Below are 72,089 nucleotides of genomic sequence, written 5' to 3' on the forward strand. Positions count from 1 at the left end.
ATATACTAAAGCCGTTAGAAAACTAAAATTCACAGAATTCAGTGAATGGGAATTTTACCCAGAGAAAAAGAATGCCCCAAATAGATCGACGTTTGGAATGGCATGACTTAAAGAAATAGAGGTAGGGCATAAGAAAATTAGCCATTGGAGGGGCTAGCTAATATAGGGATTATTTAGACCGAGCAAATCACTATAATCTAGAAATCACCAAGCCTCGTGCACCAATAGGGAAATAAAATGTTATTTCCTTTGTGTCTATGGATGTGCTTACTGTTTTCTAAATTCAAGAACAGTTCGGGTAAGGAAAAGAACATGATTAGATAATCCACAGAAAAAGAAATTCAAATAACCTACAAGCTTTGAGAAACATGTTCAGCTGTGGAATCGCCGTTGATAAGGATTGGTTTCTAAAAGTAGCATGTAAGGCAAAAATCAAGTACACTATTATCACTTACTCTTGGGAAGACCATAGATCACCCATAAAATGCAAGACATGATTTAAAATATATGATTTGGCACACATACTTCTTTATATCCCTTAGGCAGCCCTAAGATTTGATGAACTCAGAAACACTGTGTGCTTGTGATTACAGTTTATTGCGGTAAAGTCAACAAAGGAAATGTGTGTGTAAGGTGAAGTTTGGGAATAAACAAACATGAGTCTCCAGGTGACCTCTTCCAGTGGAGATGCACATTGTTGTTGGTTGCCATCCAGTCTTCTCTAACTCGTGTATAATAGAACAAAGCATTGCCTGTCCTGTGCCATCTTTATGATCAGTGGTATGTTCAAGGCCATTGTTCTGACTATTGTGTCCGTCTATCTCATTAAGGGCTTCCCTCATTTTATCTGCCCCTCTGCTTTATCACACATGGTGTTCTTTTCTTCCCAGTAACAATGTGTGACAACATGTGTAAAATATTTCCAACTGTGGAAGTTCACTAGACCTTGATGTCTTGGGTTTTTTCCAGGGGTCAATTATGTAGCCGTGAACCACCTGCAGGACTGACCTTCTCTACTTAATCTCTAGCTCCTCCCCAGAGGTCATGGTACATTCATATGATAGAATACTAAACAACCATTAAGAATCCCTGGTGATAAAAGGGTCAAGTGCTCAACTGCTAACCATAAAGTTCAGCAGTTCAAACCCACCAGTGGCTCTGCGGGAGAAAAGTCCTGGGAACCTACTGTGAAGATCAGAACCTCGGAGACCTTATTCCGTTCTAGTCTGCCCTACAGGGTTGCTGACTCACAGTCAACTCAATGGCATACAACAAAGGCACACGTGTGGCATTTAAAGCCATTTATTGTTTAAGTGAGAAAAACTCATTTATACACAATATGGGAAGATATATAACAGCATGTGAATCGTGATTATCTTTGGTAAAAGAATGTGATTGGTTTTCATTGTAAATTGTTAGAATTTTCTGTATGCTCCATAGTTTCTATCAGCAACATGTGTTACATAGAGAATTGAGGAGAAGAAAACGAGATGATAAACAAATGTAAGACCCTGGAAAATATATTAGCCATTTAAAGGTGTTTACAAAGTTTAAAAAGCTATGCAGCGTGAGCACTAATGCTTCTAAAGGTACCCGTGGCATAACTTGTGGTTTACATGAATCATCTAGGTGAATACATGAGCTCTCCCCTGGGAATGTGAGTGGGACTAGTACAAAAATGGCTGCACAAGCATGTGCTTACTCTGTAGAACAAAACTTGATTCTACCCATGGTCAAAGGCATGGAAAGGGATGTTCATGTTGCCGTGCCTCTTTCATCAAATGAAGCTTACTTACCAGCTGGGAGCTGAAAACGCCAAGAATGCCTGATTTGTTCCCACACTAGTGTTTGCTGGTAGAGATAATAAAGCTACGATGGGTCTGCATACCCACCCCATCCCACACCACAGGATGGCCAAGTTGGGCTTTAAGTGAATGTGTGATCTGAAAATCAATGGCAAGACCCCGAAGGAAGCTTTGCGGCAGATGACTGCCTGACCTTTCTCTGGGGACGGTGTGTTGTCAACACTTCACCCTCACATTACTCACAGGTGACAGCAGCTGCGGCAGCATTTTGTCATCCTTGGTTTGCTTTCAACTCCCCTGAGAATCCTGTGGAACACACCTCCCATTTACACCAACGCTTCCCTCTCAAAGGGTCCCGCGGGGCTTCATTAATTTCTCAAGCTAAACCCAGAGGTCACTGGTGCTACTGATGGGCAGAGCACTACCTGATAGCTTAGGGAAACCCCGCATAGCCATTTGAATCAAAACCAGAAAAGGGTTCCCCCTATAGGGAGGCCCAGGGAAACTGCGTGTGACTAGCTAACCTGGAATTTAGTCAAACATTTGCACCCTGACCAAAAAACTGCCTTTGAGGTGAGGTCCTCACCCTGGGAACCAAAAAACAAAACACCACTTGATTAGGGAGACACTTATGAACAGCATGTAAATCAAATGGCACTCTTTGGCTGAGACAAGAAAAATTCTATATAAATAGAAAGATAGATAGATACATACATACAAATCTAGACTAGTAATGCATCAGCGTTTCCTTGTATAATGTATCCAAAACTCCAAAGGAATTCATTTTCTTCTGATATAAATGCAGCTGGATATTAGCAAGACAGAACTACAGGAGGAACCTAAGGTCAAATGCATCAAGCAGGGAAAACACAAAGCAATTAATGTGAGAGAGAAAAAGAGCAGAGTGCCTCTAAAAGAAGCGGAAATAGAGTATTAGCATCCTTTTGATGATCATAGACCAAGCCCGTTTCAGCAGGAAAAGATTTCATTAACCAAATGGCCTGGAAGCTCTCAGCAGAGATACACTGGAGAGATCATGTTTCCGGGGCACAGAAGGAAAAAAAGTTAATTTTTAAATGAGAATCAAAAGAGCTTTTTTTTTAACAGTTTTATTGGCACTTACTCCACATAGCATACAATTCAATCCTTCAATCATTACCCCAATCAATTTTAGAACATTTTCTTTTTTCAGAAGAACTTTCAAAAACAACATTTTCTTATGATCCACCTAAAAATCAGTAAGGAAAAGAAAAAGTCAACGGAATCGGACTATGAACAAGTGCATTAACAGTTAAGTCTCACACACACACTCACAAAGAAATCACTAGTATCAATACTCAACTTTACTTATAATTAGTCAAATAAAATTTAAACGAAATGGTGGTAGCTTTTGTTTGACAGCAGACTGGTAGAGATTCATTCTGTGCTAGCAAAGCAGAGTGAGAACAATGAGAAAGACAATTGAGCAGAGTGATATTCCTTGCTATCCCCTTGTGAATATTAAGGAAACTTCCTTGTTTTATTAAATTAACTTTGCGTTTTTAGAAGTTTCAATATACATCTTCATTTGGTTTCATTTTTTAAAAACTTGAAACAGCTTGGGGGAGTTATAACTCAGAATCAGGACCACCTTGCAAGTAACAGGAGACTCAGGAGTCTGCCAGTCCAGATAGCTTCCAACCAAGACAGCTCTCAGGTCCTTGTTGACCACAGCTGCCAGTGATCCCTTTCCACCGGCCTGCTCTCACTGGGCCCACTTGACCTACTAGCATTGCATTCTGCCGTTTCGTGACTATGCCTTCTTCTTAATTTTAACATTCCACTGTGAATGGTGTGAAGACGTACATTCACACAATTCATGCATATGTTGTTCCGTCTTGTCGATTGCAGTCCCCATAGTGCGACATCAGTTATCCCTGGTCCTTCTGGTAATTCCTGTTTCCATTCCTCCTTGCTTCCTAGCCCTTCTGGACTGTGCCCTTGGGTAATGCTGCTCTTTCATCTCATTCTCAAACGGTTGCCTATTTTAAGGGATGTACCACCATAGTGTGATTGCTCCCCTTCTAGACCTGTCTTTTGTTAGGTTGAAAATTGAGTCATGAGGATGAATCCATCTCCAGACCCAGCACTGGCTAAGGACCAGGGGTTCCACCAGCAACTATCTGACAAGAAAGTGTGGTCTTTTTTTAGTAATTAAACTCGCTTTTATAATTCAACAAAGATTTATTACGTATCTTACATGCAGCAGGCTCTCTATCAGTTTCAGGAACACAAAACCTAGTAAGACATGGGCCTACTTTAAGGAACTCACAATCTAATACATAATTTTGTTGGGAGTGCTAATTAGTACTTTTTTACAGCGTGATATAACAATTTTATGTTCATATCCTTTTTTAAATGTTCCTATCCTATCAACAAATTCCATTTCTCAACATGCAGATAAAAGTTGGACATTGAATAAAGAAACACCAGAGAATAATTGATGTGTTTTCATTGTGGTACTGGAGAAGAATATTGAAAGTACCATGGACTGCTAAAAGAACAAACAGATCTGTCTTGGAAGAAGTACGGCCAGAGCGTTCCTTAGAGGTAAGCATGGTGAGACTTTGTCTTACATAATTGGGACATGTTGTCAGGAAAGACCAGTCCCTGGAGAAGGACATCCTTTCTTGGTAAAGTGGAGGGGAGAGAAAGAGGAAGGCCCTCAATGAGATGGATTGACCCAACAACGAGCTGACGCATAAGGCGATTGTGAGAAAGGTACAGGACCAGGCAGTGTTGCAGTCTGCTGTGCACCGGGTCTCGATGAGTTAGAACTAACTCGGTGGCCCCTAACAACATCAGCTTAGCAACATGTCTATTTCTCGTCATTTCTCTCACAAGCATGTACAATTGGTGTCCAGTATTGGTAACTCCTGGGAGGTTTTGGAGGCGCACATGATGAAATTGCTGGCACTTGTGGGATTAGCTCTATTTGCTGTCACTCGAGCAGAGGAAGAGCCAGAGTTTGGGCCTCCATATCACTGCTGAATAGATATGAAGAGGTGAGACCTCATCTTACAGTAGTACAACATTTCTCATGCTGGAACAAGTTCTGGTTTGGATGCAGATATCTGATTATTTCCTCCCCCACCCAGAAGACCTTGGTGTTGTCTCTGGAATGCTCAATGTTTTGCCTTGTTAGCAACATCACCTACACCTTGATCCTGAGCTCTCTCAAAGCTGGTTGCTTCAACTTCACCTCAGCAACCTGGCCCAGGAGGATGGGCCCGTTGTGATTGGCTTTACCAGTGCACCCAGACAGGTGCATCATCTTCAGGGGAAACCTGGCCCTTTTCTAATCAGTGTAGTTCTCCATGTTAATAAACCCCCATGATTGTCCTGTGTCCTTTGACAAAAACCTATCAAGTTAAGCCCTTTAGAATGCCCCCAGTCTCCATAACCCTCTGAAAAGACCTCTCTACCTTGAATTGAACTGGCCCAGAGGATCCCCTCAGAACACAAGGTTTGTACTGGACTTTTTTTTAATGTTTTGATATCTGATTGAAAATTTTTAACAGTTTATATTAACATATAACTCACATATCACACAATTCAATTGTTTAAACGTATTTAAAAGGGTTGTACAATCATCACCACAATCTAAATTCTAGACCATTTCTTCACTCTTGTACTCAATATTACAGGTCCCTAACCTCTCCTGCCATAACCAAAAAAAATTATTAACTCAGTTACTGTCGCTACATATTTACTTATCCCAGGTTTCATATAAAGAAAAACATACCCCAAACTCAACAATTATAACAAAATTTTAAAAGTGGGTAATAATAAAAACGACAACAAATTTCAAATGAATCAAAGGGTCAAATTTTAATCTAACTGCATCTGTATTCATTCATTTTCCAATGCACTCTGTCTGATAGCAAGGCTAGCCACTCCAAACCACCTCATTCACATTGATATAGTTATGTGTTTCGGATCTTTTGATACCTGATCCTGTCAACGCCTCATGATCACACCAGCTTGTGTGCTTCTTCCATGTGGGCTTATTTGCTTCCCTGCTATTTGGCTGCTTGCTGCTTGTTTAACTTCAAGCCTTGAAAACTCCAGATGCTATATCTTTTGATAGCTGGGCACCATCCACTCTCTTAACCACATTTGCTTTTGCACCCATTTTGTCTTCAGCGATCATGTTGGGAAGGTAAGTATCAAAGAGTGCCAGGTTATTAGAACAAAATGTTCTGTGTTAAGGGAGGCCTTGAGTAGAGGTCCAAAGTCCATCTGCTATCTTAATACATAACATATAAATAGATGTACCTTAGTCTGTAGCCCTTTCATTATAAATTAATGTATTTCCTACATATATGTATATCTATACCTCTACCTTTATATAGCTTTCCCTCCTATTTCTTTCCTCTATTTCCTTTCACCTTCATCCTATCCCACGATCATGCTCACCCTCCATTCGGCTCTCAGTAATTCCTCTGAGATACACTGCACTTGATTAAACCCCACCAGGCATTATATGCCCTCCTCACCATCAATTTTGGATCTCTTGTTCTGCCTTTATCTCTGAGTTTGTTGGCTCCCCACTCCTCCTGCCTATCCCCTCCTCTCCCATGCCCCCCCAACCTCTGAGCTGCTCGTCCAGTTGTTTTCTCCTTGGGATTGTCATCCTGCCTATTTTATATAGAAAGACATAGGGCGAAAGACAAGCCTGTAACTCTTTATTGGAGTAGATAGCCCAGTCTGGAGAGGCTGGTGGTTTCAAACTGCTGACCCTAGTGACTGCAGCCCAACGTATAAGCACTATGCCAGCAGAGCTCTTATCATTTTATTAGTAGAGAATTATTGATCCTACCATTTTTCAGTAACTGTAAGGCTATAAAGCCTCTTATTATTATTAATGTTTGCTTTTAATTTCTTTATCAGAGAAAAAGGAGAATATTTACAGACCCTTCTTCAATGGAAATAGGTGCTAAAATATACCTTTATGCGACTTAAACTGTGAACATTCATTTGTCTAGAATTAGTTGGCTACTGATGTCTATGCACCCTGAATTATGCTTCTGTTTCCAGCCAAAGCATCTGCTGAGCCCTAACCTTCAAAAAATAAAAAGAAAACCTAAGACTCACACGCTGCAGTTCCCCTCAATTACAAATTTGCTGTGTGAGTTGAGACACATCCTTAACCACCTTGAGACCTCCAGTTTTTCATTCATACAACGGCAAAGATCTTACTCAATGATTAGAGTTGTAAAGTTAGGTGATTATGTAGGAAATCAAGAAACAAAGTAAAATAAATAAATAAAATAATAAAGATTTAAGAAAAAATTTAAAAGAAACAAAGTAAAACACTATTCCCAGAAAATTCCATATATGACAGGGCAGAGTGTATTTCATAACCATAGAGTCTGTAATGAAAATGAAAAATATACCCATTGTTTCCGTTTGCTTGGTTTTTTAAGGGAAGGGGAAATGCATGTGGATGAAGCCCCTGGGGAACCTCCCCCCCCCCCCCAGCCATGGGCCAGGGTCATGACTAATCCTGCTCTCATGCACAAGGCACAGCAACGTGGATGCTGCAGACGCAGTTAGGGGGACATTTAGCACCCTAGTGTTTGCTCTCCCTTATGAGTCATGTAAATTTGTTCTAGTTTTTAATATTTTCTGCTTTCTTTTCAATTGAGGCTTTTATTTGTTTTACTTTGTTATTGTTCTTTGGTTTTTAAAAATGTTTTCCTGTATATGAAATCCAAGATAGGTTAATCTATAGAAACAGTCACTGGATTAATAATGGTTTCTTGAGGGTATAGCAAGGGAGTCTGGAAGGAAATGGAGAGCTAAAAACAATGAGTAGAAGAATTATGAAAATGTTCTAGAACTGATTATAGTGATAATTGTTCAACTCTTCTTGATGTGATTGCACTATTGAATTGTATGATCTATGAGCTATATGCCAATAAAACTGTGTGTGTGTGTATATATATATATCCAGTATTCATATTTGTGAAGACAGCCAATAGACATTTGGATAACCAGAGAGTGAGACAGCTACGGGGAAAGTGTTATAAGCACAACAAACTTCTTTTCTAAAGAAATGCTTGAGCCTTCTAAACAGAAAGATCCACTCAATTCTTCTAACATTTCTCCTAGTTTTAAAGACGTATAGTTTTTCAGACAGTAGAAAAAGTGGCATCCCTTGCTGCCCCCTTGTGAATTTTAGTGAAACTGTTACAGTTTGAATTTGGTTTGGGCTCTCGGTTTATTGATTTTGGATTAGTAGTTCATTTTACATTCAACACAGATTTACTGAGCACCGCTTTTGTTTCAGGTACTCTGCTGCTAGTGGTAATACAGAAATAAATGGGACACGATGCCCACTTTTAAGGAACTTACAGTCTAGTAAAGAATATCAATGGCTAAGCCTGTATGATACAATGCGATAGAGACCATTCTCAGATTTACCGGATCACCTAAATAAGTCCTTTTGTTTTGGGGGGAGGTGGGGTGATGGTGGGGCCTCCAGGAAGTCTCCCCAAGGAGATGAAAGGGAAATGGGCTGTAGCTGAAAGGTAATTAGATTGTCAAATTGGCAAGACTTGCTCAGAAATGTGGTGATAAGGATCGAGGAAACAGCATCCAGAATAACATCTCAGAGTGTGCCCATGTGCTACGCTATATGCAAGTTTCTGAAAATGAAACTTTACATTGGGTACTCTTTTAAGTTCTCTCAGAAAAATCTTTATGGCTTGTGTCCTACCCCTGCCTGAGCACTGCGAGTCCTGGGAGCCTGTGATGCAACAGTTAGGTGCTCAGCAGCCTGAGCCATCAGCCCCTCCACGGGTCAGTAGGAGTCAGCATCACCATGAGGACACACAACGACCTAAGCTGTGCTTCATATTTCATTCATTCTGCCTCTAATCGTGGCAATTTCTATTGAGTGCTTTGAAGGATTTATTTAGGCCTTTATGTTTGATAATTGCAGACAAAGGCCAGGCAATATCTAAGCCCTAATAATACAGACATGAGTGACAAGAAAACCTTTTTTAATAGTAAACAAAATATAAACAATATCCAGAAATATATTTTTAAGCATTTTAATTTCTCATTACTATATCCCTAAGGCCTCTCTCCAGGCCTAGAATATGTTTGCTTGGCTGAATTGATATGTTTGAATGGATGACTAAGGAATGAACGAATGGTTTTGAAATACCCCATGAAGAAAGGGTACTATTTGGATCATTAGAAAGTATACAGAACAAAATTTGAGACAGGGAAGTTACATATAAGCAAGAACATTTTATCACAGAAAACATGCTACCTATCAAAGAAAGCTAAAATATTATAAGCTAAAATATAAGCTAAAAATACTATAAGCTAAAATACTTTATCAAAGAAAGCATGTTCATTAGTGTTGACTCATTTCAAAGGCTACCTGAGGGCACAAGTACTCAAGTATAGACAGAATATGCCTTGCCTGTCTTGTGTGAGCCTCAAGATATTCCTTCATGGTCTGAAATATAAAGAGACTGAAGAATTTCCTTCCAGAATAGAGAGTGGGCAAAGGCTTACTACAACAACAAAAACCACCGCCATCGAATCTATTCCAAGTCATAGTGACTGCTCTGGAGGAGAGAGAAGAATTGCCCCATTAGGCTTCAAAGGCGATGCTCTTCAGGGAAGTAGACGGCCACCTCTTTCTCCCTGAGCAGCTGGCCTTTTGGTTAGCGGAGGGCTTACTCAGTACACCACCAGGGTTAGGCTCCAGAAAGCCTCCCAATGCTGTCGCTTGTGTCTTAGTTATCTAGTGCTGCTACAACAGAAACGCCGTGAGTAGATGGCTTTAACCAGCAGGAACTTAATCTCTCAACATTTAGGAGGCTAGACATCTGCGTTCCAGGCCCCATGTCCAGAGGAAAGCTTTCTGTAGGCTCTGAGAGAGGTCTTTGTCATAGCCCAGCCAAGGTGACACATATTTTGAGGGCACACAATTCATTTCATGATTATTTCCTCCCAAAATGCTGGTCTGTGATACCCACAACTTCAACCACATCTCTTCAGGATCTAAATATACATCTTGTTCAATAAAAATAATTAGCAGAAAAGAGAACATTCAAGAGGTGCAATTACCTAAATGTCCTATCATTAACCATCTGAATGACTAAATCCTCTACATTGATTGTTTCAGTGGATGATAATTAAAGCCAAATAACCTCTAAGCTCATTTGATTTTCTACAGTGACAAAACCAAACCTTTAGGCATTATATTGCAAGGCCCTGATTTGAGCTGGGCAAAGCAAAACAAAGTGCAACGAGACTGAGGGGAATGGGGAAGATGCTGGTGCACACTGAAGCAGCAAAAGAAGGTAATCAATCAATCTAACAAATGCAATTCAGAAACCAGTTAAAGGGAGAGCCCTGCAGCACTGCTCCCTGCTCAGGAAACACTTACTCCAGGTAGTGTAATGTCCACACAAATCATGTCAATGATTGCTTCTCACTATTCCCTACTACCAACTGACATGAGGCTTGATCCTTCCCCTCATTGTTGCATTCAAGGCTTTAGGCATTTTAACATGATCCCCTCCTGGTGATTCTTATATAGACAAAAGACTCTATAAGAATCATCGGGGGGGGGCGTGGGGGGAGATTTTAAAAAAAGAAAGAAAAAATCATCCAGAGACTCCCTCAGCACAAGAACACTTTGTTCTAATAATCCGGCACTCTGAGATGCTCACCTTCTTGACAAGATCACTGAAGACAAAGTGGGTGCATAAGCAAATGTGATGAAGAAAGCTGATGGTGCCTGGCTATCAAAAGATATAGTGTCTGGGTCTTAAAGGCTTGAAGATAAACAAGTGGCCATCTAGCTCAGAAGCAACAAATCCCACATGGAAGAAGCACACCAGCCTGTGCAATCGCGAGATGTTGAAGGGACCAGGTATCAAGCATCAAAGAACAAAAAATCATATCATTGTAAATTTGGGGGAGTGTAGAGTGGAGATTCAAAGCCCATCAATAGGCAACTGGACACCCCCTTACAGAAGGGTTGTGGGGAGAAGATGAGCCAGTCAGGGTACAGGGTAGCAATGATAAAACATACAACTTTCCTCTAGTTCTTAAATGCTTCCTCCCTCCCGTTATCATGATCCCAATTCTACCTTACAAATCCGGCTAGACCAGAGCATGTACATGGGTACAGATAAGAACTGGAAACACAGGACAGATAAACTCCTTGAGACCAATATTGAGAGTAGCCATACCAGGAGGGGAAGGGGAAGGTGGGGGGGAGAAAAGGGAAACCGATCACAATGACCTACCTATAACCCCCTCCCAGGGGGGGATGGACAACAGAGAAGGGGATAAAGGGAAACATTGGACAGTGCAAGACATGAAAAAATAATTTTAAATTATCAAGGGTTCATGAGGGAGGGAGGAAAGGAAGGAGGGAGGGGAGGGAAGGGAATGAGGAGTTGATACCAAGGGCTCAAGCAGAAAGAAAATGCTTTGAAAATGATGATAGCATAAGAACAAAAAATCCTATCATTGTGAATGAGGGGGAATTCGGAGTGGAAACCCAAAGCCCATCTGTAGTCAACTGGACATCCCCTGACGGAATGGTCTTGGGGAGAAGACAAGCCAATCAGGATGCAGTATCGCAACGATGAAACATACAACTTTCTTCTAGTTCCTCTAGTTCATGATCCAAATTCTACCTTACAAATCTGGCTGGACTGGATGATGTACACTGAAACAGATAAGAACTGGAGACACAGAGAATCCAGGGTGGATGATCCTTTCAGGACCAGTGGTGAGAGTGTCAATACCAGGAGGGTGGAGGGAGGGTGGGGTGGAATCGATTGCAAGGATCTATATATAACCTCCTCCCTGGGGACAGACAACAGAAAAGTGGGTAAAGGGAGATGTCGGACAGTGTAAGATATGACAAAATAATAATTTATAAATTATCAAGGGTTCATGAGGGAGTGGGGAGTGGAGAGGGAGGGTGAAAACTGAGGAGCTGATGCTAGGGGCTTAAGTGGAGAGCAAATGTTTTGAGAATGATAAGGGCAATGAATGTACAAATGTACTTGACACAACGAATGTATGTATGGATTGTGATGAGTTGTACAAGCCCCCAATAAAATGATTTAAAAGAAAGGGAAAAAAAGAATCATCAGGGAGGACCCTGTTAAAATGTAGATTCTGATTCCATAGATCTGGGGTGGAAGGACAAATTCTCAGCAGGTGGTTGAAACAATAAATCGCTTTGATATAGTACCTTATCTTTTGATCCTTTTAAGTTTGTTCTAATTTTTAATATTTTCTGCTTTCTTTTCATTTGAGGTTTTTATGTCTTGTGTTAACCTTCTTTTTTCTTTTTCTTTTTCTTTATTTATTTATTTATTTTTGTTTATTTACATTTTATTAGGGGCTCATACGACTCTTATCACAATCCATACATAAACATATACATACATCAATTGTATAAAGCACATCCGTACATGCTTTGCCCTAATCATTTTCTTTCTTTTTTTTTTTAATCTTTTTATTGGGGCCATAAGGCTCTTATCACAATCTGTACATACATCACATGAGCAAAGCACCCTTATACATTCGTTGCACTCGTCACTCTCATAATTCACCTTCCACTTGGGTTCCTGGAATCAGCTTGTTTTCCCTTTTTTTTCCCCCCATCCCCCTCCCTCCCCGATCCCACCCCTGGTCCCTTGATAGTTTATAAATAATTATTATATCTTATCTTACACTCCCCGGCGTCTCCCCTCACCCACCTCCCCCTTGACAATCTCCCAGAGAGGAGGTTACACATAGATCTCCGAGATCGGTTCTCCCTTTCTACATGCTCTTCCCTCCTGGTGTCGCCACTCCCACCGCTGGTGTTGAAGGGTTCGTCTGTCCTAGATTCCCTGTGCCTCCAGATCCCCACTGCACCGCTGTACATCCTCTGGTACAACCAGGTCCGCAAGGCAAGGTAGGATTGGGGTCATGATGGTTGGGAGGGGAGGAAGCGTTCAGGAACTAGAGGAAGGTTTTGAGTTTCATTGTTACACTGAACCCTGTGTGGCCCATCTCCTCCTCACTACCCCTCTGGAAGGGGTGTTCAGCTCTCTACAGGTGGGCATTGGGTCCCCATCATGCACTCCCCCTCATTCACGGTGATGTGATTCTCACCACCACCCCATCTTTGATGTTGGAGACCTGGTCTCCTCTGTCCTTCATGGTCACCTATGTTGGTGTGCTGCTTCCGTGTGGGCTCGGTTGCTTCTGGGCTAGATGGCCGCTTGTTTGCTTTCAAGCCTTTAAGTCCCCAGACGCTATATCTCTCAGTAGCCGGGCACCATCAGCCTTCTTCACCACACTTGCTTATGCACACTTTCGTCTTCAGCCATTATGTGAGGAAGGTGATCACACAATGATTGTTTTTGTTCCTTTGTATCTGCTACATGGTCCATTCAACACCTTGTGTTCGCTTAGGCCGTGTGCTTCTTCTCTGTGGGCTTTGTTGCTTCTGAGCTAGATGGCCGCTTATTTGCCTTCAAGCCTTTAAGACCCCAGACGCTATATCATTTTTTGATAGCCGGGCACCATCAGCTTTCTTCACCACATTTGCTTACACACACGGCTGTCTTCAGTGATCATGTCGGGAAAATGGGTATCCTGCAATGGCTGTTTAGCAGGGCGAGGTGCTATTGTATTGGGGGATTATGCATGAGGAGGCCCAATGTCCATCTGCTACCCTACTACTGAACCTATAAATATATGCATATAAATCTATTGCCCCCATAAACATAAATATATTTACATATGTACATGTCTGTATTTAGGGTTTTCTGTATGCACTTTGCCTCCTACTCCTTTCCTCTATTTCCTTTCGCTTTCCTCCCAACCCATTACCATGTTTGGCCTTCATTCTGGATTCAGTAGTTCCTCTCAGTTACCTTGCTCTTGGTCACTCCCTTCCAGTCCTCCCCTCCCCACCCTCCTCTGGTTTAGAACCATTCGCTGTTCCCTTGTTCCTGTGTTGGGCGACACCTCCTCCTTGTGTTAACCTTCTTAGTGTGGTTTGTTTTTTAATGCTTTTCTGTATAGGAAATCCAGGATAGATAAATCTATAGAGATAATAATTAATAGATTAATGGTTCTTTGGGGTAAAGCAGGCGAGGCTGGGGAAAATGGGGAGCTAATAATGAATGCAAGAATGAAGAAAATGTTTAAGACTGATTATGGTGATGATTGTACAATTCTTGATGTGATAGAACTGTTGAATTGTATGCTGTGGGAACTGTACATCAATAAGAATATTAAGTGTTTTCAGTTTAGACATATGATTGAGGAAGTTGTGTTCCTTTTTAGATTGAAGGTAAGAATTTTGCAAACATTCCATTCCAGCTCCCAAAATGATCAGTGATGGGCTAATATTAGATGACTTAACTCAACCACGGGGGTGCGTTCAGTTCCAGGACTGAAAGGTAGTAAAAACGCTGGTCTTAGTTGGTCCACCAGGTTCCCTCTGACCGGTGAGTCTGCTATTTTCTGATTCTTAGTTTTCTGCCACAATTTTCTCCCATTCTATTCAAGACCTCCCAAAGTGATCCCTTTTGTAGCAGTTAGAAGTGGTAGCTAGGTACCATCTAGTTCTGGCCTCAAGCCGTGAAGGCTGACTTTTGGGTGGTCCGTTAGTCTGTTGAACTAATTGTCTCCATGATTTTCTGCACTCTTCTTTCTCTAGGTGGGGAAAGATCAATAGTTTCACCTTACATGGCTTCATACAAACTTTTAAGGCTCCAGTCCCTCCTCACCAAAGGAGGGTCTACAGCATTGTCCTTCTGAAATATGTTATGATCTTGGTGTCTGTCCCTGAGTCCATGGCCCTGAGCCCCCAGGCCCAGTGACTCAATTCCTTAAGATATTTGGTTACGTTTAAGAAGTTTTCATAACGTTGCGAAGGGGGTGACATTTTGAATAAATTAAAGCAGGGACGCTCATGCTCATCTAGGTGCTGTCAGTGGTTAGTGCAGCCACAGTAGGTTCACTAAAATATTTGCTGAACTGAGTTCAATACAAAATCATGTAAATTAAAATCGGACCTAACAATATTGATGTGCAAAGCAGGCACATATACCGGTAAATCTTTCCAAAGCACCGTATTTGTTAATACTTAAAACGGCAGGCAGGGAGACAACAAATTGTTACTCAGTGGTGCATGTGAATCCCATAATCTAAGCTTTGACTCTGCAGGACTAGCACTCCTAACAGAAGTCAGAGACTGCCCAAAAGTGTGGGGGGTAGGAGAGCACTTCCTGTAACCAATGAGAGAAGCAACGTTTATGAAGCACTTCTATTCTAGGCATCTTTCCAAGCACTGCAGTGGTAATAGGGAGTCCTTTGGCGTCAGCTAAAAATATAAGGAGCCTCTTTCCTAGGGAACTACAAATGACTCTCAAATCCTCTATTTTCCTAGAATTTGTATTAAGAACCCTACATCTCCAAATATTTGGAGAGTTCCAAATAATAGATGGCACAGTGCCAATTCTCTCCTCTATTAGTCTTAAATCTGTGTTTTTCATTACTGTAAATCTTTGATTGTGTGATTTTTTCTCTCTCTGACATCCATGTATTGCCTGGCAGCATTCCCCATCTCCTCATCCCACTAGATGTGTGTCCACAGCACTATTTGCATTTATCTTTCAGGAAACTAACAAGGTTTTTCCGGGCTTGTCACGATCCCAGTCTCTTCAGCAAAAGTCAATTAGGGGGGGAAAAAAGCACAACTACATTTGAATAAATAGCAGATGGCTTAAAGAGCTAAATGGAAAAAAAGTTAAAATTTCAAATGATTGGAGGAAAATTGAGGAGACTATGATAACTGGAAGCAAACAAAATTAAAATCACAACCATAAGGAAAAATGAATCCAACTACATGAAAATGTAAAGCTTCTATATGAAAAATGATACCATAAAGAGGGTTAAGAAAAGCTGTAGACTAGAGCTAATATTTAGGAGTGTCAATCAGCACAATCATTTTCAAGACAATTTGTCTAAATCTCATAAATTTGGAGATACACATAGTCTATAACCCAATAATTCTACTATCTGAGGGGCTTCAAAAAGTTCGTGGAAAATTCCATTATATTTCTCATTCTGCTTTTCCAGAATTTTTGAATCCCTTTGTGTGATGTATGTGTGCCTGCAGCAATAATTATCACATGTTGATGTGCTTCCAAAGCATTGGAAAGCTTGTTAAAACCAGTTTGTTGGGCCCCACCCAGTTTTTGATTCAGTAGATGTAGGATGAGACTCAAGCATTTTATGCTTGTGACAAATTCTAGATGATGAACAGGCACTACACTTTCAGATTCTGCCCTGGAGAAACGGTCACGTACATGCCCGAGGGGACATATGTAAAAATGTATTGTCTGCAGTATGAAATGTTGGAAACCTCCCACAAGGAAGTGGATGAAATGAGAACACGCAAACAATAGACTTATGTATTATTATTTAGTCCTGGTTGAAAACATACCTATTACACAACTTTTGCCAGTTCAAATGTTTCTAACTGCATAGCGTATTAGCCTCAATTACAATGCCCGCCTTTGCCACCTTGCCCTTCATGTGAGTTTCTGAAATTGTAGTGATACAGAACGGGAGGGGTGGTTGCCAGGAGTCCAGGAGAGAGGAGGGTGGGAGTATAAATGGGTAGCCCGGGGGATATCTTTGGTGATGGAATATCATCAAACTGTTGTTATAGTTATGGGCATCTATACACTGGACAAAATATCACAGTGGTATATGTTACAAAAAAACAAGCACTAAAAGTTGATGAAACCTGAACAAGATTTGGTAGTGTTGTACTAATATCAAGTGATTGGTTTTGAGCATGTTACCATTGGAGGAAGTTGAGTACACAGGAACGCTGTCTACTGATTTTGCAGCTTCTTACGAGTATAAAATTATTTCCAAATTAAAAAATCTTAAAGTGTATGGTTATATAAGTAATAGAAAATGATGGCCATTCTGTTAGAAGGGTTATCAAGTAAAAAATTTACATTGGGAAGACCCTCAATCGCAAACATTAGGACCATAATTCATATTCAGTCGTTCTGCACATTCTGGCTCATTAGGAACACTTAATAAAAGAGTGACACTCTAACCTGGCACCAAATAGTGATGGCTAATAAGAAGGAAATTTAATTTTATTATCCCAGAGCTGTAGCTGCTTCTTCCTCTCTGCAAGAGTCACCTAACCGACAATGTGATTGGAATGGGGAAGGTTTAGTCGAATGTTCTTTTAAATTAAGGTTGGGGAACATCCAGTCCATGGGCCGTGCAAGGCCTGAGAAATCAATACCAGCTGACATCCACTCCTCACCAAAGAGAAGCAGCCACCGCATTCAAACACACTGCCACCAAGTCAATTCTGGCTCATGGCAAGCCTGTAGGGCAGGCTGGGACTGCCCCTGTGAATTTCTGAGACTGTATTGCTTTATGGTGGGAGAAAACGGCATCTTTGTCCAGTGGAGCAGTTGGTGGTTTTCAACTCTGACCTTGCAGTTAGCAGCCCAACAGGTAACCATTATGCCAGGGATTCTTGCCATCACATTAGAGTGGGTTAATTAGATGTCTGACCAAATACAGCAGGCTAATTTTTAAGTTGATAATTTGCATAGCCCTTGAAGGATGTAATAAATATTCAAAAGACCCTTTGCAGAAAAGTCCCTGCCCCTGTTCCTTTTTTAATGAAACTTTGGTATAGACAAAATTCTAATGTCATTTTGAAAGTCTTACATCTTTACATTGAAGTGATTTTTGCCTAAATATATTTGTGTTACACAAATAATTCTGGGGGGTTGGGAAACATAATCATACACAACACACACCCACATCTGGAAATACGAGCAAGAAAATATCGGCAGTATCAAATCATCTATCCTAATGCCCTGCCAAAGACAGATGGTCTCATCCTCACGGCAGCCATGTGAAGACGTGCTGCTGTTATTTTGTTTTACAGAAGAAGATAGGGAACCACAAAGCTAAGCAGCCTGGCATGAGTTAGACAGGAAGTAACTGCCAGATCTGAGAGCTAAGTGGTTTAATTCCAATATCCCTGCTGCTTTCACCTCGACACCACAATGCCTCGATCTTTACTTGTCTTCTTGCCTTCAACTTTGTTTTCCTGTTGTTGCCCTAACAGGTTACCATAAGTTTAGTGGATAAAACTATGGAAATGATTATCTAACAGTTGTCGGATCAGATGTTCAAAAACAGTCTCACTGAACTAAAATCAAGATGTTGGCAGGCTCTAGGACAGAACTCCATTTTCTTGCTTTTTTTGTCCCGCTTTCAAGACCACCTGCAGTCCTTGGTTTGTGGCCTCGTTTCTCCAGTTTTAAAACCAGCGATGTCAAGCCCAGTCTCTCTCATTCTCTCTTTTCTGCCTCCCTCTTCCACCTCAAAGAGCATTGGTAGCATGGCAGTTACACATTGGTCTTCAGACAACAAGGTCAGCAGTTTGAAACCAGCTGTCATTCCTCAGAAGAAAGATGAGGCTTTCTACTCCTGTAGAGAGTTACAGTCTCAAAAACTCAGGGGTGGGGCAGTTCTATTCTGCCCTATAGGTCAATGGCAGTGAGTTGGTTGTTTTTGTTGGTTTGGTTTTTTTTTGGTGGGGGGGGTTCTTCCACATCAAGGAGCCCTGGTGGCATAGTGGTTATGCATTAGGCTGCAAAGTCAGCAGTTTGAAACCATCAGCCACTCCGTGGGAAAAAGATGAGGCTTTCTACTCCTGTAAAGAGTTACAACTGTGATTCCCAACCAACTTGAAGATGTTCTTTCCATTTCAAAGAATCACTGTGATCCTTTGGGCCCGTCCAGACAATCTCACTGACTGGCAGCCTTTTCCCACGTAACTCAACATATTCCCAGGTACCACTGACACTTAGTTTGTTAGTTTGGGGGACAGGAGGTTTGAGGCGTGTTTGTTTTCTGAGGGAGAAAGAGGCTATTGTTCTGCCTACCACCAACCAAAATACATTAAAATAATGTTTTTACTATCACCTCAGCTACAATATCACCCACATTAAATGTTTCAGATAACATTCCTTTGCCTTCCTATCAATTCTAGTTAAGTTTCTTTAATTTATATGCTTACATTTCTGCCTTATTCATTAAGGAGTGCACACTACAATACAGAAAACTATAGTTTTAAAAAACCAGACAGTGAAAATATAGTTTATGAGAAGGTAAAACCAGATGTAAGAATGACATGGAAGCAGTGTCTGACCTTCTCTGAGTTGACAAGGAGGAAGGGGAACCAAACTCAACATCAGCCCAGGGCCAGTTGCTATGAGGTAGAAGTCAGACATACGGCCACTCTCCTCTATCAATTCTGACACCAACCATACCTCCCAAGGCGATCACCACTTCTCTGCTGGGTTCAGTAACTCATCACAGTGGCCACATGAACTCACTCACATTATTCAACTCATAAATATTCATGATGTGGGCTTGTTAGGGATGTAAGTTATCAGTTTACGTTTCAGGTTCAGAAAGGCTCAGGATACAGTTCTTTAGTCAGGACAGCCTCTTCTCAACCACTCCTGCTGGATCTCTCATCCTTGACCTCAGCCATGAGGACTTAGGTCTCTGCCTTGCTCAGGAAATGCCTCAAAGATCTTTTAACACGGTGGATAAATATCCCAAGGGCACCGCATGTCACCATTAGTGTCATCTTGAAGCTGCTCGGCTCTAGACTCTGGGTCAGCAAAACCAGCTCCCCCAACTACATGCTTGAAGTCACCCTACTTACCAGATGAGGCTCTTAACCGAAGACACTCAGCTTTTCTGCTCTGTGGGGCAGAAAGCCCACGGCTCTGTCTTCTTGTGCTCTCGCTTCTACTGCTCCCCTTCCTCTGACACGCCTTTGGGGGTCACAGCTCTGTCTCCTGGATTAGGGAGATTCGACGGGCAACGATTTCAGGGTCCAAATGACAGGTTCCACTCCTGTCTCCTTTGTTCATGGTTCCCCTTTTCTGCTTCGGAGGTGGCTCATTTTGAACCCAGTGTGATGCCAAGGTGACCGATCCCTTTGTTAGACTTTCATACCCCTTCTTTGTGTGGGCCCACCCAGTCATTTGGTAGGACTTACAAAGACCATGTCTAGGTGAGAGTACTACTAATTCGCCACACCACACCAGGACTTGGAGGCTCAATTCACTCCAAGGATAAATTGTTGTCATTGTTGGGTGCCATTTAGTTATTGTTAGGTGTCATTTAAGTCACTTTTGACTTACCAATTTACCAATGAAATTGGTCAAATTAGGCAGCAAATTTGACTCTACCATCCTCCGATTACCTCTTGAATCCCAGGGTCACACATTATAATCAATCTTCCTTCATGAACAAACTCAGAAAATGTTCAACCCCCGTGTAAAAACAAAAAAGAGGACAAAATTCAGTCCATAATTGTTCACAGAGGCATCATGTGTTTTTCTTTCATCTCTTATCCACTGAACTCATTTTAAGCTTCCTGAAGAAGGGACCGCGTTATGTACTTCTCTTTCCACTCCAGAGAATTTTCACTGTGTTCAGACTGAGCAGAGGGTCCAGAAATGTTTTTGGGGTTTGTTTGTTTGTTTACAAACAATTAAGTCACTTAGCAGTCATTAGCAGAGCCCAAGGGAGGAATAAGTGGCTAATGATATCAAGTTGGGCTGCAATGTGTAACATCAGCAGCTAAAACCCACCAGAAGCACCGTGGGGAGAGATGGGCTCTCCATTCTTGGACCATTTTCACCCTGTCCTATGGGGTCACCATGAGTCAGCATGGATTTGATGGCAGTGAGTTTGGCTGTTGGTTTTGGAGATGAGGAAGGAACTCGCCTAGGACCTGGGGCCTGGGGATGGTTAAGGTTCCTTTCTCTAGCCCCGGAGGAGGCAAACTTTTGAGATGGAAGAACCCATCCTGTCCCTCACTATTTAAAAATTGTTTGGGAGTCATAACTATATTTTTTACAAATAAATGAAATCACCTTGATCTGAGTATAGTTTCATTTTTAATTTTGCTTCAGAGTCACATGTACGACCTCCCACTAGCCATCCAACCCGCTGCCCCCTAGAATCTGCTTTCTCCCACGTCTGCACGACCTGTGTTCTGGTTCTCACCCTCCCTTCCAACCCAGGGATGCTTGAGCATCGTCCTCTCTCGGAAGATAGCACCTGATTGCTCTTTGTGATCTCCCCGGTTGCTTCTTCCAGAAATGAGCATTAGTCATATTCTTCATGATAGTGAGCATGTACAATCTCAGGGTTGATAAAAATATAAGCACTTTATCTTGTTTGTCAAGCAACTTCTTTTTTTAAAAAAGCAAGTATCTAGTGGGATTTTATTATTCTTTGTCAACATCATAATTCCAAATATCAATTATTCCCTGGTGTTAATTATTTCCTTGTATGGTTTTTGAAGGCATGAGAGGCACTTGAAATTACCATGGCTTGGTTTAAGTGTATCTACGTCTTTGTTTGGAATCTTTATTTTTAAACAACTTAAAGGGCTTTTGCAGCATACTTATCTAATGTGCTTTTTTCTTGGGTTTCTTGATTGCTTGTTCCATAGGCATTGATAGTGGTGCTGTATGCTAACAGGTAGAATGACCCCAAAATGAAGAGTCTTGATTAGCCAGCACCGGCAGCTGGGGGAGGACGATATGCCCCTCACTGTGGCAAGGGGTCAGGTTATAAAGGTAAAAAACCACATCTTGGATGACTCAGTGATAGGCCTAGGTTTTTTCTGCACAGCTCTGCAAGCCAGATACAGAAGCCAAAACAGCATGAGTTTACACAGAAACTGAGTGGGGCGCATTCCAGGAACATTCGAGATTGTGAAGGACATTCTGCTCACATAGTCCATTCTGAAGGATAATTTGACCACATAGTACATGCCGGGGACGTAGGCAGGAAAGGGGTCAGGAGGAGTTTTTAAAATCTTAAAATAGTGGTGGGAGGATGGGGTGGAAAGGGGGAACCGATTACAAGAATCTACATATAACCTCCTCCCTGGGGGATGGACAACAGAAAAGTGGGTGAAGGGAGACATCGGACAATGTCAGACATGACAAATTAATAATAATTTATAAATTATCAAGGGGTCATAAGGGAGGGGGGAGCGGGGAGGGAAGGGGGAAAATGAGGAGCTTATACCAAGGGCTCAAGCAGAAAGCAAATGTTTTGAGAATGCTGATGGCAACAAATGTACAAATGTGCTTGACACAATGGATGTATGTGTGGATTGTGATGAGTTGTACAAACCCCCAATAGAATGATTTTTTAAAATCTTAAAATGGCATTCCTTACGTCAAGCCAACTTCAACATTCCTCACTGGCTTATATATTTGTTTGTTTTTCTTCACTGGTTTTTATGAACTGATCAAATCATTGATTCAATTTGGGCATCATTGAGCCCTGTTGATTTTTCCAAAAGCATGTATTGAGGGACTAACTGAACTTAACTGATGCATTCAAAACACATGGACCTTTTATTAAGGCAAGTAACAACAAAATTAAAGGACCTACTAAGCTTGTTTTTAGGGTATCAACCCATTGTGACCAAGAAAATAGCTTATGATACCCATTCCTGTCCTGCCTCTAATTCTTTTTTTTAATTTAATTTAATTTCATTTTTTAAAAACTTATTGGGGCTCATACAATTCTGATCACAGTTCATACATATACATAAATCAATTGTGTAAAGCACATCTATACAGTCTTTGCCCTAATCATTTTTTCTCCTCTTTTCTTTTTTTACATTTTATTAGGAACCCATACAACTCTTATCACAATCCATACATATACATACATTAATTGTATAAAGCACATCCATACATTCCCTGCCCCAATCATTCTCAAAGCATTTGCTCTCCACTTAAGCCCCTTGCATCAGGTCCTCTTTTTTTTTCCCCTCCCTCCCCTTTCCCCCCTCCCTCATGTGCCCTTGGCAATTTATACCTCGTTATTTTGTCATATCTTGCCCTATCCGGAGTCTCCCTTCCCCCCTTCTCTGCTGTCCCTCTCCCAGGGAAGAGGTCACATGTGGATCCTTGTAATCAGTTCCCCCTTTCCAACCCACTCACCCTACACTCTCCCAGCATCGCCCCTCACACCCTTGGTCCTGAAGGTATCATCCACCCTGGATTCCCTGTACCTCCAGCCCTCATATGTACCAGTGTACAGCCTCTGCCCTATCCAACCCTGCAAGGTAGAATTCGGATCATGGTAGTTGTGGGGAGGAAGCATCCAGGATCTGGGGGAAAACTGTGTTCTTCATCGGTACTACCTCGCACCCTAATTAACCCATCTCCTCTCCTAAACCCCTCTGTGAGGGGATCTCCATTGGCCGACACTTGGGCCTTGGGTCTCCACTCTGCACTTCCCCCTTCATTTAATATGGTATATATATACATATATACATATATATACATACACACACATATACATATACATACACACACATATGTATACATACACACACTTATATCTTTTTTTTTTGCATGATGCCTTATACCTGGTCCCTTGGCACCTCGTGATCACACTAGCCGTGTGCTTCTTCCATGTGGGTTTTTTTGCTTCTGAGCTAGATGGCCGCTTGTTCACCTTCAAACCTTTAAGACCCCAGACACTATCTCTTTTGATAGCCGGGCACCATCAGCTTTCTTCACCACATTTACTTGTTCACCCACTTTGGCTCCAGCCGTTGTGTCGGGAGAGTGAGCATCATAGAGTTCCAATTTAATAAAAGAAGGTATTCGTGCATTGAGGGAGTGTTTGAGTAGAGGCCAAGGTCCTTCCACCACCTTAATACTTAACCTATAAATATAGACACATAGATCTATTTCCCCATCCTCCTATATATATTTGCATGTACATGTCTTTGTCTAGACCTCCATGAATGCCCTTTGACTCCTAGCTCTTTCCTCCATCTCCCTTGACCTTCCTCCTGCCCTACTACCATGCTTCATCGCCACCTGGGCTAGAGTATACCTCTTCTCTAAGCAACCTTACCCTTGATCATTTCCCACCAGGCCTGCCACTCCCCCCTCTCTACCATTTGGGGTCCCATGTTTTTCCCTTGTCCCTGTGTTTGTTAACACCACTTCCTTAACCCCCCTACCCCCCCACCCCAAGTCCCCCCGGAACTGTCGGTCAGTTGTTTTTCCTCCAGATAGTTCATCCAGCCTGTCCTATTCAGACAGACCTGTGGAGACACTAACATGCACGAAAACAAGACAGAGGAAAACAAAGCAACAGTATACAACCAGACAACAAAACAACAAAAACAAACCACTGACAAAGAACAGAACAAAACAGTTCACAAGAGAAAAGCTTGTAATTAGTTCAGGGATCGTTTGCTGGCCCTTAGGAGTGTTTTCCAGTCCAGTCTGTTGGGGCACCACGCCCTGGCCCCAAAGTCCACTTTCAGCATTCCCTGGGGACCTTGCCACTCCATTCCCTTGCTGTTCCGCTGCACTCCCCCAGTGCTTTGCCTCGGTGTGGTGGGATCAGGTCAGGTGCAATTCCCACACTGTGTCTCCGGTGCAGTCCCCTGTATCGCCCTTAGTCACTGATTGGCATCATTTCTCATAGTGGGGCCAGCCATGTTGTTCTCTCTGTAGACTGGCTGCTCTACTCAGGAACATCATCATCACGGCCTGGTGGGCCAGGCTGTGCTCCACTCTCTCCTCCTACCCCTTCATCTTCTCCCGTGTGCTCTGATCAGATATGTTCATCTCCCGGAGCTGCAGAGTCAATGTCGTCCTTTGGAACAAATTCTTTTCAGGGGACCTGCCTCTAATTCTTTTGAAGATTTTTCCACATTTTTCCGGAGTGATGTCAGGCTTTCTTTAATAATATCAGTTTTTGTTAGCATAAAAACAGCATTCTTTTCCCAGAGTGACACACAATTTGTCTTGAGTTAAGAACAGCAAATCTAACCCCTTGCGATTGTACAAAACCACTTTGGGTAAACATTCTATTTGCTCAGAAAGCTGGTCAATAGTTTGTTTTAAATTACTTATGTCTAGATTGAGACTCCCAGACAGCTTTCTAACATTAGAATTACTGGTTACTAAGGCAGCTACTTCTGATCCTGTAGATCCGGCCAATCCTTACCCTACTGTCTGCTGTAGGGGGACATACACACAAAATGTACATTAGTAAACCTGAGAGAGTCTTGGTTTAAGGGGTTTTCTGTGGATGAATGAGCCTTCTCTTATGTGTCTGGCGGGGCAGCCTTGAGGTGTGAGAGGTGAATTCAGGCAGCAGGGCCCTCTACCTTGACCGCGGTGGGGATTGTGAGGATGGTGGTGAAGGCCCTTTCCGATGTGCTATCAGTGGACTTGAACCACTTTGCTAGGACATCAGTAGAAGGAGTACACAGGTGGGCTTCTTACTGGTGGCTGGGTACTGCTTCCTTCAAGGATTTGTGGCGCTGGTGCTGGACAACCAGTCATTTTGCTTTCCTATTGCTTTGCAGCTTGACCAGTCTTTCCACTGGCCGGTGCTGGGAACATACTTCTTGGTGCGTGTGATTTTTCAGCTAACATAACCTTTTTGGCACATTTCTTCAGCCAACCAGGGGGGTTCTCAAATGTCTCCCCTGCTTTCTGTGCTGGGCAGCACTGCCTGGCAATTCGGAATTTCCAGCTAATATGCAGGACCAGATGTTATTCTTGAAGAATTGCATTATCTTGAAGAACTGGAAAAGCTTTCTCCACCATGGATGTCTTGAGAGACTATGAATGTCAGGTCTCTCAGAGTTTCCTTCATTACATCTCTGTAGAGTTTCTTCTGAAAAAGATCCAGCAATTCTCACCCCTCCAGGGCAAATGCCACGGTTCCATGCTCAACCAGCTGTGTCTGTGAGTCCCTTTATTTATTTACTTTTTAAATTATTTTCTTGAGGGCTTGTACAACTCTTATCACCTTACATACATACATCCATTGTGTCAAGCACATTTGTACATTTGCTGCCCTCATCATTCTCAAAACATTTTCTTTCTACTTGAGCCCTTGGTATCGGCTCCTCATTTTTTCCCCTCCCTCCCCGCTCCTCTCTCCCTCATGACCCCTGATAATTTATAAATTATTATTTTGTCATGTCTTACACTGTCCGACATCTCCCTTCACCCACTTTTCTGTTGTTCATCCCCCAGGGAAGGGGTTAGATGTAGATCCTTATGATCAGTTTTCCCTTTCAATCCCACCTTCCCCTTCCCCTCCTGGTATTACTACTCTTATTATTGGTCCTGAGGGGGTTGTCTGTCCTGGATTCCCTGTGTTTCCAGCTCTTATCTGTACCAGTGTACATCCTCTGGTCTAGCCAGATTTGTAAGGCAAAATTGGGATTGTGGTAGTGGAACGGTGGGGGAAGGAAGCATTAAAGAACCAGAGGAAAGTTGTATGTTTTGTCACTGCTACACTGCACTCTGACTGGCTTGTCTCCTCCCTGTAACCATTCTGTAAGGGGATGTCCAGTTGCCTACAGATGGACTTTGGGTCCTCACTCTGCACCCACCCTCATTCACAATGATAAGACTTTTTGTTCTTTGATGCCTGATATCTGATCCCATCAACATCTCCGTGATCACACAGGCTGGTGTGCTTCTTCCATGTGGGCTTTGTTGTTTCTCAACTAGATGGCCGCTTGTTTATCTTTAAGCCTTTAAGACCCTGGATGCTATATCTTTTGATAGCTGGGCACCATCAGCTTTCTTCACCACATTTGCTTATGCCCTTGCTTTGTCTTCAGTGATTGTGTCGAGTAGGTGAGCATCATGGAATGCCAGTTTAATAGAACAAAGTGTTCTTTTGTTGAGGGAGTACTTGAGTGGAGGCCTAATGTCCATCTGCGACCTTAATACTAAACCTATAAATATACAAACATAGGTCTATTTCCCCATCCTCATATAGAAATGTATTTACATATGCCCATGCCTGTATTTAGACCTCTATAAATGCCCTTTGCCTCCTGGCTCTCTCCTCTATTTCCTTGTACTTTCCTCTTGTCCCGCTGTCATGCTCAGCTTCATTCGGGTGTCCGTCATTCCTCTCAGTTTCATTCCCCTTGAGTCCCTTTTCTTGCCACACTTTCTGAAGGTCTAATGGAACCAAGTTCCCCAGAGCAGGAGGCCACTTCAGGAAGAGAAACTGGAGTGGAAAGAGGGGATAAGAGCACTTCAGAGAATGAATTGTGCCTGGGTCACATGCAGTCGGAGATGGGGGTCCTTCAGATTTCAAGAATGTACAGGATGTCCCACGAGCTCCCCAGCTAGCTGCATGGCCAGTCGTCACAGCACAACACTGGAGATTTAGAGCTGGGGGAGAGGGGAGGGGAAAGCAGCGTCCTGGGCCCCACATCGGGTAGTGGGACATCAGCCCGGGACTGGGACCACTGTGGACACACGGAAACCAACCTCCCACACAACTTCTTGACAGGGAACCAAAAAGCTCTGCCCCCATGCCCGGGCACATTGACTCTGCAGTTCCACTGAATCACAGTAGGTGGAGGTATCACCATGCAAAGGGGCTCTGTTTCGATCTCTGCTTATTGAAAGAATCCATCTCCTTTTGTCACCAGGTTACAATATTTATTTTTAACGTGACTTGATAGGCCCTGTCTGTAATTGAACAATATTGGAATCAAATTCTGATACCCAATCACATAAATGTAAGCTCTATTAGATTTCAATTAGCATTCACTCTGATTTGATTATAAGGCTTTAGCCATTCAACTGACTGATAAAAGACACATTGAGATGATTGCAGCTGTCTGGGGTGATTACATTTGCGACCATCTGCACAGACTGATTCATGTAAAGCCTGAGCTGTGAAACTTATTTCTGTTGGTGGAGTCAAGAAAAGATGGCCTACTCGGGGTGGGACGCAATTAGCCTTTCGCTGTTGTGGGAAATCCGAGTGCCTTCAGTTTGCTGTATTCCAAAGACACAGTCTTCATTCTCCATCCAGGGCATTGTTTCTTTTGGCAAAATGAGGCAAGCGTTAGCCAAGTTTCCTTTCCCTCTTTTTTAATTGCACTTGACCTGATGGCTTCACCACACCAAAACGTCACCTCTTCTCAAAGGCCTTCCTGCATAAACAGAGTTATGGTCTCTCTTTCACCTAGATGCAAGCATCAACACCAGAGCTCTCTGACTAAACTTGTTAGACCAGTTAGCAAAGGTGTAGAGGGTGCTTTAAACATTAAAGGAGCCATTGAACCACATTACTTTAAAGGTCACTTCCAGCCCCTGGAGTTTAAAGCCCCAGGGAGCAACAACAAAATGTCCTGTTCCTGGAAAGTTCCCCTCCTCCCCCCACCCCAAGCAGGGCCATGGAGCAGTGTACATGAGCTATATTTTTTGAGGTGGGACAGAGTAGCCTCATCTAGAGAGGAAGGAAATTTAGCTTACAGACAGTTACTCCCTATTTGAAGAGGCGTATGTGGGCTACAAAGAGTCCATTCAGGTCTGGAAAGAAGAAAAATCATTTCATCTTGCAGATGACTTGGTAATTATCGACATGGTTTCAACACCAGTTGTCCAAGGAAATAGATGTGACCTCCATCGTTTCAAAACCAAAATGTGGACGGAAGGTGACAATTTTGCTTCTTTTGCCAAAAAGTATTTCTTATGGACCAACGTGAAAGCATTAATCCCCATAAATGTTCTTTCGTTCTGAGAGGCAGGGACTTTTGTCCTTCAGAATATAACCTCTTAGAGTCCAGTGAGCGCATCTCTTCAGTCCCGTGTTTTTGTGCAGGACACATCCCATAACTCCACACACAACACACTGAAGCCGGCAATCCCTTTCTGTTCTGGGTCATGCATAGTGTTTATGCCAGAACTCAAGAAAATGCAAAACTCCCTTGGAACAACCAGCCAGCCAGCCTAACAGTTTACCTTGGGCTGTGGCAATACTGCATACTTTTAAGAATTCTATATATGTTTAGGGGAAGCCTGTGGTACCGTGATTAAGTGCTTATCTGCTAACTGAAAGGTCAGCCGTTCAAAACCATCAGCCAGGGGAGAAAACTGTGGCAGTCTGTTTCCAAAGATTATCAGGCTTGGAAACCAGCAAGTTCTACTCTGACCCTGGGGTCGTTATGAGTCAAAATGGGTTTGGTTTGGGGTTTGATCTATGTTTTACTATAAGCTTATTCATCATCCAAAAAGACAAGCATTCAAGCCTGTCTTAATGTTTGGCTGAGTCTTTTACCAATCGAAGGTGGCTGTGGAGTGGACCAGGACACCTCAGGCTTGACCCATCACTCACATTCTCATTGCTATGGAGGCCATTCTGACTCACAGAGACCCTATAGGACAGAGCAGGACTGCCCCTGAGGGTTCTGAGACTGTAACTCTTTACAGGAATAGAAAACCTCATCTTTCTCTTGAGCTGCTGGTGATTTTGAACTTGTGTTTAGCAGCCCAGACGTAACCCACTAAGCAGGGATCCATAAAAGGAACCAACGTATGCTGACTAACTTCAAATCTGAGCCACAGTCCACAACTCATGGGGGTGGGGGGGGGGAGTTGTCCATTTTCTCAGAGGTGTAGACAATGCCATCTGTAATCAAGGGACAATGTGGCACATGCTGCCAGAGCAATCCTCTTGGAATCTGATTAAGGGACTGGAGGCAGAGTGTGAGGGTGTGAGGGAGGAAGGAGAGGGTAGCACGTATATGCACATAAAAGGTAGCCACACAAATACATATGGCCTCCCGTATCTGTCTCCTCAGGCCTGCCTGTCCTCAGTTGTTTAGGACGAACAAGGAACTGAGCAAACTCATTAGCCACTTTGTGGAGGGAACAGCGAATGACCCTTCAGCATCAGGAGGTTCATGGTCTCAGAGTCCCACCTATAAACCTTTATACAAGAGAGATGAAGTGGCAGCTTATGGAAGAATTTGCTAAATGTTCAAAACCAGTGGCTCAGGTCCCAGCGTTAATCTGGCTTTCAGTGACTTCTGACCTCATTTCCTGACACTCCTCCACTTTACTGAACACTGACGTGACTGGCTGGTTTTCCTCAGCCCTCCAGACAAGTCCCCAGACCAGCAGGTGTTAGAATTCTGTTCTTGTGTCTGTCATTTTCCCCTGACTAAATGTTTTTCGTCTAGCTCTTCAGCACTGGGATCTGTTTTACTTCGTCATGCTTATTTGCGTCTCCTGTACAAAGTAAGACGCGTGAGGGCAGAGATTTCTGTTGTCCCCTCGCTGTCTTGAACAGGGTCCGGAGCAACACACATTCTTGAACAAATAAACTTCAGATCCATAGTCTTCCTTTCGTTTTATAAGACTCTCTGATTTTCAGGAAGAAACTTCTTTCTAAGGGAAAAGTAGGGAGCTAATGTACTGGGGTACAGGAAAGAAGAAAAGTATTCTAACATTGATTATGATGATGATTACACAACTCTTCATTGATTATGATGATGATTACACAACTGTGGCTAAACTATTGAATTATATAATCTTATCTGTCACTAACACTGGTGGTGGGGCCATTGCCCTCATTCTCTCTAAGCCAAGTAATAGTATAAGCAGAGCTTGTGAGCGCATGATTAAGCAATCCGGTGACTTAGCTACTTTGTGGAATCCTCTAGCGCTTTACGTGCTAGATATAAGTAGCATAGAGTAGTGGCTCTCAAAGAGTGGGCCGGGATCACAAGGAGTAAGAGACCTAAGAACCTGTAAGAAATGCATTCTTAAACCCCATCTCAGACGCCGAATAAACATCTCTGCAGGGGTTAACCTTTCGGGGAGGGAGGGGGAAAATGAGCAGCAGATATTAAGGGCTCAAGTAGAAGGCAAATGTTTTGAGAATGATGATGGCAACAAATGTACATATGTTCTTGACACAATGGATGATGTATGGATTGTGATAAGAATTGTATGAGCCCCCAATAAAATGATTAATTTCTTTTAAAAACTTCAAAAAATATAAAAGAACAACAACAACAAAAAAGAAATTTTTTAAATGGGGGGAAAAAATCTCTGCAGGCAAGGTCCAATGGTCTGTCTCAACAAGCCCTCCAGGTAATTCTAATGCAAGCTGAAGTATAAGAACCAATCACTGTATACCCTGGTACAGATAGGAACTGGAAACACAGGGAGTTCAGGACAGATGAACCCTTCAGGACCAGTGGTGAGAGTGGCGATACCGGGAGGGTGGAGGGAAGGTGGGGTAGAAAGGGGGAACAGATTACAAGGTTCTACATATAACCTCCTCCCTGGGGGGTGAACAACAGAAAAATGGGTGAAATCAGACATCAGACAGTGTAAGACATGACAATATACTAATAATTTATAAATTATCAAGGGTTCATGAGGGAATAGGGAGCGGGGAGGCGGGGAATGAGCTGATACCAAGGGCTCAAGTAGAAAACAAATGTTTTGAGAATGCTGATGGCAACAAATGTACAAATGTGCTTGACACAGTAGATATATGTATGGATTGTGATAAGAGTTGTATGAACCCCCAATAAAATGATTTTTTTTAATCACTGGCTTAAAAACAAACAAACAACACCAACAATGGACCCTAGTCCTGATCTATGGCCATCTTACTTAACTTCATTGAACCTCAGTCTGCTCACTAGTAAAATGAAAGAAAGCTGAATTTTCATGACATGCTTTAATGGACTAATGGTAAGCTCTTCCTTTATAGCCCTGGAGGGCCTCCTTAGTTAGTCTTGTGAGTATTTGAAAGTGATTAAACATCCTGTCTTAAATAAACCTTTCTTTTCTTTATCCCTGGTCTTTTCTAGTTCATGCTCACCTGAATTAGTGATGTCTAGCATATCTGCGTAATTTCACACAGACACGCAATCTTGCGCACTTGACACTTCTTACAATGCTCACAGACCTGAAACTCTCACCTCTTTCAGCTCTGGGGACAGCCCATTCTTCAGGCTTTCCTGCCCCCTCTGGGCTGGTCTCTCAGTTCCTTTGCTAGCTTCTCAGCCTCAGCTCAGTTCTTAAATGTTAATGCCTTCTAGTCTTGGACTCTATCCCTCTAAACACTATTCCTAGCCCAGTTTTAGCCATTTCATGAATAAACTAATAACTTCCTATTATTTCATGCTTTTAGAATGCCTTACACTAACGTACCTATTAAAAACATCCCCTACCACCACCACCATGTACTATGAGCATGTTATCAGGAGAGTCCTTCTCTCCCTGGAGAAGGACATCATGCTTGGTAAAGTAGACCCCCAAAAACCAAACTCACTACCATCAAGTCGACTCTGATCCATGGAGACCCCATAGGACAAGGAAGAACTTCCCCATGTAGATTTCTGAGACTGTAACTCTTTACAAGAGTAGAACGTCTCATCTTTCTCCCAAGGAGCAGCTGGTGGTTTCAGACTGTCAACCTTGTGACTAGCAGCCCAGTTCGTAACCCCTATGCCACCAGGACTCGGATTTAGTAAAGTAGAGGGGCAGCAAAAAAGAGGAAGCCCTGGACAAGATAGATTGACACAGGGGCTGCCACGATGGGTTCAAACATAAGGACAACTGTGAGTATGGCACGGGACTGTGATACACAGGAGCACTATGAGTTGGAACCAACTTCAACAGCATCTAACACCACCATCACCACTAACAGTTGTTGCCAAGTCAGTTCCTACTCGTGGAGATCTCATGTGTGCCAGAGTAGAACTGTGCTCCATGGGGCTTTCAAATGGCTGCTTTCTAAGAAGTAGATGGCCAGGTCTTTCTTCCTCGGCCTTTCTGAGTGACCTTGACCCTCTAACCTTTTGGTTATCAGCCAAGCATGTTAATCATTTGCACCACCCAGGGACTCTAAGTCCTTCAAATTACCAACCAAGTTGGAGCTCATCATCTTCCCACAATCTGCTCTTCCTCCTGTTGTCCCAGTCCACTAAGTAGCTCAAGTCAGAAACAAAGAGATCTGAGACTCTTCCTCCCCTTCATCCTCAACAATCACCAAAACCTATAGATCTTGTTCCTGGATATCTTTTTAGATGTCCTTTCTTCTTCAATTTCCAGACACTGACTATGGTAGTTACATAATCTGTGGTCAATTTGAGACTTAAGAGTGAAGGGGTGGAGTTTAGCCTGTCAGTCAGGTCGCAGCTTGATGACCTCATTTGGAGGCACTAAGGAGAGAAATAGCTCGTTGGAGGCTGTACACTCGCTCACTCCCTTGGAGACTCTCTCCTGACAAGGCACATGAAGCTATGCTAGAGCCTTGAAGCTGAAGAAGCCACGTGGAGACCTACGCCAGCACTGAGATGTTTCCACTCCCACTGGATCCACAAGACTTTCCACCTACTGCTCTGTGATCTTCCAGCATTCGGCATCATTGCATGTGTTGCATGAGTCTAAAGAAGAATTTATAGACTGGTAATGAATATATGGGCTAATATCAGATGTATAGACTTGACCATACAGGACCAGGGGTGTGAGGGGCGATACTGGGCTGAACTGGGCTGGGATGTTTTCTCAATATTCAATTACCCTTGTATATAAAGCTCTTCTTATACACATATGAGTCTCCCTGGATTTGTTTCTCTAGTCTACCCGGACTTACATGCTGGCTTTCACTGAAGGAGCCATAGTGCTACAATGCATTGAGCATTGGGCTGCTAACCACTAGGTCAATAGTTCAAACCCACCAGCTGCTCCATATGAGAAGGATGAGGCTCTGCTCTGGTAAATTTAGTCCTGGAAACCAAAAGGAGCAGTTCTAACGAATCCTACAGTCACTGTGAGCTGGAATTGATTGGGTGGCAATGGATTTAGTTTGAGTTTTGTTTCGGGGCTTTAGTTTTTCTTTTGCCTTTAACTGGTCACCAAGCTCATACTTATCCTCTGTAGTCTGTTCTCCAAACTGCCTTCCAAAATATAACCCAATGATAGCCACCATTTGCAATCCTTCATGGTTTTCTAGACTCTTGGATGACATTTAACCTCTTCTGGTAAGTCTGTGGTCATCCATCATCTCTGTCCTGCCTACCACACTCGCTCTTGTCCCCCCACCACATGCCAAGCCATGACAAAATGCTTCACAGCTTCTTGCTCTCTGATTGAACAATGCTCCCCCTCTCGCTGCCTCTTTCTAGTGCTTTAGAAACCGTCCGCAGCCAACCTTCACAGTCAGATGTAGCTCCCACGTCAGCCACAACCTTCCTCACGCCTTACTGCCGTCACCAGCCAGTTGGCTCAGGGAGAACAAAGACCATGTTTGATTCGCTCTGTACCTCAAGCCCAGTGCCTGGCAGAAAACAGGTGTTCAATAAAGGGTTGATAGATTAAGGTGTATGTTTGTTTTTCCTTTAAATATAATACTTTATTCTTTCTTTAGAGACTTCTTTTCCGGTTTTAGTCCTCTGGTGGTCGTTTCCATGTTTCCTTTATGTTACTCGGCCTTTTAACGGAACAGTGCTTTGGCTGTCAGGAACGGGCATCTGTCTTTGGCCCTGGAGCAAGAACAAAGAAAGTGAATTTACTCAGAGGGAGACTTCTGATGGGGAGGTCTGGGGGTGGCAAGGAGTGACAGCCTGCCTGTGGTCGCTGTGACATTTTGAAAGTACCAAATCCACCGTCACCTTGAGCTTGTTCGTGGGGCAGAAGGGGCAACAGGGGTGGGGGCTTTTGTCCTCTCTTGTGGGGAAGGCTCCGAGGCAGGTTCCTCAGTGAGTTTTCCCTGTGTGGTGCTTGTGACCACAAAGGAGGCTGGCCCAGGAACACCCCACCACCACCCGCCGCCTCCACACCGTCTATTTTTAGCCCCAGTTCAACACCCTACAGACAGCCACCTCTGTGTTCATTTTCATATATATATATATATATATCTGCATTCATTTCCAACCTTGCTGTCTCCAATATGAATCACCCAGGGCTTGCCTGGCTGGCTGCTAGACCTGAAGTGAGAATAAAGACTCGAAGTGAAAGTGGAGCCCCTTGAACAGTGGAAAACTGTAGTGATTTCCTAACATCCACTGAGTGGAGTAGCCTCTGTGTGCTACTTGTATCAAACAGTTCGGGTATATTCCTAGCTAAAAGTACCGGAGCAACGTGCTCTGTGATCAGAGCCCAGCATGGGGAACCGGCACTGGGTCATCTAAACTCCTCCCTAGGGTTTCCTTCATTTTTTTTTTTACATTTTATTAGGGGCTCATACAACTCTTATCACAATCCATACATATACATACATCAATTGTATAAAGCACATCTGTACCATTCTTTGCCCTAATCATTTTCAAAGCATTTGCTCTCCACTTAAGCCCTTTGCATCAGGTCCTCTGTTTTTACCCCTCCCTCCCCGCTTCCCCCCTTCAAGAGCCCTTGATAATTTTTTACCCCTCCCTTCCCCCCCTTCAAGAGCCCTTGATAATTTATAGATTGTTATTTTGTCATATCTTGCCCTATCCGGAGTCTCCCTTCCCCCCCTTCTCTGCCGTCCATCTCCCAGGGAGGAGGTCAGATGTGGATCCTTGTAATTGGTTCCCCCTTTCCAATCCACTCACCCTCTACTCTGCCAGGATCGCCCCTCACACCCCTGGTTCTGAAGGTACCATCCACCCTGGATTCCCTATACCTCCAGCTCCCATATGCACCAGTGTACAACCTCTGCCCTATCCAGTCCTGCAAGGTAGAATTTGGATCATGGTAGTTGGGGGGAGGAAGCATCCAGGATCTGGGGGAAAGCCGTGTTCTTCATCGGTACTACCTCACACCCTGACTGACCCATCTCCTCTCCTAAACCCCTCTGTGAGGGGATCTCCAGTGGCCGACAAATGGGCTTTGGGTCTCCACTCTGCACTTCCCCCTTCATTCACTATGGTATATATATATATATTTTTTTTTTTTGCATGATGCCTAATACCTGGTCCCTTTGGCACCTCGTGATCACACAGGCTGGTGTGCTTCTTCCATGTGGGCTTTGTTGCTTCTGAGCTAGATGGCCACTTGTTCACCTTCAAGCCTTTAAGACCCCAGACACTATCTCTTTCGATAGCCGGGTACCATCAGCTTTCTTCGCCACATTTGCTTATGCACCCGTTTGTCTTCAGCGATCGTATCATGGAGGTGTGCAGCCAATGATATGATTTTTTGTTCTTTGATGCCTGATAGCTGATCCCTTCGGGACCACGTGATCACACAGGCTGGTGTGTTCTTCCATGTGGGCTTTGTTGCTTCTGAGCTAGATGGCCGCTTGTTTATCTTCAAGCCTTTAAGACCCCAGACACTATCTCTTTTGATAGCCAGGCACCATCAGCTTTCTTCACCACATTTACTTGTTCACCCGCTTTTAGGATTTCCTTCTTAAGAGCAACTTACGTGGGAAGTAGATTGTCCTAGAAGTTGCCTGCGTCAGACAAGTCCTCTCTTGATACACAGTTCTTGGTACACCAATGGCTGGCTTTTCACTTTAAATATTGACTAGATAGTACAAAGTTTATGTGTACTTTCCAGGGGCGGGGGTGGGAGGGGGGGTGTAAAAGGATGCCACTTGAGATATCTTGAGATAAATTTGTGTCAGAAATGCCCATTTCTGAAAGCCATCAAAGATCACCTAGGACAATCAACTGCTGGGCCTTTTGCTGCCACACCTCCACCGGGATCAGCCCATCAAGTGCCCTTGACCTTCAGCCTTGTGTGCTTGCTCCTCAGGAGACACCTGAGAGATCCAATTATGCATCAACTGGCTGGATGCCCACTCAATCAGCCAGACAGATTCCCATCCAACTCTCTGCCCACAAGTGTATATTGCCCAAGGATTTTTTCAGCAATTTTTAAAAAAAATTTATTTAAAGATCATTTTATTGGGGGCTTGGGCAGCTCTTTTAACAATCCACACATCAATTGTATCAAGCATATTTGTACATATGTTGTCATCATTATTTTCTAGACATGTACTTGCTCTTGAGCCCTTGGTATCAGCTCCTCTTTTTCCCTCCCTCCCACATCCACCCTCGTGACCCCTTGACAAATTACAAATTACAATTATTATTATTTTCATATCTTGCACTGACCACTCTCTCCCTTCCCCCATGGTTTCTGTTGCTCATCCCCCTGAAGGGAGTATGTATGGTTATGTGGCGATCATCGTAATCGATTCCCCCTTCCTCCCCTCCTCTCCCTACCTTCTCCCTACCCTTCTGGTATCACTACTCCCATTCTTGTTCCAGGATTCTGTGTGTCGTGGGTTCTTATCTCTTAGCTGCACCTGTGCACATGCTCCGCTCTAGCCCGCAGTGACTCCAGTCCATAATAGTGGGGGATGAAGAAGCCTCAAGGAACCACAGGAATAGTGTGTGTTTCATTGGAGCTATGTTGTGCCCTGGTTGACTCACCCTTGCCTGTGACCCTTCTGTGAGGGGATAGCCTATTGTCTACAGATGGGTTTGAGCTCTCTGAACCCACTAATTCTCAACAATATGTTGCTGTTGTTGTTGTTGCTGTTTGGGGTCTTCTGGTGCCTGTTACCTGATCCCATCAACACCTCATGATTGCACAGGCTGGTATGCTAGATGGCCACTTATTTAACTTCAAGCCTTTAAGACCCTAGGCGCTATATATTTTGATAGTCATCTGCTTTCTTCACCACATTTGCTTGTGCACCATTTTGTCTTCAGCGATTGTGCCAGGAGGGTAAGCATCACAGAATGCCAGGTTGTGAGACCAAAGTGTTCTTGCATTGAGAGAGGGCATGAGCAGAGGTGTGAAGTCCATCCACGACCGCAATGTATTGGCATATAAATATATGTTCATAGGCCAATATCTCTATTTTTATGAATTAATATGTTTATATATGTACACACCTATGTTTATGCCTCTATTCATAGCTTTGCTTCCTAGATCTTTCCTGTTTCTTTTTACCTTCCTCTCCCAACATCATGCTCATCCTTCTGCCTCTTAGTAATTCCTCTCAGCTAAATTGCTGTTGCTCCAACACCCCAGGACCTCTATGTCCTCCTTGTTGATTTTAATTCCCTAGTTCCCCTGTCTATAGCAGTTTTCTCACTGCTCCTTTCCCCCAACTCCTTCTCCCGCTAGCTCCTCTGGGGCCATCGGTCCCAATGCTTTCTCCTCGAGCTTGCTTCCCATGCCTATCTTACATAAGTAGGCAACTCAACATTAACAGAGACTGAACAAAAAGAAAACAAAAGATTGAAAAAATATATACATAATTCCAGGTCTGTCTGCTGACCTTTATGAGTGTCTCCTCACTGTTCCTGGGAGATTTTCAGGAGCTGCCCCTCCTAGCCTGAAGTCAATTTTGGGGACTCTTCAGGAGCTTTGTGGCTTTGTTTTGCTCCTGTTGCTGATCTGCCGTGTGTCCCCAGTATTGTCCTCTGTCGCGGTATGATCCAGCGAGGGACATCATGTGTGGAGCTGTTGTTTGCTAGTCCTCTCTGTGCCTTAGCAGCTCCGTGCAGGGAAGTCGTCCTCCGGGCTTGGTGTGCCGACATGGGGTCTAGACTGTCCCTTTCTCTTCTTCCTTCTTGCTTTGTTTCTGTGTGGACGTGGCATGCAGCCCCTGTTCCCAGCCTGTAGGTTTGTGTCGTTTGCCATAGAACATAGTTCTAGGGAGTGGGATCAGTTTTCGCCAAAGAATTTTGGACACAAAGAATACTCCAGATATATGCCCATCTATTTGCTAGATGTCAATTTACTTGGATCCATAATCCAGAGCAGCAATCAAGAAACCAAACGATCTATTGCATTGGGCAAGTCTGCTACAAAAGATCTCATTAAAGTGCTGAAGAGCAAAGATGTTACTGTGAGGACAAAGGTTCAACTCCACTGCCCCCTGGTTGATTTTGTCTCATAGTGACCCTATAGAAAAGAACAGAACTGCTTTGTAGGCTTTCCCAGGCTGTAGATCCTTAAAGGAGCGGACTGCTTCATCTTTCACCTCCACAGCAGTGCATTCAAGTGGCTGTCCCCGTGGTTAGCAACCCACTATGCGGCCAGGGCTCCCGGTGTACCTGACCCAAGCTGTGGTATTTCCAATCACTGCCTACGCATGCGAAAGTTGTGAACAAAGTTAGGAAGTCTGGCAAATAATGGAGGGACTTGAGTGCTGGGACTAGTGAAGAACATTGAATCTACCATCAACTGCCGGGAGAACAAATACATGTATCCAGAGAGCACAGCCAGAACGCTCCTCAGAAGCAAAGATGAGGGGACTTTGTCATGCACTTTGGACACGCGATCAAGAGAGCCCAGTCCCTGAGAAAGGACATCGGACATCATGCTTCGCAAAGTAGAGGGTCGCTGAAAAAGAGGAAGCCCTTCAACACGATGGACGGACACGATGGTTCTGGCTCAAACACCACAATTGTGAGGCTGGCACAGACAACAGTCTTTCAAATGAGAGCTTCGGCTTCTATTTCCTGCTTGATGTCTTGCCCTGGGAAGCTAACCTAACTCACAAGACAGTTTCTAGGACGTGAGCCTCATCTGTCTCTGTTACGGAAGGCTTTGAGTAGAAAGCCTTCTTCCTTACCCCGGGCCCTACCCCAGAGATTGTCCTCAGGAAGCAGAAGAGGAAAGCAGAGAAGGAAGGGATTGTGTAGGTCCGTTGATGAGCTCTTCCCTCCTCTCACAATTGCTCCAGTCCCCGTCCTGAAGGACACGTGCCCCCACCCCCTCCCCATACACACACACCCCGTCTTCCTACTGGCCTTTACTCCAGACTGCCTCCCTTGTCTGTAGAGCGGGAATCCGAGCACCTGACTCACCTGAAGGCAGGGGCTGTGGCAAATGATCTCTTGCAGTCATTTCTATAAGTGGGTGAGGGTTGAGGTAATAACATAGAAGAGTCCAGGAACAATGGTGCTAGGTCTGAAGAGGCTGCCCCTGCCTTAAACCGTGGACTGGGAAAGGGAGAGACAGAAGAAATGAATGTCCTCCTCACCCAACAATTTCCATTCCACTCCATAAACATAGGTGTCTACGGAGGATTCAAAATTGGACATGAGCAATATACAGGAAAAGGCAGCATTTGACCAAAGAGCCAATGTGCAAGAAAGGCTGCAATGACTGGGACTGGGAGGCGGGCGGAGACCTTTCAGGAGAGGAAGACAAGGGAGGAGTGTGGGAAGAGCGGGTCCTGGAAAAGAAGCTGAGCAAAGTTGGTCCCCGTGCAGGTCGGGAAAGGAGACATCCGAAGGCCTGAACAGCTGGGACAGAGTGCATGCCAGGACGAAGTAAGGAGGAGCTGAGCTAGGTGGGGCCTGACAGTGGAGTGCGTTCCATGCCCGCTGAGCATGTTTCATTCTGCCATAACAGAGACACGAGGGGGCGACTTTAAGAACAAATGCAAAGAAAGAAAGAAGAGAAACGCTTTCCCTCTCCATTTAAGTCCAAACTTAAGCCCCAGCTCCAGGGCAGGTGCTCTCTGTCCTCACTGGGTCAAGAGGCACATCTCACTTGCCGTAACCCCAGAAATCCTCAGCCCCGTGGCTACCGCCATGTGGCATCTCTCCTTCCCAGCCGGTGCCGGGCTCTCTGCGCCCCATCTACGGCTTCTGTGTCTCAAAGACGGTTGGGTTGAAGACACACTGGACACACACAGACAGTCTCACAAACAAAAGAGACTCTCCTTTTCTCCAGTAGGTTTAGGAAGACAACACTCTTTGGGGCAATTCTGAGGAATTCAGACTCTGCCCAGCAGGCCCTGCAAGGGCACTTGAGGTCCTGCTAAAGGAAATGGCGTGTGTGTAAGTGACGAGGGGGCGGTTAGAAGCAGCCAGGAGAGACGGTTTAATTGTATAGTGGTGCCACTTTCATCAGGAGCGGAGGAAGACCCATCGACAGCCTGTGCTGTGCAGACGGCACAGCCTTGTTTGCGGAAAGTGAGGAGGACCCAAAGCGCGAAGAGATGGGGGACAGAGACTGCAGCCATCAGCGAGAGTCACCTGTCCATGTGGAGAGCATCACAATCCTCACACCGGAACCAAGAGAGAGCCCCACGGGGAAAGGAGAGACGATCGAAGCTGTCAAGGCTTGCACTTGATGCGGATCCACAGTCGAGGCTCGTGCAAGCAACAGGCAAGAAGAAACCAATGGATGTCTGCCTTTGGACCAAAACGTGTACTGCACAATATACGTTTCTTTTTTTCCCCAAAGTGTTGAAAAGCAAAGATGTCACTTTGAAGACTTTGGTGTCCCTTATTCGAGCCTTAATATATCCGGTCGCCTCAGCATCACATGAAAGCTGGCCCGTGACGATGGAAGAAGACCTGGTGCTTTCGACTCACGATGTCAACGAGGAATGATTGCCGTCTCACGGATTGCCAGGGAAGAAGAAGCTGGATGGACACAGTGGCCGTGACCGTGGGCTCCAACAGGACCACATTGTGAGGGTGGGGAGAGAGCAGGCGGTGCCCCCCCACCCCGGTCCACATGGGGTCCCTGGGAGCTGGCGCCGGGGTGGTGGCACCTGACCACAGCCACAACCCTTTTATGCTGCTTGACTTTCTGTGTCATTTTCAAGTCATGTGCAGGTATTTATTACATTTCCATTTTTTTTACCTGGAGTGGGATTTTTTTTTTACATTTTATTAGGGGCTCATACAATTCTTATCACAATCCATACATATACATACATCAATTGTATAAAGCACATCCATACATTCCCTGCCCCAATCATTCTCAAAGCATTTGCTCTCCACTTAAGCTCTTTGCATCAGGTCCTCTTTTTTTTTCCCCCTCCCTCCCCACTCCCCCCTCCCTCATGTGCCCTTGGTAATTTATACATCGTTATTTTGTCATATATTGCCCTATCCAGAGTCTACATTTCCATTTTTAAATGACTTATTTAATAAGGAAAACACTACAGAAAACATCTGCACATCTACGCCAATATAATCAAGCAACATTTCCGAGTATGGAGAGGAGCAGGAAGAGAGAGAAATGGAGAATCCAGGAGTGGCAGGTGAGGGCACGGGTGGGAATGCTGGTTGGGGGGCTTCTGATCTTCTGAGCTGCTTAACTTTCCTGAGCCTCGGGTTCCTTAAAAATAGACATCCCGGGACCCACCTACTGAAATGGTGGTGGAGACGAAAGAAGAGAGCTTGTGTATGTAACTGGCTGCCCTGGTGGCACAGTGATTAAAGCACCAAAGTTTGGCAGTTCCAACCCACCAGCTGCCCCACTGGAAAAAGATGTCACAGTCTGCTTCTGTAACTAGTTCAGCCTTAGAGCCCCTTAGGAAGGCGCCATTCTCTTCTAAGGTCCTATGCTAAGTGGTTACGCATTGAGCTGCTAATTTCAAGGTCAAAATCACCAGGGGCTCCATGGGAGAAAGATGAGGCTTTCCATTCCGTAAGAGAGTGAGTCTTGGAAACCCATTGACTCTTGACTCAAGGGCAGCGAGTTTGGTTTGCTGTGAGTTGTTCTGAACTAACGCACTGGATGCCCCACTGGCCTCAGTGACCCACACTCTGCCGTGGAGGTGGTTCCCCCTCGCAGCAACCCGAAAGGACCGGGGCGAGCTGCCATGGTGGGTTTTCACAATCATAAATCTTTACAGGAGTAAAGCGCCTCACCTTCCTCCGTTGGAGCAGCTGGTGGTTTCAAACTACTGGTTTGCGGTTAGTAGCCCAACGTGTAACCCACCAAGCCCCCAAGGCTGCTGGCCCTAAGAAGTGTTCGGTACATCTATGAATACCAAATTACATTTGGCAGCTACAAAAAAGCAGGGCCCGTACTATAGTGTACTAAACCCCAAACTGTGGGAATGGGAAGAAGGGGAGGCACTGTGGGGCTATTCCAAAAGCAGAACATATTGGCTACAGGGATTACAGGAGAAGGAACAATCAGATCATTGAGGAGGAAGGCATTTCCCTCTGGATTGTGGTCAATGAGACACAAACCTGAGGATCTCCTCTCAGTAACACATCCCCAACACAACTTCCCTGAAATTCTCAGACAAAAGGGATTCCACAGATGGCCAGAAGATGTCGCTGCAGACAGCACCGTATGTTCCCACCTGCACCGTGGTTCTCTACAGCACTTCCCTTGCCCTGTGTTCTCCAGGTGGCCTCCTCTCTTTCTTCTGTGGGGGCCTCATCTTTCCTGCCCTGAGGTCTAACTTGGTGCTTTCGGGACGGCCTTGGTAACCTAGTGGTGGGGACCTTTAAGGCAGCAGTCGATACTGTGACTAGCTCTTTCCTATGTATGCTTCCTTCCTCTCTATCCATCATATCCATATAGATTATTTACCAAGACCTAGACACTTACTCAGGAGCCTTGGTGGCACAGTGGTTAACGAGTTTGGCTCCTAAATGCAAGGTCAGTAGTTCGAAACCATCAGGTGCTCCTAGGGAGACAAGTAAGGCTCTCTAGTCTCAGAAAGTGGTAGTCTCAGAAACTCACAGGGGCAGTTCGACCCTGTCCTACAGAGTGGCTATAACTCGGCAGTAGCTCCCTGGCAGTGACTTTGGTTTCTTTTAGATACCCTGCTGAGGAGCCTGGGTGGCATTGTGTGCTAGGTGTAGATAGGTGGCTCAAACTCACCTGTCACCCCTTGAGAGAAAGCGATGGTTGTCTGCTGTCTTAAAGATGAAGAGACGTGAAGCCCCTACAGAGGGTCAGTAGTGCCGGATGTGGCTCAGTGGTTGTGGTTTGGTTTGGGGTCAGTGGTCTTGGTAAGGAGCCCGGTGGGTCGTGATTAAAGTGCTCCGCTGCTAACCATACAGTCAGCGGTTTGAACTCACAGGCCACTGGGCAGAAAGATGTGGGTCGCTCTGAGGCGGAGTCCACCCCACAGCAGTGAGTGGGGGGCTTCTGTTGTGGACACCACCCACGTCTCCTGTGGGGTCCACTCAGCTTCCTGAGATGCAGCCCGTGGAGCTCTCACACATCCTTTAGCTTATCTCAGACCCACCCACTTGCCTCATAGAAGCATTTTTAGGTCTGGTGACATGATACTCTCTCAGTAAAAATAATTCTTTTTTTTCTTTTAATCATTTTATTGGGGGTTCATGCAACTTGTATCACAATTCATCCATCATTGTGTCAAGCACATTTGTACATTTGTTGCCAACATCATTCTCAAAACATTCGCTCTCCACTTAAGCCTGTATCAGCTCCACATTTTCCCCTCCCTCCCCATTCCCCCTCCCTCATGGACCCTTGATAATTTAGAAATTATTATTAGTTTGTCATATCTTACATGGTCTAATGTCTCCCTTCACCCATTTTTCTGTTGTCCATTCCCCAGGGAGGGGGTTATTAAGGTGACCAGATGTCCCACTTTTGTCAGGACAGTCCTGATTTTTAACAATTTATCCTGCATCCCGCGACGTTTTAAAAAAGTCCCAATTTTTGGAAAGAATGCACGACAAGCTAGGGAACGGCGGGAGAACAGGAAGGGAATATACATAATACATAACACCATTCAAACAGCTGCCCATAGATGTGGAAAATATTGTTATTAAAATATATTCTTTAATATATATATTCTTATATATATACACTGCGTGTTGAAATGCTTAAAGAATTTTGTGAAACTGCGGAAGTCGAATATCAAAAAATACTTGGATACAGTAAAACACGCTGGTTAGCTCTTTTGCCAGCTGTCAAAAGAATTTTGAAAATATACGAGCCTTTGAAATCCTACTTTCTATCACAGGATAAATGTCCTAGAATTTTAGAAGAGTTTTTTGAAAAATAATCTTCACAAATTTGGCTAGAGTTTGTACACAATCAAGCAGCTCTTTTTCAAAATGCTATAAAACTTATTGAAGGTGACAAAATTTCAGTAATCGAAGTAGCAAATGAAGTTAATAATTTAAAATTTCAGTGTCAAGAGCGGTTAGAAAATAATTTTCTTCCATTAACTATCCTCCTCGATGATCTGATTGTTCCTTCTCCTGTAATCCCTGTAGCCAATATGTTCTGCTTTTGGAATAGCCCCACAGTGCCTCCCCTTCTTCCCATTCCCACAGTTTGGGGTTTAGTACAAACCAGCTAGAAGAACAAGGTGCAAAAATCACGCAGATACCATGAATCATGTTAAAAAGTTCTATAGTAACTGCATAGATTATTTAGCAGAGTGGACGGTACATTACAATGATAGTGAACATTTTCATTGGGTTACATTAAAACAAGAACTTAATTGGAATGATGTGAAAAAATCATTCGATCATATTACTCAAAATTTCCCATATAGTAATATTTCCAAAAATGATCTTTTAAATGAAGTATAATTATTAAAAATATATATTGATAAGGAAAAGGTTAAATCTTGGGCATCAGCAAAAATCACAATAGAGAACAAATGGTTAGAAATAGTTCATCATTTTGAAACAAACCATGTTCCATACAATAATGCACTAAAAATTGTGGACTACGCACTGTCCTTACCAGGAACTAATGCTGCGACCAAACGCGTTTTTGCTACAGTAAATAAAGTGTGGACATCAGAAAAATCACAATTAAGTGTTGAGACTTTGAAAGTCATTTTATGTGTGAAATATAATTTAACAAATTCTTGTGAAAATTTTCATGACCTTTTAAATGACAGCAATCCATTTTAAAAATTCACTCAAATAAGAAATATGCCAAAGAATAAAATAATACTATACATAATTTTAATATATTATATTAGTAAATTGCACTTATGTTGAAATTTTTAAAAATATATTACAATACTATATTTGCTTTCTATGAAAATTTTGTTGCTCCATATACACCAAATTTTTAATCAAGAACCACCACCCCTTTTAATGGTGTCCTGCTTTACCAATGTTAAAATCTGGTTACAAAAAAAAAAAAAAAAGGAAAACTGGTTACCTTAGGTTAGATGTAGATCCTTGTAATCTGTTCCCCCTTTCCACCCCACCTTCCCTCCACCCTCCCGGCATCGTCACTCTCACCACTGGTCCTGAAGGGATCATCTGTCCTGGATTTCCTATTTTTCCAGTTCCTCTCTGTACCAGTGTACATCCTCTGGTCTAGCCAGATTTGTAAGGTAGAATTGGGATCACGATATTGGGGGAGGAGGGAAGTAAGCATTTAGAAACTAGAGGAAAGTTGTGTTTCATCGTTGCTATACTGCACCCTTACTGACTCATCTCGCGTTATCCTAGAAACAGACCTAGGGTATAGGAAATGATGAGCACTCCTGACTGAGCTAAATGACTTATCCAGAAGGAATATGTGACAGTCACGGGACTGGACTCTGGCAGCTAAGACCTGGTAATATAGAAAAAATGCTCCAAGCCAAGCCCCGCGCTCTCCCTGCTCCTACATTTTGTTTGTGGTTCTTCTCCACTCCATTTCTATGTGCTTCACCACTTAAAAGTCAGCTTACATGGTTTAAAAAAATAGTTGACCTTCCCCATTAGTAGATGCTAAGTCTCCGAAATAAATCTAGTATACTTCTAGTACTTATTCAAGGTATCTGGGGCTCTATTGCAGAGAATAGAGACTGGTAGTAGGTTTGGGAGAATGAGATCAAGGTTCTTAGGTCCTGACTCTATTTGGAATCTAAAACAAATCTTTTAGCAGCTTTGATTCTGCTTACCTTGGGCTAAGATCCCTAAGACTATAGACCATGCACAGGGGAAGAGGTGGGTGCTTCCCCACAGTGTCTGTGGTTGCGCTGAATGGGATTGTTAGCCCCGCACATGACCATGCGGTCCAAGGTCAGGGCCGTTGGGTAATTTTGGTCTCAGATCCTGCTGAGTACCAGGTGCTTGTGTGGGATGTGTCCAGGGCTAAGACTCTTCATAGTTTGACTAAATTCAGGATGAATTTGTTCCCAAGACAAAATAACAAACAAACTTAGCCCCACCTTCCCGAGCCAGCTACTCCTCCCTGAACCCAGCAGAACAACCCATCCTACACACCTATAAATATTACCTGGTTACTGCCGACAAACAGTGAAAAGGGAGAGCCAGGAATGCTGGCCAAGGGTGCACGTGCAGGCCGCCTCCTCCTCCGCTCGCTCACAGCAGGTTACCCAACAGGCAGGCAGGGCACATAGAGAAGGCACCAGAAAAGCAGGAGCCCCTCAACAGATGTTTGATGAAAGAATTTGCTTTGGGAAAAGAAGGAAGGGCGGGGAGCAGTTCTCTTTGGGAGGGAAGGGGCAACAAAGCTCGTGTTGGACCCCTTACATGTCGTTTACATTTTAATGCTGTGGATAATTGCTCTTCACAGGGATCACGCTTTCCAAGGCTTCTAGCCTGCTATGGAGTCAATTCTAACTCGGGGTGCAGTTGTGTGTGCAGAGTAGAGCTGTGGTCCCTAAGGCGTCCGAGGCAGCCTGTCAGGCCTTTCTTCCAGGTGCCCACCATTGGGTTCTTAGGGAGCTGGCAGCCCATTGTATCCCCCCACCCTGGACTTCTTCCAGGCATTCGAGGTGGTGGGTCCTGGTTTTCAGGAGCAGACCTGCACTCACCAGACTGACAAACTCCATCCATCCATCCGCTAGGCTCTCCCAAGCCCCAGGAGCAGGGACGCCTGATGGAGGAAGAGGGGTTCAAAGTAGTTGCGCTCTCCCCAACACCAGGAAAAGGCCATGCCTTGGCTGAAGAGGGGCTTGTCACCAGTGGGCCCTGGTGGTGCCCTGGGTTAAGCCACCGGGTGCTAGCTGCAAGGTCAGCAGTTGAAATCCACCCGCCACCCCTCAGGAGAAGGATGAGGCTGTCTGCTTCTACAAAAATGGACAGGGTCGGACACCGAAGGAGCAGCTCTACTCTGTCCTAGTCGCCCTGAGTCACGATCTACTTGATGGCAGTGGGTTTGGGTGGGCTTTATCTGGCTATAAGATTTTTTATGGGGTTTCATTGTTTTTTGGTCTTCACAATTTTAAAGGTTTTCACATGAAAATCCATTTTCCTGTAGGTTTGTTGTTTTTCCTTTCCTGAGCCCAAGTCCTGCATGCATACACTGCCTGAGCTGAGGATGAGGGGCGTCCCCTGGAGGCTGTGGGAGCCCACTGCCCACTGGACCCATGGCTCATGCCCGGCTCCTACGTGGGGAGGGGTTTGACGGTGAGATCCCTTAAAGGGATGATTCCCAGGAAAGCGCAGAAACCTCTGGCAACAAGAACCTAGTTCAGTGAGGAATGATACCTAGCTTGGGTGGGCTCAGTTCTGAGGGAAATGTAGGAGCTTGCTCGTCAGTGGAGGAAGAAATAAGACTGAGCATGAGGGAGACCCAGAAAATTCCATTCACCAATTCACAAGGGAGCCGGCAGCCAGCCGGGCTGCTCCTTGGAGTGGTCCTGCCAGGCTTGCCTTCAGGGACTCGGTCACGGCTCCTCTTTATCCCAGCCTTGGTGTCTGCAGTGGCAAAGAGTCTGACTTAGGAATCCCAATTTCTGGGGCCAAAAGAATGTTAGGGTTAACCGGCCAAGACCACCCTGCCTGTGGTGTTAAAAAATCCCAGGATGTCAGACCACCTGACGGAGCTGCCAGAAAGTCTCCACCATGCAGGCCTCGGGCCTTTCAGGCAGTAGGCTCAGGCCCTACTTCACTTCCCCTCACGGGACAAGCACATGAAGGTGATGCTCCTTTCCCACAGAGCGCTCCTCTGGGCCCCCAGGAAGCCCAGGGAGCATCCCTGGCCACCTGCCCTTCCCTGGGCTCTGTCCAGGGCGCACACACACAACGCAACCCCGGAGTGTAACATATTTGCCTTCTGCACTAACAGGGAGAAAGCTAGTGGCATTGTGCATTAGTTATCTAAGGCTACAACAGCTTTAAATCGGAGTCCTGGTGGCTAGCGGTTACACACCGGACTGCTAACTGCAAGATCGGCAATTTGAAACCACCAGCCTCTCCTTGGGACAAAAATGGGGCTTTCTGCTCCCGCAGGAGCTCTAGTTTCAGAAACTCACAGAGGGCGATCTATCCAGCCCTACGCGTTCACTATGAGGAGGCAACTACTCACTGGCATTGAGGTTTAGGTTGTTGGTTTTTTAGGTTAGCTGAGACATGTGACATTGACGTGTGGACGTATAATCTTAGTCCTGAGGAGTCCATCAAATTCTTTCTCAACAGAAAACAGAACCCCTTCCCCACCTGCCCACCCTACTGTCTTCTCTGGCCCTTGTTCTTATTTTCTGATTTCCAAGATTGTTCCCCGCAAAACACACACACACACACACACACACACACACACCCTCGAAGTAGAAACATTTGTTGATTTTAAACACACACATAAGATAAGAACACCTGTTGGATCACATTATGTAACCAGCTGTCTCCAGGGCTGCAGGAAAACAAAGTTACCTTTTGGGAATTCCCACTTTATGACAGGTCACCAAGGCTCTGTACCTCCCCAAATCGGGGTGGGGTTGGGGGTGGGGGAGCGCTATGACAAATCAGGAAACACCTGGGCCTAAATCTTACCACTAGGTGGCTCACTAAACAACCAAGAATAAAAAGCACCAGGTCTGAAATTCAGAACTCACTGCCACCTAGTCTATTCTGACTAAAAGCGGACAGGTTAGAATAGAAGAACTATGGGAGTGGAAAGCCTCGTCTTTATCCCGTGGGGCAGCTGGTGGTTTTGAACTGTTGACCTTGTGGTAGCAGCTCAATTCGTAACCCACTACAGTAAGGCTCTCAGGAACACACACCCAGAAAAGAGGTGCAAAGAAATGCCGTCTGGGTGCCTTTCTGAGGAAATCTCCAATTAGGTGGAGTTTTCTTTCTAATAATAATTTTTAACCTGTAGCTAACAGGCCTCCTCTAAGGTGTCTTTATAAATGAGGCAGTTAGGTTTTCCATGAATAATGCATTTTTAAAAATATGAATATTCCCAGACAAAGGAAGCACTCTATTTTACCTAACAAAGCAGAAAATGATAGTGCATTGAGTCCTGTTTTTAGAGAGTGTTGGCCACCTGGCTAATAGCTTGGAGTACTCCCAGGTGCCATCGAGATTGATTCCCAGTCGGCACGCAGAACCACGCACCGCCTGGGCCGGGGCCATCCTCACGTGTTCTGATGTTGGCGCCCATTGCTGCAGCCACCGGGACCATCCATCTCGAGGGCCTTCCTCTTGTTCACTGCCCCTCTACTCTACCAAACACGATGTCCTTCTCCATGGACTGGTCTCTCCTGACAATATATCCAAAGTGGGTGAGACGAAGTCTCCCCGTCCTTGCCTCTGAGGAGCATCTGCCTGCTCTTCTTTCCAGACAGATGTTTGTTCTTTGGGCAGGCCCTGATGCTTCCAAGATTCTTCAACACCATAGTCCATCGTTCCAGTCCATCAATTCTCTTCAGGCTTCCTGATTCAATGTCCAACTTTCATGTGCATAGGATTTCACTGAAAATACCATGGCTTGGGTCAGATGCACCTTAGTCCTCCAAGTAACATCCTTATGATAGCACCCTGGTGGTATAGTGGGTTACGCACTGGGCTGCTAATGGCAAGGTCAGAAGTATGAAACTACCAGCCGCCCATCGCACTTTCCCATAGTTAGTGTCAGAAATCCACAGGGGCCATTCTACCCTGTCCTAAGGGGTCACTATGAGTGCAGATTGGCCTGATGGCAGTGGGTATTAGTATATTGGGACAGAGGCTAGCTAAGTTGCCATGCAGTCCCTGAGCAAATTTCTCTGCCTAGCAGCTTCTTTTTAGAACAGTAGAGACCATGTCGAGTTCACAAGACTAGGTTTGAGAGGAAACATGGTGGTGCATGAAGGGTTGAAGTCTTTCTGTCATGTAGACTATGTCTAAAAGCTGTGGTCACTCTGAGAGTGAGACAGGGAGACATGACAAGGTAATATCATTTTTGAACTGAAAGCATCCAGTTCCACTTGACTGTTTTAAAAACAAGTATATCACAGAAAAGCTAACTGGTCTCAGCTAATGTGCAGTTAGTCAGGAGCGGAGACTAGAGCTGAAATCTACTTACAGTCCTGTCCCACCTTGCCTGGCCATGCTGTATTTGCATATCATAATGCCTACAGACAATGCAGTCTACTCCTGCCAGTTTCCATCTTAACATGTCGCCTCCCACCCTAAAGGTTTTACTTCTTGATTTGTCTCCCCACGACCACCAACACATTTAGACCCACTCCTTGACCCAGATTCCCTACATTCTGATATTGGGTGGGAGCTGATGGGGAGTAGGGGAGGGTTGGCCAGTGGAGGCGAAGGTGAAGATGATTGAAACAATCACCAGAAAACTCTGCACAGCTAGAGGACTCCTGGGGCTGATGCTGAAGAACTCTGATCTAAGCTGCTCTATCTTGCCTGAGTCGATTCTAGAAGGAGATGAATTTATGTCACGGGTTGCTGATTAGGAGGCGAAGGTGAGTTAGCAGTAAGTTCTAATTCTGCAGACAAAACTCAAGAGCATGAGCTCATGCCCTTTTCTTCCTGGTGTGGCTCAAGTGGATGGGTCTAACTATTGCCCTTGCTCGGGGCAGGGACAGCAAGTATGGGCCAGCAGAGACAGGCTGGGCAATGCTGTGACACTGACTTCATGTTGCTGAACAGTGACTTTCTTAGCCACCCTCAGGGCCCACCAGGGTAAGACGCAGTTCATCTAATTCTTCAGCATCCCTCTCCAAATGCTCCTGGAACAGCAGCAGCTGCACACCAGCAGCAGGCTCTGTGTGTGTGTGTTGTTTTGTTGTTTTAACATTTTACTGTGGGTTAGGTGGAAGTCCACAGAGCAAATTAATTTCCCGGTCAGCAGTTTAAGCATGTCTGGTTCAGGACATTGACTGCAATCCCTTCAGTGTAACAACAATACACTTCTCACTTCGTCCCTGGGTTCCCCATTTCCATACCCCAAACTTTTCTGCCCCTTCCTGCCTTCTGAACATTGTTCTGTTGGTCCCCGGCAGCTGACTGTTCTCAGGAGCATGTTCCTTGCAGATGGTGCTGTTCACTTATAGGCCTGCCTTCTTGACTGCCTGAAACACGATCTCCCAGAGTGAGTTTAGATTCAGGTTCGACGGGTGTTCAGGGCCATCATCTCAGGGCTTCCACCAGTCTCCATCAGACCAACAAATCTGGTCTTTTTGAAATCAGTTTGAATTTTACCATGCATTTCTCTCCCACGCTGTCACGGACACCTCTACTGCGATCCGCATCAGAGCGACTGGCAGTGGTAGCCGAGCACCCTCTGGCTCTTCTGGTCTCAGGTTAGAGGAGGTTGTGCATGTATGGCCCAGTAAGTCCTCTGAACTAACAGTTTCATGGAGCCTTTGATTTTCCTCACTCTTCTTTGCTCTGAGGGTAAAAAGCAGGCTTTGTTTTCTGCATGAGTACAATGCAAATTGTAGTGTCTTAAAAGCAAGCATAACAGAGAGAGACTGTTATGGTTATTTTGTTATTGCACGATAGCTAACAAAGGGCATCCATTTGCAGGAACATGGTCCTATTCAGCACTTTTCCAAATACTGGAGCAAACCCTTCTCCTCCACTGCTGCTAATCCCGAGTAATCCTGAGGGGTTCTCCAAGCACTTACACCCCCTCACCGGCTCCATCCCTTCTCCCTGGGAACCCTCCATGTCCCAGCATTGCTAAGTGTGGGCCGGCCACGCAGGGACCTTCCTCGCACAAGAAGTTTGGGGAAATGGATCCCTGCACTCATTTCCACTCTTGGGTTTTCAAAAGATTAAAAGAAAAACAAAAACGGAAAGGGCCTGCAGGTTGGCAAACCCCAAGGAGGAACCGCCCAGCGGGTCTGCGTGCTTGGAATGCCTGCAGCAGACAGACCCCAAATCAAAGTGCTGGAGGGAAACCCCAGGGAACGCAGATTGTCCTGCACGGGGGCCAGGATTGCTGGGTGCTGGCTGCAGGGAAGTACCTGGGGGAGTGGGGGGCGGAATCTGTCGGGAGGGTTTTCCAGCCACTCAGCGCTCATCAAAAAGTTCCCTGTACATGACCCCAGTGGCTCATCTCAGGGAGTTTCTCTGTTGAACCCCAGCACAGGGTTTAGGCTTCTTTTTTCCCCTAGCAGAGGACGAGGCCAGTTCTCGTTTCTGGTTTGACTTGCTTGGAAATTCCCCGCTCTTGACCCCGCCCCGGAGAAATCCCCTGCCAGCGTTTATAGGGCGCCGCGGTGGCGCTGCCGAGCCCACAACTGTCCCAGCCGCCGTGCTACCCGCGAGCCAGCGCCACAGCGAGGAAGCGCGCAGCCCGCGGCCGAGCGCACCTGGGGAGCGACGCCTGCAGCTTTCGCCGCGCCATGTTTCAGGCCGCCGAGCACTCCCCGGACTGGGCCATGGAGGGGCCCCGGGACGCGCTGAAGAAGGAGCGGCTGCTGGACGACCGCCACGACAGCGGCCTGGACTCCATGAAGGACGAGGAGTACGAGCAGATGGTGAAGGAGCTGCGCGAGGTCTGCCTCGAGCCGCAGGAGGTGCCGCGCGGCGCCGAGCCCTGGAAGCAGCAGCTCACCGAGGACGGAGACTCGTAAGTGCCGGGCGCGCCTGGGCACGGGACGGGGGGCCGGGGGGCCCCGGGCCTGCAGCCCGAGCCGCCGGAGCCCCGCCAGGCAGCTGGGCCGGTGCACGGCCGGGAACCGGGGTTCGTGCACAGACCCCGACACCGTGCAGGGCCGCCTGTTGGAGAGGGCCGGGGGGCGACCGGGGGCTCCGGCAGAGCCCGGGGGGCGGGGAAGGAGGGGCGGCGCTGCACCCCTGCGCCGCTGCAGCGGCGTCTCCACACGCCCCTGCTGGGGTCCGGGAGCTCCCGGCGGGGGCGGGGCGGCGGCGGGGCCGCGCAGTCCCGGTTGCATAAGGGGGCGGGAGCTGCTGCCCGCTGGCGGGCGCCGGGCCCGGAGGGGAAGTACAGGGCGTTCCGGCCGGCGGGAGGGCGGGGCGGTCTGGCCGGCGCCCGCCGCCGAGGGAGGGGGCCCGGAAAGTCCCTGGGCGCCTGCCAGGAACACTCAGCTCATAATAACCTCGCGGAAAACACCGGGGCCTTGGCCTCCAGAAACCCCGGCCTTGCGCAATCCCCCGCAGCCCGCGCCTCCCTGGCCCCACGCAGCGCACTCACCGCCCCTGGGGTTTTTTTTCTCTCCCCTTCGTCAGGTTCCTGCACTTGGCCATCATCCATGAAGAGAAGGCACTGACCATGGAAGTGATCCGCCAAGTGAAGGGAGACTTGGCTTTCCTCAACTTCCAGAACAACCTGCAGCAGGTGCGCCACTCGCCAGCGAGCCCAGTGCCCTTTCTGACCCCTTGGTGGAGCTGGATTAGTGCAGGGGGAGGAGGGCCTCCAGCACCATTGTCCCCAAATCTTTCTAAATGAAGTCACTGGCCATTAGCTGCCCTGGCCTTTTACGTTCAAATCGCTAAACCTGCAACTGAGTAAAGAAAATACCATTCATCTGGTCAGGCTTTTCTGGCCCACCGGGGCCTCTGCCGTGTGGGGGTTAGGAAGCAGCAGAAGCCAAACTGGGAGCTGCCTGGGGCCCGAGGGAGCCCAGATTGCACGTTGGGCCCCTGCTTATCCTCTCTCTGGCCCTCTTGTCTGTAGACTCCACTGCACTTGGCTGTGATCACCAACCAGCCAGAAATTGCTCGGGTTCTTGTGGGAGCTGGCTGCGATCCTGAGCTGCGGGACTTTCGAGGAAATACCCCCCTACACCTTGCCTGTGAGCAGGGCAGCCTGGCCAGTGTGGGAGTCCTCACACAGACCTGCCAGACCCAGCACCTCCACTCCATCCTGAAGGCTGCCAATTACAACGGTAAGTCTGCCAGCCCTGCCCACTGGTAGGCAGGCGGGCGGGCAACCCGGAGGAGGGGAGCGGGCTGCCAACAATAGATAGCCCACTCCAGGCATCCAGCCAAGACTTTCAACTCCCAACATGGGAAAGGCTCAGAAGATACATACACAAAATTACCTGTTGGATGCCTTTTTAAACAAATTTCATTTAGAACCTACTTTCGGAAGACAAGCTTACTTGTCCCTCTAAAGTATAGGTCTGAGGTTCTACTCAAGCTGGGTGTCAGGTGGAAACAGGTGGTTATTCTGTGTTCTATGTGTTCTACTAGGTCACACGTGTCTGCACTTGGCCTCTATCCATGGCTATCTGGGCATCGTGGAGCTTTTGGTGTCTTTGGGTGCTGACGTCAATGCCCAGGTGAGTGCTTCAAGCCTCCAGATGGAGGGAGCCCGGTGCCAGCACCCTATACTCCTAAAGAGCACTAAACAAAAATGCCAAGCTTAACCACAAACATCTCTAAATGCCTTTTGGTTTCAGGAGCCCTGTAATGGCCGGACTGCCCTCCACCTTGCAGTGGACCTGCAGAATCCTGACCTGGTATCGCTCCTGCTGAAGTGTGGGGCGGACGTCAATCGGGTTACCTACCAGGGCTACTCTCCGTACCAGCTCACCTGGGGCCGCCCAAGTACCCGGATACAGCAACAACTGGGCCAGCTGACCCCAGAAAACCTGCAGAGGCTGCCAGAGAGCGAGGATGAGGAAAGCTATGACACAGAGTCGGAGTTCACAGAGGACGAGGTGAGTCTCTATTCTGCTGAGCTGCGTCAACGTCCAGTGCTAGGCAAACAATGAGCGGAGCCGTTCTTACTCTGCCCTCTGGGCCCCACGAGCGAAGGGGGTCCGGCGTAATGCAGCTTGTGGACTTGGGCAGGCACCACCAGCATCTCAGGAGAAGCTGTGTAGTGTAACCTCACTGCCATCAAGGGAATGCCCACTCAGAGCGACCCAATAGGCCAGGGTAGAACTGCCCCTGTGGGTTTCCAGGACTGTAACCCTTGACAGAAGCAGAAAGCCAAGTCTTTCTCCCTCTGACCGGGTGGGGGTTTCAAACTGCCGACCTTGCAGTGAGCAGCCCAACTCATACATACTATCCCACCAGGGCTCCTGCTGTTTAGTGCAGCTTAACTTCTTAATAGGAAAGCGTCCTGGAGGACCGCTCTCAGAAGTTCACTTGTGTTTGGGCCATGGGGGGTGGTGTCCCAGGCTCACTTCCGCACCCTCCCATCTTCCCACCATCCTTGGTAACTCTCAAGAAACCTGACGTGCCTTTTTCCTTCTCCTTTGTAGCTGCCCTATGATGACTGTGTCCTTGGAGGCCAACGCCTGGCATTATGAACGGAAAGTGTCTAAAGAAACATGGACTTGTATATTTGTACAAAAAGAGAGTTTTATTTTTCTAAAAAAAGAGAAAAAGGAAAAAAAAATGCAGAGGGAACGCTGATCACCACACTGTACTGCCTGGTCCCAAGTGTGTCCTTCTGGGTCACTCCTCATTGTGTTCTTCGTGTGGACACTAGCAGGACGGGGCAGGTGCCAAGGGAAGCCTCTTTCTGAAGCCCTCGCGTTCGTGGCAGTTATTTGGAGAGTCACCCACACACTGATCAAAGGACCATACTTTATTTATTGTGCTTTTCGGCTGGGTCGCCATGGGTTGAGTGGCTGACCCCAGCTGACCTCTGGCATGTGGCAGTCGGTGTGTGTTAAACTTTTGGTGGCGTGGGGTTAAACCTTGAGCTACTCCTTGGAAAGGTTGGTGTTCACCCTCCTGTAAATGGTGTATATAGTGTATTTTGTCGGTAATTATTTTGGTACTTCTAAGATGTATATTTATTAAACAGATTTTTACAAACCGTTATCCTGGGTGGTGTTCTCTGAGCGTTGGGTTCAGGAGGATCCGGGACCCCTTTTCTGAGAGTCCTCTGATCTGCAGGTGCAGATGGGGGTGTGGGAGCACTCACCACAACCAGCTATGTAACCCTTTCTTTCAGAGAGTAGCTTCTCACGCACACTCCCCGCCCCCGTGCACTCCAGCCTTGCAGCCTGGCGTGTGGGAGGCTGTTGTGAGAGCAATAGGAAGCCCCAGCCTGAGGTTGGGGCGCTGGGTGGAGGGGGCTCTGGGGAGGAGGTGCAGCTTGGCTGTGGCTCCATTACTCCTCTCATTGCTTTCATCCCCTCGGTGTAGGCTGTTCCAGAACCCTCTGTTCCACTGGAGGACGGGGTTTGGCAAAGCGGAGTACTCTGCATTTTATAGAGTTGGGAAGATGTGACGTAGAACTACTGCCGGTTCAAATAGATGACAGCCTCTATAGTCTCTTGAAAACGGAGAAGCTTCTTTATTCAGCCGTGGCTGGGCTGCGAGAAAGCTAGGCTGCTGCCCGAGTGAATTATCAGTGAGTTTATAAAGACCAAAAAACACAATTATTTGGCTCATTTATCAGGGCCTTCTCTATGAAACACGGCGGTGCGGAAGCAAAAAATAGCAATGTTAATGTTAACATTCTTTAGAGCAAGCGAGCATTGCAGGGTACAGCTATTAAACCGCAATGGCAGGATTGATTATAACATCCTGGTTAACAAAGTAAGAATGGTAAGATTAATTATATATCCTGGTTATGACATCAAAAGGAACAATATTAAAGAATAGCAATGTCTTTATTCCTGGTGCATGTGAGTACATTCTGAAATCAATCACTCGCTAGTAGGGCTTTCGAAGTGGGAGGGGGAAGGAGGCGGGTCATTCAGCAGTCGTCAGCATGGCATTGCAGAGGCTAGCCTGCCGCAGAACGATGGACATTTCTCAGGAGTGGCACTTTGCTGACAGTTGCCAGCAGGCCCCCATCTCTAAGCCCATCTTCGTTCATAACGTGGGCTATGAGGAAGACCGTGCAAGGCAACCCTTGAAAGAGCATAAGCCAGTGTCAGGCCTACAAGAGCCAAAGAACAAAAAGCTGTAACAAAGCTTTTCTGTATTTCACATGGGGGGTGCAGGCCCCCCTATCCAATGTCACCTTGCCGGTGACTAACTTAATATGCTTGCTTTGGGGCTGTTCATTCTTTTTAGGGCAGCCCGCCTCTGCTTCGTTACCAGCTGTGTATGACATCAGAGGCTTGAGACTTCATCGGTTTGCACATCATAGTAGAGTTAGGCTGAACTCGTAAGTGACTCTTGAAGCGTGGAGGTGCTGGCTCTGTCTCTGACTGTTCTCAGTCTTAAACTGTATCTGGGCAGAAAAGGAGGCAAAAGTGTCTGGCATTCCATGCAAGGCAGAGTGGTGTCTAACTGTCATCCATGTGACTTTGGCTTATACCGAAGGAAATGTTACCAGGTATGGATCCCTCTCCTGTCCTACAAAAGTGTCAAAGTCAAGTGAATAAAACAGCCCCTTTCAGATCAAAAAAGTCAGTGCTTAGTGGCCCTCTTACAGAAAGCCATCACTGCAAACTAATACCAGCTAATTCAGCCAGTTCCGCCCCTTCCCAGAGCCTCCAAGTGGAGCCAAGCACTCTGTCAGTCTTGTCCTATCTTAAAGGGCCCCAGAGTCACACTGAAATTCCCTGTCTAATCTCTGGGCACCTGAACACACTGTCAGATTATCTAGCACATGAATATTGATTGGGCTCTGCTCTCGGTGATCAGGGGAGAGAGAAGATAGGACAGAGAGCTGACACCGAACAGCAATTAGAGACAATTCCCCAATTTGGGGATGATGTCCTAACACCTCCAACTCAGTCAGACATGTCCTGGAATACTCTCAGAGTGCAGGAGTTGAGTGAAATCACCCGAACGCTTGCTATGCACTAGAGGGTGTGCAAAATGGGACCAAGGGATGTGACCCATCACCCTGGACACAGTGAGGGGGGGCCTCTTCTGAGGCATTAGGACTCGACCTCCCACCTTGGCAAGCATTTCTTCTCTCCAGGACCCCAACCCGCAGGGTGGCCTCGGTCCACGGCACCGCTGCAGAGATACCTGGCCAGCTCCTCTCCCCGGTTTTCTGCCTCTTTCCCTTCTTCCTTTATTGCCACTCCCTTTCCTTCCTGCCCTGTGGTTGAGTGGCTGGAGCCTGGAGAAGCCATGAGAAAAACTTCAGAACTGACATCTTCTCATCTCCTCAGAGTCTCCACGCGAACAAGAACAAATGCTTTCACAGGAAACAGCCCGGCGGGCTTTGACGCACTCAGATGTTCCCCAAGAAGCTCAGGGTGCTGCTGGGCTGGCAGCAGGGTGGGGGCCTTGGGAGGGAGGGAGGGAAGGAAGACTAGAAGGAAATGAAAGTTGTGTCAGCAGCTTCCTTCAGTTGAGCCCCTTGATTCATCATTCCTGCCTCATCCAGGAAGATGAAGTTCCTGCACAGGTCACGCATACCAAGTCCCTAGAAGGAAGGGGTTTTCTTTAAGGAGGGGACAAACTGCTGCACTGGAGATGCTGCATTCCCTTCCCCAAAGGCCGGGAGCTTGGGGCGATTCGCCTTGAAATGGTCAGCTGCTCGTGGAAATGATTACGTGGAGCCGCACCTCAGTCAGTAGGCTGGGTTCTTCCCTCCCCTGCTTCCCAATCCTTGCCTTCGGTGTAGCTCAAGTCTCAGTGGACAAGGGCAAGGTCAGGGTTGGGGAACTCCAGCAGATACACATCCAAGAAGGATACAGAGCCCAACGGAGGCTTGCTGCCCAAACCTACGCCGAGTGAGTTGTCCTACTTTCAGAGAGCCTCTTTTTGTGTTTCCTACCTCGAGAAGTAGGGCTCATGGTCCCATTCATTCATGCACATTAGAGAGCCCTTCATCCTCCGGGGCCCGAGCTGGAGGCCCAAGCCGCAAAAATGGACAAGTCTTTCCCCCCACAGCACCTGCCATCCCTAGAGTGGGAAGATCCAACACAGGCTTGGAGGAGCTTAGAGTGGGCTGGGAGAGGACCAGGCAATCATGCCTCTGTTAACTACCCAACAGCACTAAGTCCTCCCTCTAGAGGTGAGGGTTCAAATCCGCCCATAGGCACCATGAAGAAAGGCCTGAGAACCTGCTTCTGAAAAGCCGTAGCCTTGAAAACCCAGCGGGGCGCAGTTCTACTCTGCACATGTGCGATTGCTCGACGTTGCCCTCGATGTCCACTGGGCCCTGGTTCTGTCTACCCCCTTATCTCATGTTCCAGGAGACTCTCCAAAAACTAACCTCACTGCCACCGAGTCAGTGCTGACTCACAGCGGTTAGCACTGCCCCTGTGATGTTTCTAAGACTGTTCCGGAGGAGAAAGCCTCATCTTTCTCCCTTGGAGCTGCTGGTGGTTTTGAACTGCAGATCTTTCAGGATGCAGCCCCACGTGCGAGCACTATGCCCCCCGGGGCTCCTCTCCCGAGTGACTAGGAGCATCCTTTTAACAGGTGTCAGGGAACCAAGCTGTGTGCAGGATGAAACTCCCTTCCAGCTGGATTCTATCCCCCCCACCCCCAGCAGGCTGCACTGACCATGTTTGCGTCTGTGTGGGGGCCTCAAAGGCTCTTGCTGCCAGCCTGTGAATTAGTGACAAACGATGCCCATGTCTTAGCCCAGAACTTCTGCAGCTCAACGTACAGCCAAATCACCAGCAGATATTGCTGAAATGCAGGAGCTGATTCAGTCGGATTGGGGATGGCCTGGGATTCTGCATGGCTAATATGCTCCCAGATAAGACCGGGGCCACTGGGAGGGAGGGCACACTTGGAAAAGCTAGATCTTAGATCAGTACTCTCTGCCACCACCCGCAGAGCTACTGTAAGTCAGGACAAGCATGTCATGAGGATGATCCAGCACAGGGGACAAAAGGTGGGGCTGGCAGGTCTGACTGACTATAGTATCTGCCAAGGCCAACAAACCTTCCATCAAACCCACAAATGTAATAGGAGGAGGCTGGCACAACACAGGGCCAAAGGCAAAATCACCAGAGCTCCAAGAAAGGTACAAAGCTCCAAAAAAGTAAATGTATTTGAAAGGGCAACGCACCAATTAAGAAGAAGAAAAGATGGCTGGAAAGTGAGCTCATTTGTACCTTTTTATGGAAGTATTGTGATCTGCCAGAGGGGCCTGGGGGGCGTAGAAAGGGAGCTACTAACCTATAGCCACTCTCCTCCTTGGAATCTCCTGAGGTGTGTTAATAAGCAGCTGATTACCATGCATCAGGGAAGACCTTCAGGCAAGAAGAATGTCCCAGATGGTGGAACCACACAGGCAATAACCCTCTGGCGAGCTCCCTCTTTCCATCATTGAGAGCCGGGAGGAAAGTGCATTGGAGGGAGAGTACAGAAGATCACAGGCAGAAGCCTGACTGGAACAGTTACAACTTGTCAGCAGATTTCCCCCTAGGATGCATGTTGGACCTGATCTGGTTTCCAAAATCTTATGTATTGGGGGGTTGTATTGTTTTATTTGGTTTTTGATTGTAAGTATTAGGGGGTACCTCAGAAGTGTTATGTCACTGAGGGTGACCCTCTTGAAGTTGTGGTAATTATTTTTTCTCTTTTTTGGTGTATGAAAACCAGGACTGATGAACCTACAGAGTCTGCAAGTGGATGTGGGTTTAGGGGGAGAGGGGCACCAAGGTGGGTGCAGGGCGAAGGTATGACGATGTCAAGGGGTCCATATAGAAAAAGAATGTTTGGAAACTGATTATGGTAGCAAACATACAATTCTACTGCATGTGATTGAACTACGGAATGATTTAATAATGTATTAATCCCAATCAATAAAAATGCATCTATTGAGCACACAAAAGAGTTACACAATTTTACCACATTTTCTTTTTCCCTGTACATAGTGTTACTCATGTAATTTTTTTCCATTTTGGCAAAAATATATCCAACAAAACATTCACCACTTCAACAACTTTTACATGTATAATCCAGTGCCATTGATTAGACTCTTCGTATTGTTCAATCATTATTGCTATCCCTCTCCAAATTGACCTGCTGTCATTAAAATGAACTCAATGCCCACCCCCTCCAAAAACAATAATTTCTGCGAATGGCCCACGCACAGTGGCTGGGCTGCAGTGGGAGAAGCTTGATGTGTTACTCAAACCAGCTGCCAGTCCTGAGCTTCCCGGAGGACCTGGGACTGGGCCTGGTCTTGGCCGGGGTTCCGCTGCTAGGATGCCCGACCCAGCTGCCACCTGTGAAAATCCAGGCTGGGATTTATGTTCTAGTCCTTTCAGACACCGTCCTCTGCTCGGCCTGGGGTACTCCCACCCTTTACACACGTCCTTTAAGCATTGTTTTTGAAAAACGAGTTTTATAGATGAATACTCAAGCCCCCTCCAAAATAAAAATAAAAAACCTTAAATACTCAAGCCCAACTCGTGGCTCTAATCTTGAGGAGTCCACAACTATCCACTCGAAGTGTCCTATGCTTTGTGCTTGTTGGTTGTTAGTGCTTTGAACACCATTATGCTTTCCCCGTGGGTGCTGCTGGCATCTCAGGCCCTAAGGACTAAACATGCCCTTCTCTGACAGACAGTGTGGGATACAGAAGGATTTCTCCCAAACTGTCTCCCCCAAATATATGCCAGACAGCTGCTTGGGAATGACTATACTTGGAGGTCATCAGAAGCAGGTCAGGGGTTATTCTCCCTGAGAGCTATCAGCCATCTAGAGCAAGTAGTTACCACTGTTTATCCCACAACAAATAGGGCCCACTCCCTTCTGATAAGGATAGTAGTTGCTTATTTCCTTGTAGGAGACCCCTGAGAGGTCAAACCCGTCCAAGGATGATCGAGGTTAGGTCGCCATCTTGAATCTAGGATCTGCCCATCTTGTCACATGTATAACCCCAATCCCTCCCCTTCCTATTGCGTGTATATCCCTAGGCCACCCCCCTCTCATTACTGTATTACCTATAAGGCAGCCCCTTCCTGTGACGTATGTCCTCACCTGTAATTAGGGGGCTTGCACATCCCCAGAGAATATAAAAGGGGCCGGGGCTACCATTAAGCTCTCTCTCTCTCTCCCTCCACGTGGACCATCGAGTGGGGCTGAGGTGAGCATGCTACCATGAATTGTGACTGACTCCCATTTATTTCAATACTTCTATTCTATCTCTCATGCTCTCAGTAACTTTACTATGATCTTTACTTATTATGCTGTACAATTGCGCCTACCGGACCCGTAATGATGTGTTAGGGGCTGGCTTCCCCTGACAAGACTGCTTTGTCTTTACCCCAAAATTCACATATCTGCTACCCCCTCAAGGTCAGCAGTTCAAAGCCACCTGCCACTCTGCAGGTGAAAGATGAGGCTTTCTACTCTTGTGAAGAATAGCAGTCTCGGAAATCCACAGGGGCACATCTACCCTGTCCTACAGGGTCACGATGAGTCGGCACCGACTAGTGGCAGGGAGTTTGGGCTCGTTTGTTTGATGGTTTATGTGCCAAATACTATTGTTAGTGGTTTATAAATATTAACTTTCATCTTAGGCACTATTATTATTTCCATATTTTAGGCAAGGACATAGAAAATGTAGGCGAGTCACGCCAGCTTGCACAGTTGGTAAATGGCAAGCAGTCTGCGAGTCAGCTCCAGAGTCCACAGTCCTGGCCTCTGCTGGGAGGCACAAGACACATGGGAATTCCCACTAGGAAAAAAAAAATTGACATCGGGCCATCACTCCTGAATAGGTTTCTTACGCATCTGTGACTGATATCCTGCCAGAGTTGGGTCACCGTGACAGAGAGTGGTTTGAAGTTCTGTGGCCTGAGTAGAAAACTGTCTCACGGAAGTCTCTGCGAGATCGGAGACGTGAAGACAGCAGTCAGCTGACAGCCGTGTGGGGCTTGGAGGGGCAGGGACCTCATGTGCGCTCAGGGCCAGGCTTCCTGCGGAGCGAACCAAGGCTGCACAAGGCCTGGTGGCTGCTTCCAGGAGTTTCCAGTCCTGTTGTCTGTGCTTGTTTCTGATGGAAACTCAATCTACCCAAAGACACCACCTTGAACATGTTGGTCAGACTTTTAAAACCTTGCAGTATTTCCATATTCATACTCCCAGCCCTTGCCCTGACTTCCCCGCTTGTGAAATGTTCTGGAACCAATTCCAATTTTGAGGCGATTTTTCATGTTCTCTTCTGCAAGCCTTCCTACACCCTCCATCGAGGGACAGCTTCTCAGGGCAGGACTTTGTCACACGTGGGCTCATCTTTCGAAGGCAGCCCCGCCCATCCCACCTTTATGTGGAATATTAAGTCCAGGTGCTCTCCTAAATGCACAGAAGCAAACCTCTCGGGTTGAAGAAGAGCTCCAAGCCATCATATAGACAACAAAAAGGCACTGCCATCGAGTCAATTCTGCCTCAGAGGGAGCTTATGGTTCAGAGCAGGACTGCGCCTTAGGGTTCCCAAGACCGTAACCCCTGTGGGAACAGGCAGCCTTATGCGTCTCCCACGGAGCAGCTGATGGCTTTGGATTGTTGACCTTGCAGTTAGCCCAGTGCCCAACCCACTGTGCCACCAGGGAAATCCCACTCCCGTTGGATGGACTGGGAAACCCATCAGTGACATGATACCATTTACAAGTTGTGATAGGTTTTTTTGTGCCAACTTAGCTCCCGTAGGAACATGTGGGCAGAGGTTAGCCTATCAGTCAGGTCTCAGCTTGATTGGACTCCCTGGGCCACACACTGTCTCCCTCTGCTTCACCTTCCTGTTGATAAGCCATGTGGAGCCATGAGGAGGCTTGCAAGAGCCCTGGAGATGCTTCCACAGCCACTGGATCCACAAGACTTTCCACCCACTGGCCTATGCTCTCCCTGCATTTTGCATCATTGTATGTGCTCCATGAGTTGGAAGAGGGATTTATGGACTAGTATCAGACTTATGGGCTAACATCGGACTTGATCTGGACTAGGCCAGGATGTTTTCTTAATATACAAATACCCTTTGATATGAAGCTCTTCCTTACACATATATGACTATCAATGAATTTATCTCCCTAGTCAATCAGGCCTAGCACAGGAATGGAAAACTTACTCTTCTCCGAGGCCAGAAAAAAACTGCACAGCATCACTCCATGGTACAATGGGCTCAACAGGAGTCCAGAGCAGCCTTTAACAACAGCACCAGGAAAGGCTTCTGAGGGATGTGCAGTACTCCCCACTGACAAAAGGCAGGCAGTACTGCTGATCATGAGCACCCCTCGGTGTGCAGCCCCCACCGTGGTTCCTACAACTCCCAAGTGCCGGCTGCACACACACAAACCAAACCAAACTCACTGCCATCCAGTCCCTGGCGACCCAGAGGGACTCTGTAGGCCAGGACAGAACTGCCCTGGGAGTTCCCAAGACTGTCACTCTTTATGGGAGGAGAAAGCCCCATCGCTCTCCCTCAGAGCAGCTAGTAGTTTCAAGCGGCTTGAAGTTAGCAGCCCCCCAAAATTAAAAGGGCACCCAGGAAACTGGCCCTACACCCCTCCCCTCCTCACTTTCTTTCAACAGAGCCTCCAATTGGACTAGCCCACTGGTTCTCAACCTGCCTCGTGCCGCGACTCTTTCATACAGTTCCTCATGTGGTGGTGACCCCCCAACCATAAAATTATTTTCGTTGCTACTTCATCACTGTGAGTTTGCTACTGTTATGAACCAGGCAACCCTGTGAAAGGGTCCTTTGAATCCCAAAGGGGTTGGGACCCACAGGTTGAGAACTGCTAGACTAGAGCCAGATCAAAAGGTCAAAGGGCTTTCTGAGTCACGAGAACTTGAAATCTGGGGTGGAGGGAAAGAGGTGTGCTCATTTATCTTGTTGAATGCCAGCTCCTAAGGACCACCGGCAAACCCAGGGGGTCTGGGCAGTGAGACAGAGTTGTGTTTATTGCTTTGCAGATAGGGAGTGGGTGTAAGCTTGCCGAGACTCTCTGGCTGGATTTAAAGTGCATCTTTCAGTGCCGGGATGGATCGGGATTGGCTATAGATGCTGTGGAGTCGGCTCAGCCTCCGAGTGAGCCTGTCTGTGTACAGCAGAACACTGCCCTGTCCTGCCATCCTCGCCACTGTTCCTGTACCTGAGGCCATTGTTGCCGTCGCTGCGCCAATCCATCCCACTGAGGGGCTTTCTCTGTTTCCCTCCACTTTCCCAAGCAGGACGTCCTTCTCCAGGGACTGTTCTCTCCTGACAACACGTCCAAAGTATGTGAGACAAGTCTCGCCATCCTTACCTCTAACGTGAATTCCGATGGGACTTGGTCCAAGTCAGATGCCTTTGTCCTTTCGGCAGTCCCTGGTCTTTTCAATAGTCTTCTCCAGCACCATAGTTCCAATGCATCGATTCTTCTTCGGTCTCCCTTATTCAATGTCCAATTTTCGCATGCCTATGAGGTGATTGAAAATACCCTGGGTTGGGTCATGACAGCAAGGTAGGAGTTTTAAAGCAAAGAGTTTGCAGTCCATTTGGCATGACCTGTTTGGTGATAAGTTGATGGGTCTTTGGGGAAATTCCTACAGTGTACAGGAGGCTTCTGGAGTTAGGGAGGGCGGTAGGTAGTTCCAGCCTCAACCTGATAAGCCATCAGGGCCAGAGTAAGGACCTCAGACTTGTGTCCTGAAGCCAGGAACCAGGAGGTCCTGAATGCCAACAGGAGCACAAGGGAGGGAGGAGGGAGCAAATGAAAAATAACCTCTGCCACAAGTTCAGTCATAACAGAAAGACTGAGATCCAACCTTACATAAAATTACAAAAAGATTAAACTCACATTATAAATCCACCCTGAAAGTGCTCGTGTAATAGCTATTGGTGAAGAAGAAGAGGAGGAGGAGGAGGAGGAGGAGGAGGAGGAGGAGGAGGAGGAGACTCATTTATCAAGCAGTGACATTATGCCAGGCACTTCCCATGGGTGGTCACTGTCCTGGGAGGTGGGTGAGGCACGCATCCTCAGCCCCATTTGACAGACGAGAAGATGGAGGCTCAGAAAGGTTTGGTAACCCCTCTCAGGAGATGCAGCCAAGAAGAGCAGCAGCACTGGTATTGAAACCCCATCCCTTTTGGTCCCCAAAGCTCTTTCTCACCTAAAGGTGCTGAGCAGGCAGGGCGCCTCCCCGTTTTGCTGAAGATGTTCGGACATTTCTTTGCTGCTGGTTTTCTCAGTCCCAAACTCATATGATCGGTCAGTTCTCAGACAAGAAGGGACCAAGGCTTTCCAGCAGGGGAAGGCACCAAGGTTGGTGTCCACCTGGAGCCCCTCAGTACGATCACAGGGCTTCAACCATCAGATGGGGGTGGGGCGGGGGTGGGGTAGGGGGTGCGGGCAGATTACAGAAGGCTGTGGATGCCTGGAGGACCCGTGGTGACACAGCGGTTACACGTGGGGCTGCTAACCCAAGATCACAGGTTACATGTGGGGCTGCTAACTCAAGGTCACAGTTTGAAACCACCAGCTGCTGCCAGGGAAAGATGGGTCTTTCTCCTGTGAAGAGTTACAGTCTGGAAACTCCCAGGGGCCGTTCATCCCTGTCCTACCGGGTGGCTATGAACAGGGATGGTAGTGAATTTGTGTGTGTGTGTGTGTGTGTGTGTGTGTGAGCGCGTGTGTGTGTGCGCGCCTGGGCTTGGCGTACAGGTAATAGGGAGCCATACTAGGTTCTTGAACAGGGAAGTCACAGCTAGAGAGACGGTCTTCGATCCACTGGGACCCTCCCTTCACCTCCTCCCTGCAATGCTCTCCTCTTGAAGACCAACAGGCTTGGGTTCTATTGATCTTTTGGAGATTATCTGAACAAGTGTTTGAGATACACAAAATTAAATCAATATCAAGTATCAATCCAATCCCTCTAAGCTATAGAGAGAAAATGCATGCTTCTTAATGAAAATGTAAAAACATTTCAACTAGAATTTTCTTTTGAGATTCAAATCTCACCTTGGATACCAGGCCCTTCTGCCTAAGGACAGGGGGCCCTTTGCTCCCCCCACCCACCCACAAAGCCACCGACGTATTTTGCAGTTGTTGGGACGAGCTAGAGCCGCCCATCCTAAAAAGCCTGTAAGGGCAGGAGAGGAAGGGGGACCCTGGGCACGGGGCAGGGGCTGGCACTGGCACCAGCCCTGTCTGAAAGACTGAGCAGTCTCGCATGGGACCACGGTGGGGGCCAAGTTCTCCAGAGGCAGCATGGGGGTGGGAGGTGGGGGTGAGAGGCAGGTGACCTCAGCAGAGACCCAGTGGGATTTCCCAGGGCAAGTGAGCACATGATCGTCCTCTATCTTCCGTTCACACCTAACCAGGGCGATGGCTTTTGTGGCTTTCAACTTTCCCACGTGCCTCCCAGTCTTTGGAAGCAGTAGTGGTTCCACGTCGGGGTCACAGCGTGAAATCATCAGCCAGGGCGTCCTGCTCCCTTTAAGAGTTACAGCCTCAGAACTCCCCGGGGTGGCTCTGCCCTGTCACCAGGAGTTGGCATCGACTCCCTGGCAGTGAGGGGCTGAGCCGTGAGTGTGCCGGGAAGTCCACGGAGCTTCTGAGTCTACGGCCTTCCTTGAGCCACACCGCACAAACAGGATTGATCATTGAGTCACAGCCCCACCCCTGGGGCCAGCTGATGTTACTCAGTGGTCTTTCTGGCCCTGCCAGCCCCTACCTGAGTCACCTCCGTAGCATCAGCCCTCAGGTGTGGTCCTGAGGATGCATCAAAAAAGGGGGGAAAAAGGTGTAATCCCTGGGGAATCTCCAATGTTTTAGAGATTGTCTCTTAAGAAACCTGGACAAAGACCAAACGCTTTGGGTAAAGTTCATTTTAAACGCCAGGAAAAGTGGGATTGGTGACGACACCATTGAAAAGACAAATCCCTGGGAAGCACAGGGGCAGTGAGAAAGCGGCAGCCCTTCCCCATGACGGACTGCCCTGCGTGGGGAGGGGGGGTGGGAGGGGTGCAACAGTGCACGAGCATCACGACCTTGACCTTGGCCAGGCCGGAAGGACGGGAGGTGCCCGGAGGGCGGCTCTGAGGCAGGATGGACTCGCGGCGCCTAGCAACGGCAACAGTCATCGGAATATACACCTGAAACATCAGACACGCCCTCTTCGTCTCGAATTAGCAACGGCTTAATAACATCGATAACATCCAGGGTTAGAAAGGGCGGATGATGCAATAAAAACAGGTGGACTGACGAGGGGTTTGGCTTACAATCAACCGCCCGGCCCCCTGCTTTCATTGTCATCCCTAGCATTCATTCTGTTGCTAGTAGCAAATACTACCGACGGTGGCGGAGCGTGTCACTGACAGATGTCCCCCTTCTCTTGCCCAGGGATGACAAGCGAGGACGGGGAGTTTTAAAGCTGTGGATCATGAAAGACGGCAACGCTGAAAATGAAGTAACCCGATGGCTTCCACTGGCATCAGAAACAATTTACGACGCAGCCCTCAGAACGTGCCCCCCTTCGTGGTGGGGCACAGCCAGGAGTCAGTCGAGAGAGATCTGACCAGAGGGAGAAATGGGAGCCGGCCCACCGAAGTGACGGCACTGGGAACCCCTGTGCTTACAGCGGGAATCTTGAAGGGGTAGGAGGGTAACCTCCAATTTCAATCCAACAAGTCAGAAGTGGGGGGTGCCCAGGCTTGCAGCTGGCATCTCAGGCAGACTCAGAGTCTATTGAACCTTAGAGTTTGGTGTCAGAGCTTGGTACTTTTCCCTTAACACGTAAGTGATGTAGCTACTCAGACCCTTTATCTTGGCGTTCTCAGTCTTCTCTCTGTTTCAGGATAGGAGCCTTGGTGGCGCAGTGGTTAGGTGCTGGACTGCTAACTACAAGGTCAGCCGTTCAAAACCATTGGCCACTCGGAAAGAAAAAGACCAGGCTTTCTACTCCCACGAAGATTTACAGTCTGGAGCCCAGCCCCAGTGGCCAGCTGCTGATGCCGGGGCCACACAGGCCACCAGTCTGCTGCAGCTCCCAGGCCCTGGGCCCTCAGTCTCGGGCCCAGCAGGTCCTCAGCGTCGCCAAGTTACACCCAGCAGAACTATGAACAGTTGTTCAAAGTGAACATCGAATCGCCTTCCACCAGCAGTCCTGGCAGCTCTGAAGGAGCGGCCCGCTGACAGGGAATTCAAGATGTAGGCCCAGGAGCAGGTGCCCAGGACGGGACCCCTGCCCTCTCTCCCTCCCACCCTCGACTGATGGCTCGCTGGCAAAGGCCTTTTCGGTGGTCTCTGGGCCCACGCTCTGCCCTGCCTGCCAGCCAGCCAGCCAATGGGGCTGGGTTTGAATCTAGCATCACAATATTCGGTGACAGAATGCCAGGTGCCGCAGGGAAACCAAAGTGCTCCCCAAAGCCGAGAGGAGTGGCCAGGCCGTCCCAGGTGCCCGTGAGGGTGGGGTGGGGGGTAAAGCCAACCAGACAAGGCTACAGCCAGCTGTATCGTCTCTTTATAAACTTCCTTGCACCTGGAGGAGTGCATTGTTCTAGTCTAAAAAAAAAAGGTTCACAGTCTTATAAACTCACAGGGGCAAGTTGTACCCTGTCTTACAGTGTGCCTGCAAGTTGGAATCTGCTGGATGGCGGTGGGTGGGGGAGTTGGGTTATTTAAGGATCTACTCAGACTTTCAACTCTGTGTTGTCTTATCTATCAATAATATCGTTTGAGAGTTTTCCTTTATAGGAAAAAAAATGTATAGCCGCCCTATTTGACTTAATGGAGTTGTTTAGTCAGGCTCTTGGTGGTACAAACACTTAAGGACTTAGCCACTTACTGAAGGTTGACTGTTCAGATCTATTGAGATGTACCTCAAAAGAGAAGCCTGGTGGCTTAGCAGGTCTCCCAAAGGGTCACGGTCATGGAAAGTCTACCCCCAAAATAAGAAACCTAAGCCCACTGCCATTGACTGTGAATCTCTGTGGGAGCTAGTAGTCCCATCTTTCTCCTGAGGAGTGGCTGGTGGGTTTGAACTGCTGACCTTGAGGTTGGCAGCTCAACACTTAACCCACAGCTCCACCAGGGCTCCGTATGGGGCTCAGTTCTACCCTGCATACATGAGATGTTCATAAGTTGCAACCAGTTCAATGGCAACTGACAGACATGTGCACACCAGCCCACACATGCACACATGTGCCTCGAGTCCCATGAGTCAGAATAGACTTGATGGCAGTGAGTCATATACTCACTATGCGTGAGTGCGTGCACACATATGCGTGAGCATAACTCAAGTGGGAAGAAGTACATATCAGCACATTCAATCCATCTGGAAGCTGCTTTGCTCAGGTAGATGTATGCAGTAAGAGATGCCATCACAGTCTATGTAATAAGAGCTAGGTTCAGGCTCCTTTACCCCACTTTACAGATAGAGCTCCAAGACAATAATCCAAAATAAAACCATTTCAAAGAGGTTCGTAGCAGGCACTCTTTATAATATCAGCTCTGGGGGAAGCTCGTGAGCCAGGAAATGTCAACCCTTTAGCTGTCAATAGCCTTCGGGGATAAGTATGAGCTGAGGCTGACCACTACATTGATGGCTCTCAAGGAGAGCCAGGAAATGTCAACCCTTTAGCTGTCAATAGCCTTCGGGGATAAGTATGAGCTGAGGCTGACCACTACATTGGTGGCTCTCAAGGAAGCCTGTCTCCCAGGGCCTTGGGAAGCCCCTCCCCCACCAACACTAGTGACGGTGGTTGCTGTCTGGTGCTATGGCGTGCATTCTGACTCACGGCGACCTTGTGGTCGGCCATCCTCACAGTGGTTGCTATGTTTGTGCCCATTATCACTGTCGCCGTGTCGGTCCATCTTGTTGACGGGCTTCCTTTTTAGAGCATGACATCCTTTTCCGGAACTGGCTTCTCCTGATACCATGTCCAAAGTCTATGAGACGGTCTCCTCATCCTTCCTCTGAGGAGCATTCTGACTACTTCTTCCAGGACACACTTGTTTGCTCTCCCGGCAGTCCCTGGTATGCCTTGGCTAGCCATGCTGCTGTTGGTAGCACCACAATTCAAGCACATCAATTCTTCTCTGGTGTGCCCTATCTATTGTCCAGTTGTCATATGCATGCAAGTCGATTGAAAATAAATGCCAGGTGTGCCTTAGTCTTCAAAGTGGCTCTTTTGCTTATTAGCACTTTCAAGGGGTTTTGTGCAGCAAATCTGCCCAAGGCAATCATTTCTCTATGGGGCAGAGTGATACTCGGTTGTATGTATATACCACATTTTATTTACCCGTTCATTCGTTGAAGGACATTTGGGTTGTCAACCTTGGGGCATTGTGACTATTGCTGTCGTGGGGATGCAGTAAGGGTATAGGTTCGGGGCTAAGGGCCTGCTTTCAAATCTTTGGGGTACAGACCTAGACGTGGAGTTCCTGACTCACATGATAACTCGGTGTTCGACTCTGAGGAACCACCAAACTATCTCCCACAGCAGCTGGGTCATTTTGTATTCCGGTGCAAAGCAAGAGGGCTCCAGCTGCTTCCCATCATCATCAACACGTGGTCGTCTGCTTTCCCACCTACTTACGTCCTACCAGGTGTGAGGGGTTAAGCCAGAAGGTTCTGGCGCACAGGAATAAATAACTGAGCCACAGGGAAGC

At 46.5% G+C, this 72,089-nt stretch overlaps 1 protein-coding gene across 1 annotated transcript; it reads left to right on the forward strand.

Annotated features, from left to right (window-relative positions):
- Positions 1-52,821: 52,821 nt before the first annotated feature.
- Positions 52,822-56,426, forward strand: NFKBIA (NFKB inhibitor alpha). Its single transcript, XM_075531456.1, has 6 exons — positions 52,822-53,260; positions 53,881-53,989; positions 54,329-54,539; positions 54,847-54,935; positions 55,056-55,316; positions 55,866-56,426. The coding sequence occupies exons 1-6, from the start codon at positions 53,034-53,036 to the stop codon at positions 55,911-55,913; spliced, it is 945 nt and encodes a 314-aa protein (XP_075387571.1). The 5' UTR covers positions 52,822-53,033; the 3' UTR covers positions 55,914-56,426.
- Positions 56,427-72,089: the final 15,663 nt, after the last annotated feature.

This window comes from Tenrec ecaudatus, chromosome 14 (genome assembly GCF_050624435.1).
Source record: "Tenrec ecaudatus isolate mTenEca1 chromosome 14, mTenEca1.hap1, whole genome shotgun sequence".
In the NCBI taxonomy this organism is placed as follows: Eukaryota; Metazoa; Chordata; class Mammalia; order Afrosoricida; family Tenrecidae; genus Tenrec; species Tenrec ecaudatus.

Coding starts and splice junctions, on each gene's coding strand:
- NFKBIA (XM_075531456.1), top strand. CDS start 53,034: ATGTTTCAGGCCGCCGAGCACTCCCCGGACTGGGCCATGGAGGGGCCC. Junction 53,990..54,328: donor TCCAGAACAACCTGCAGCAG/GTGCGCCACTCG, acceptor TCTTGTCTGTAG/ACTCCACTGCACTTGGCTGT. Junction 54,540..54,846: donor GAAGGCTGCCAATTACAACG/GTAAGTCTGCCA, acceptor GTGTTCTACTAG/GTCACACGTGTCTGCACTTG.